The following is a 72,089-nucleotide window of genomic DNA, read 5'->3' as shown; positions in this document are numbered from 1 at the left end:
ATACTAAGCATAACATGATGATACAACAGCCATGTCGATAATTAAAAAATAATACTAAGTATGAAAATAATTAAAAAAATCCAACAGGATTAACATAATCATAAAACAGCCATGCCGATAATTAAAAAACAATACTAAGTATGAAAATAATTAAAAAAATCCAACAGGATTAACATAATCATAAAACAACCATGCCGATAATTAAAAAACAATACTAAGTATGGAAATAATTAAAAAAATCCAACAGGATTAACATAATCATAAAACAGCCATGCCGATAATTAAAAAATAATACTAAGTATGAAAATAATTAAAAAAATCCAACAGGATTAACATAATCATAAAACAGCCATGCCGATAATTAAAAAATAATACTAAGTATAAAAATAATTAAAAAAAAACCCAACAGGATTAACATAATCATACATGAACACTTACAATTTTTTGGCATACAGCAGCCAGGTCTTCATCGACCTCTTTTTCATTCTTCCGCTTCCGAGCTTTTTGCCAAAAAATTGCTCTATCGGGTTCTTCTTCCGGCTGCAACTTTCCTTTTTTGATCTGTTCAAAATGTGCAGTAAAATATTAAAAATGCAATCTTTTTAATAAGGCAGTATTGCCTTTGTTCTTACTTCGTCTTCATTTAGACCAATATAGCCCTTTCTAGAAAAGCGATGATGATACTTTCTCTGCGAAACCCTTTCACTCTACGCTTCATGAATTCCCTACAAATAAATTTATAGAATTACATAAACTGATGTGCAAAATTAACAGGAAAGGGAAAAACAATTGGAGAATTACAAAAGTCCAATAAAATAAAATATATCGTCCAACTAGGATCAGTCCTTTGCTTCACAAAATTCTTCCATGTTGACTTACTGACAAAAACATATATCTTTGGTGGCTTATTCAGTTTCTTCTTGTCTTCAACAAACGGAAGCACAAACTTCCTTGTCAAATCGGTTTTAAATTGTCGCCATTTAGAGCCCGCAGACTTTAGGACAATGTCTTCACAGTGTGAACCAACTTTGAATGTTGACTGGCAAAAAACACAAGGAATAATAATAATTTTAAATTAAGAAATTAACAGAACAAGTGCAAAAAAAATTGAAGGGGTTGTGGAGTACCTGAAAATCTCTCCAAATCTTTGATTTTAATTCAGGATCTACACTTGTCCATTTAGCAATATCAATTGGAATTGTAATCCTGACCAACATACCGATATAGGACTGCAGTTGAGCCCTGGTTTCCCCGTTAGGAATTCCCCAGTGATCACATGTGACTTTAAATTTTTTCCCACGCGCTTTCTTCACAATTACTTTGTGCATTGCGCATACCCCTCGAGTACCTCCAGAACTTCTTGTCACTGCACCAGTTGAGGTAACTGCGGGTTTCTCGGACTCCTCCAGTTGAGGTTCTGATGCCTTGGGTTCATGATTATCACAAGTACCAGATGCTCTAACCTCGGGTTCTGATGCATTTTCTGTTTTATTTTTTGAGCCTGCCTTTGCTGATTTCTTTTGCTTTTTCGGTGCCATTTATCTCGTCTTCCTTCAATCTAGACAAGCTATCAAAATTAAAACAAGTACACATTTATGCTATAATTCCACAATATTATGCAAAATTTAAGGCTAATTATTATGAAAAATACTTAGAATTCTAACATAACTTCAAGGCTAATTATTATGAAAAATACCTAAAATTTAAGGCTAATTATTATGAAAAAGCAAAATAATTATAACATTAAACTTATAGCAAAATCAAAACATTATAATGAAACAAAGTGCAAGTACAAGTCATTATAATCAGGGAGCCAAAAAGGTGTAAATACACGTAATTCTATCACATAATACAATAATTATAACTACAAAATGTAATCGGGGAGCCAAAAAAGAGAGTTCATTGAAATTTAATTTAATACAACTAATTAAACAAGTACAAGTCATAATAATTATAATTCTATGACTTTTTCACCCAAATACCCTCTACATTTTGTCTTTTATTGCTAACACTTGCATCATCATTACAAGTAGTAGGATCACACATAGGGATATCATCACAGAATGGGGGAGGATTCCAGGAGGTCTCTTCTTCCACATCTTCATTGTACACGTCATGATAATCTCGAGTTGTTGACGATAACACAACTGACCAATTCGCATCACATGGATCCTCGACATAAAAGACTTGGCTGACCTTGTCAACAGAGGCAAATTTGTCCTATTTATGGCCTGGTCAATTGAAGTTCACGAGCGTAAAACCAAGATCATCAGACTTGACTCCTCTATCAGTGGCTGCCCATGTACACAAAAATAAAGGGGCCTTGAATGTGTGGTAATCTAACTCCCAGATTTCTTGTACAATCTTCTAGAATGTTAACTCACACTCTACGGGATTTATATCCTTAGCACTAGACACTTGGACTGTCCTAGCAACTAATGAAACACCACTATTTTGAACTACCCTAGCATTATCTCGCTCCTTCGTATGGTAACGGACCCCGTCAACAATATAGCCTTCGTACGTCAGCACTAAAAATGAAGGCTTTCCAGTCAACCATCTAATTGTTTCAGATACGGCTTCAGAATTTTCCCTCATTTCTATACTTACCTACAAGTAAAGTAAGGATGCATAAAAGTTAATTTCAATTAAATGCACGACTTGCATAAATTTGTAATAAAATAAAAAAAGAATATAAATTAACTTTTTGTTGAAACCAATCGGGAAATTGTCGATTGTGCTCTCCCAAAAGCCACTGTACACTCTTCTTTTTTCCTTGGTAAATTCTTTTCAAGTGTTCCTTATGCAATCTGAAAATATTGCATGTACATAGAATGAGCCACCTACTAAAAATAACTAATACACTTATAAATATACTTATAAATATTTTACTTACCGAATGTATGGTTCCACTTCAGGATTATTAAGAAGGACCACGAGATGTGCCTCATCTCGTTCTTTTTCGGCAACAGACTTCATTGTCACACGACCTACTGGACCGGAAAACTTGTCATCATCTTTCTGAAGACCTGCAGTTCTACTACTCTCGCTAAAGAACCCCGTGCAAAACTCGACTGATTCTTCCTTCAGATAGCCTTCAGCTATACAACCTTCCGGATAAAATCGGTTTCGGACATAGCTCTTTAATATTTTATTAAATCTTTCAAATGGAAACATCCATCTATAAAAAACTGGTCCGCATAACCGCAATTCCCTTACTAAATGGATTGTGAGATGTACCATAACATCGAAAAAGGATAGAGGGAATATTTTTTCCAACTCGCATAAGGTCAAAATCAAATCTGCTTGGAGTTTACTCAATTTTGACACATCTACGACTTTGTTGCACAAGGTGTTGAAAAAAGCATAATCTTATTATACTTACCCTAACATTTTTTGGAAGCACGGAACGAATACAAACCGGTAGTAACTGCTGGAGTAGGATATGGCAGTCGTGCGACTTCAGCCCATACAACTTTATATCAATCAGTGATACACAGTTTATGATATTTGATGCATGTCCATATGGAAGTTTCATATTAGACAATGATGTCAACATAGTTTTTTTTCTTTCTTAGACAAAGTAAAAGGGGGAGGTAAGTATGTCCTCTTTTCACCTATTTCAGGAGCTAAATCAGTCCTTACACCCATATCAGTTATATCAAGACGAGAGGCAATACTGTCCTTAGTCTTGTATTTCATATTAAGTAGTGTCCCAATTATATTATCACACACATTCTTCTCGATGTGCATAACATCTAAACAATGACGCACGTGGTGAAATTTTCAATATTCCAATTCAAAGAAAATTGATTTCTTTTTCCATGCATACTCTACCTTTTTCGCCTCCCCCCCTTCCCAAAACTAAATTCAAGTTGCTGCTGTTGCATTAACACTTCTTATCCACTAAGTGGCTCAGGTGCGTAACCAAGTTCTTGTTGTCCATCAAATGCTATCCGCTGCCTCCTATAAGGATGATGTTCATCTAAATACCGACGATGGCCTAGATAACACATTTTCCTACTATTACTTAAATATCTAGCGACAGTGTTATCACCACATACTGGACAAGCCTTATACCCCTTATTTATGTAGCCTGACAGATTTCCGTATCCCGAGAAGTCTTTTACTGTCCATATCAGAACTACCTTTAAAGTGAAGACAGGTTTGCTATGTGCATCATACACATTTGGTTCCCCCTTCCTCCCATAATTTTTTTAAATTATCGATCATTGGTTGTAGATATATGTCAATGTTATTTCCAGGCTCATACGGGCCAGAAATCAATGTCGATAACATCATAAACTTCCTCTTCATGCATAACCATGGAGGAAGATTATACAATACTAACATGACCAGCCAACAACTATACCGATTGTTTAATCCATTGTTGTGTGGATTTATACCAACGGCTGCTAATCCTAAGCGTATATTTCTAGCCTCGCTACCGAACTCGGGCCACCTACAATCTACATTTCGCCAAGCAGGAGAATCAGATGGTTGACGCATCTTTCCATCTTTAGATCGATTCTCCGCATGCCAACTCATTAATTTAGCAGTAACAGCAGATTTAAACAGTCGTTTAAATCTAGGGATTATCAGAAAATACCACATCACTTTGGCTGGAACATTAACCCTAACTTCACCATCTTTTCCAATTTTCCAGCGAGAAAGATGGCATTTGGGACATTCAGATAAAGACTCGGCAGCTGGTCCCCTGTATAACACGCAGTCATTTGGACAAGCATGGATTTTGACATACTCAAGTCCTAAATCAGTTATGGTTTTCTTAGCTTCATACATACTACCCGGAAGCACATGTTCTTTAGGAAGAAAAGAGCCAACTAATTCAAGAAGATCGATAAAGGCTTTATCACTAACTCCAAACCTAGCCTTCCAATTATGTAATATGAGGACTGGCTCTAGTTTAGTGCACTCGCTTCCCTCAAAAAGCGGTTGGTCCGCATCAACAACATACCTCTTAAAGTCATCAGATTCATTATCCCAATCTTCATCATCATTATAGGTTTCTTGACATACATTATATGTTTCTGAAGGGGGTGTGGGCTTTTTAGCAGGACAAGTACTACCAACTGATGACTTAGTACTACTAGCAACCCCTTCTCCATGCCAAATCCAATCCAAATATCCTAAACTAAAACCAGATTCATAAAGATGACCCCTGATTATCTTGACAGTAATTTTTTTGAAGTTAACGCAGTGTGCACAAGGGCAAGGTATTTTTTTTGGGTTTTTAGCATTTTTCTCGGCAAATATCAAGAAATTTTTGACACCAATCTCATATTGCAAATAATCCCTATCGGCTTCCAAGACTTGTCCATATTATTTATTATATTCCTACTGTTTTTTTGTACCACTGTCTAATTTTAAAATAAAACAAGTAAAACATAAATATCAAACATAAATTAGGATAACAATTGACAAAATTGTTATCAATATTTTTATACCACTATCCTAATTCATTGCTAACAGAACAACACTGAAAAATAGAGAGATACAATTAAAATACAATTATCCTATAAGTAATTACAGATGTCAAAACAGAGAGATACAATTAAGCACAATTAAAATTAAACAAATGTAAAATCAAAACCAAAATTTAAAAGTAACAAGATAATTACAGAGCAACATCCACCTAGTATAAATTAGGGTTTCAATTTTAAAAACCCCCCATTTTCAAATCTAGGGTTTCAATTTAAAAAACACACAATTTTCAAATCCAGGGTTTTCAAAATTCTAAATTAATGGTTAACATGCAGGGTAATTCAAGTTTATAAAATAAAAAAGGAGGAGAAATAAACCTAATTTGAGTGCAAATGTGAGAGTACAAAGAGTGAGCGCAGTTGCTTTGGTTGAGTAGATTGGAGCAGCGGTGAGAGGTCGGAGAGAGTACGACCGAGACCACGGCAAAACAAGGGCGAGACTCCGGTGAGAGTTTGAGAGCGAGAGAGAGAGAGAGACAGTTTGTGTGTTTTAGAGAGAGGTTGAGACGGACGAGAGAGAGAGATGGCGAGTGAGAGAGAGGGAGAGAGAGTTTAAGTGGGAGAGAACCGGTGACGGGAGAGGGAGAGAGAGTTTGAGAGAGATTGACGAGGGAGAGAGAGTTTGAGAGAGAGGGCATTTTTAGTTTTTAGTTTTTAGTTTAGATTTTTTTAATTAATTTGTCTGAAGAGAGGGAGAGTGAATTCGTTAAGGGGGGAAATTGGCTAGGGTAGAAAGAAGGGGGGTTTTGCCGCATTCATTTTTTTTCAAAATATAGACATCGGTTCTAAATAAAGCGATGTCTATTAACAACATAAACATCGCATTTTTGCGGGATGATGTCTATAACAGTTTAGATATCGGTGACACATTTGACCGATGTCTAACATATGATGTCTATTCAACTTTTTTTTGTGATACCTTCATTTTTTTGGTATAGAAGTGAATTTTTATCATCAAGTTTATACTTTTTGATGGTCTAATAAAAACATGAAAGTCTTGAGTAATTAATTAAGAACCAACTCGAATCCCTGATGATAATATAGCTCTAGATGGCTCATGTTATGCTTGGAAAAACTTGTTAACTTTCTAGCAAATATTTTATGCCCTACCAAAGGCTATATATGCTCTTTTATCTCGGGAACATGAAACATGAAAACTAAATTCCTTGGCATTTAATATATTGAAACATGCTAGGCTCGGGAGTGGCATACTGCATGCAGCATTGCTGTCTGGCTACCCAAAAGCTATTTACTACATAAAAACATAAAGAAGATCCATACACAGAACATATATAGTTCTGTCGTAATGCACATGGTCACCCCACTGATGAAGGGAAACAAACATGTGAAGCTGCAATTGTGCATCCAGTAGGTATCTAACTGTTCAAACTAAATTATGTATTTCGTTAGTGTTTCTGGGGCCACGACTGCTTAATTTGTGCTCAAAGTCTCACAAGTAACAATTAAACCAGCTATATCTGAATATCTTTCTCTTTCTTAATTGCTAAAGTAAATTAACAAGTTTAATTGCAAGTATAGCTATAAGCTAGCCAGCTAGCTGATGGAGATTAGTGATTAATTATGTCTCAATCCAACTTTCCCAAACATGTTCATTGACTAACAAGTGTCTATAAACAATTTTTATAGAGTGTGAGTAATGGTTTCCACCATGCATTACCCTAGTTAATCTATCAAACTAATTCACTTTTTGATGGGACAATAATCATGCTTTGGATTTGTTTAATACTGTATTTGATTAGAGATGATGCCCATATTATGATTTTAAGATCTTGCAAATCCTAGCAAAGGCCCACCAAGTTGTGGTTATCAAGGACAATTATCCAACCAACGAAACAAAAGCTTAATTAACTACATGATCATCCTTTCGTAATACGACTCGCCATTAGCTTTCTAATCATCTTTCTATTTAAATTTTGTTTTCTTTTGGAAGGATTCTAAAAAGAATAATATAATAAAACCATAAGTGTATGCACTACTTCAAGTTGAAATCTCCTTTTTGAGATATGTACATTTTAAGTGTTTTTAATATTCCAAACAATGTGGGTATGACTCAAACAAGTCCGTCCATGTATTTCAAGTGACAACCTAACCTACTTTAAATATTACAAAGTTTGTATTTGGTGGAGTTAGCTTTAGGTCATGTGAATTAGATTTGAACTCTCCTCAACTAGATTCATGTAAGCAATTATTTTATGGGGGTACAGCCTTATATCCTATTAAATTAATACTAGCCTATAACCGTGCTATGCACGGATTCTTTTTAATATTTGATAATTTTTAATAATATAGTTTATAATATAATTTTCAATAGTTGAAAAATAAATTGAAGAACATAATAAGTTATAATAATATATATTTTATAATAATTTGAGACTTCACTGAAAATAAATAATATAATATAATATGTTGTTCACGGGACTCGAGCGCTGAATATGTAGAAATTGTTAAAATAAAGAATATAAAAGTTTAAATATAATAAGCCCTTGACGGGGTTCGAATCATGAATCCATGAGAGCAGGTTAAATATTAATATAATAATATTTTATTATTGTATCTAACGGTTCTCATCTTTCTGATTTTAGATCTGACGGTTGTTATTTGTGGTACCAAACAACTGTACCGAGTAACCGACTACCAAATAGAGAGTGTTCTGCTTATAATAGTATAGTATAGATTTGTTACTGAAAAATTTTCGCCAACAGAGAAATTTTAAAATCAAAAAATACAAATAGAGTTATATAATTAGCCATATTCATATTAATTTTTTGTATTAAATTTATTGGCAAAACCAATCATCTATTATTAGGAAAAAAAAGGATAATCCCATTTAACTATACCAACTTACAAATTTAGCAAATCCGTGCTCTTTATTAATAAGCGAAACATGTATAATTTTGTGCTAAAAGTACCAAAATATCAAATTTTGGTAACATAAGTTAATTTATATTCTCTATAAACTTTGTTTTTAACACAAATCGATTTTTATTCTTTGTAAATTTTATTTTCTTTGCAAACTACTAAGTAAATTAGTAACACGAATTGACTTATATTCTCTGTAAACTTTATTTATTTATAAATTATATTAAAAATTTATTAAGTTACATTAAATTAATTAAATAACATATATTTACTTTTATTTTGAAAAACTACTAACTATAAATTAACTATTAACACGAATTGACTTATATTCTCTGTAAATTTATTTTCTATTAGTTAGTGTCAATCCTAGTGCCAATTTACTTTTAAATTGGATAATATTATTTTAAAAATAATTAAGTAATAGCAAATGACTTTAGTAACATTTATTAACTTTTAAACTGAAAATTATTGATTTAACGATCGTATTAGTTACTGTCCATCACAATGTTTATTTACTTAAAATTAAAAAATATATTTTAACAATAACAAATTTATGGGTTGTATTTAGATTATATTAAGTAATATTAAATTAAGTTTAATAACATCTATTTACTTTTAATTTGTAAATTAATTTTTATGGATAATTAGGTAATAATAAATAAACTATATTGAAAAAGCTAATTATAAGATAATTATCAAATAATATTAATTAATATTAAATTATCTAAAGAACATATATTTGGCTCGTAAGATATAGATACAATTTGTTTCACAAAAATAAAACTAATATGTTAAATTTCTATATCAAGTAAAACAATGCAAAACTAGAATTATAGTGGAAATTTCATAACTGATTCAATTTTTTTTAACCACATAACTATTTTTTGCAAGTACCAATTTTAATATTTGATATTAATATATTAATTTTAATTTTTGTTTCGCATAGATTATGAAAAATTTTCTACAAATATTAATTCGATATTTTTAGTCTCGGACCCGTATTTTGCACGGGATATCAACTATCAACTATCTATACTAATAATCGAAACCATGTTTAGGTCCCAAATCTTGGTACTCACTCAAAAATTATACAACTATTTTTAAAATTTTATGTAATAAAATATCAACTGACAAAAATTAACTTTCACTCTCTGTAAATTTTATTTTCCTTCAATTTTTATTTGTTGCTGAACATCCAAGTGTCAGTTTATTTTAAAATAATCGTATTAGTAAGTTAACATGTCATATTTGTATATATAAGTAAATAATTATGTGCATGCATAATTACAACTATACGGTGAAATTTTAGAGCTATACTTAGTTTCGATTTTTTTAACTACATATTTTAACAACATTTTATTTATTATATTTAGATCTGTATTTTGCACCGATTATGAGTTTCAATTTTATACAAATACTAATATGATACTATTATTTTTAATTTTGACCCGAGTTTTGCACGGATTACCAACTAGTTTTATAGAATTAATAATTTAATCAACCATCGCAGCGGATGGCCCCTAGATGCAATAGCAAAGCATTAATTGAAAGTTGAATCTGATGTGTAGAATGTCTACATGGATTAATAATGTTAAACTAGGCGTATTTTTTGGTTGCAAAAGAAAAAAGCATGCATGTTTAATGAATTTTAATTATGTTTAGATCAGTTTGATATATAAGTGGGCATGCAGTAATAGTAATCCCGTGATTTGAGATAATTATGGGAGGTGACTTGGTCAATCAATGGGACAAATTTAATGTGCATTTTTTTAAAATCTTGAGGCTGAGGCAGCGGATTATATAATGAAACAAAGTAGTGTTATAGTAGCTTGAGCGGCTATATAAACACCACAGAACATGTATGTAAAACACACTGATCGGCGGACATCTGCACATGACTAGCATGGTTTAAAAATTCTTATATGCTCGCAGGGCTACCACTTAGCAATTGCATTAGTAGACGCAAAACGGCACAAAACTCATTATATGTCCAAACAGATACTATTAAATTAACTTTGGTTTCATGCATGATCCTGTTTATGTTAAAAATCATTACATTATGATTAATTGTTTTACAAACATGGCAAAAAATGTACATATAAAAAAACATTGTTAAAATCCCCCCTCACATAATTTAGATAATATTAACTATCAAATGAGATTGAGCGAATAATATTAAGGTACTTCCTCTATCACTCTAGTTGGTCATTTAGTATTATACCCTGACGGACACGCATTTTAACATATCAAAAATTATTTTAATTTTTTTTTCTTCTAAAAAAATTAACATTTAAATTTTAAATTTTTTTAACAAATATGACTTATAGCCTCACTTGAGCTATTTAACTGGGCTCATTTAAAGTTTAATTAAAAAAAATAAATTTTAAAAATAAATACTGTCAAGAAATAAAGAAAAAAAGGGGTGAATGGGAGTAATAATTATTGGTGTGCTTTTGTAGACAAATGAGGCATGTAGATGTGGGACTTGGATAATTAATTGATAGTAACCTGAGCTTATATCAATGCTAGTTAACAGCCAAGTGCTCAAGTTGATGAAGAGGCTCCAGGTCCAGGGTCTATATACGAGAAAAACAATGTTTAGTTCTGGGATGTACTTGTCCCCGGACAGTTCAGTACAAGTCAAGATGGAGCCTGAAGGAATAAAATAAATGTTGGTTCTATCTTGCTAATTTACATATTGGACACTTGTGGATCCATGTGTATTTGTATATACAAACACATTCTTAAAAACCGGGTCTCCAAGCAGATAAACTAAGTTAGCTTTCTCCTTCTCTTATATTATTGTTTAACCTACTTGACAAGTTAAATTAGTGCCTGCTTCATATATATGTCATTTGTTTTTTCCCCAGATCAGGGTAATGTTTCAGCGATTGTATATTAAGTTTTCGTGCTGACTGGGCTCGTGTTGGTGGTACTTAATTTATTTGTGAAGATCCGATGCCACGTAAGTTTGTAAATTTGATTGAGAGGTATCTGAAGTATAGCTTAATTGAATTGTTCTTTACACAAACTTCAACTTGCAGAAACTGAGACAAGTTCGATAGCTCGATAACCATAGGTATCATTTTGAATGAGTTCTTGAGAAAACTCCTCCTCTATGCCTGCTTTTTCCTGTATTGATCGAGGATGAGATTATTTACCTGTATTGAGGCTAAACATCTTGTCAGCAAACCGATATTTTTTATACATAATAACAACGAAGTTTTTCTCTTTTTCTATTAATGGAAAATAATAAAAACTAACATTCAAGGTACACTAAATTATGTATTCTATTATCTTACAATAAACCTGAGAATCAAAAATACAAATACAAATTTAAATGCAAGTGTAACTGCTATATTTTTGAATAAAAAGATTGGACGAAAAGTAGTGAAGGTGACCACACAAGGCAGATACAAACCCACAAGTTCAGGAAATCAGGCAGTAAGCTTGAGCCCAAGTTTTTAAGTGCAAGGCAAAGATCTGAATAGAGCAATTACCAACTCAGACTCAGCCATTTTTTTTATCTGATGCTTTTGAACCGCCAAGGTTGAACCATTTCTTTTTGCTGGACTTATCTTTCCCATCAGAGCTCCCATCTTCCCCGGGGCTCTCAGCCCTATAATCTTCACCAGGTGCATTGCTACTACTACCGTTACTAACACTAGAACTACTCTGAACAGTTTTGTTAACTGTGAAGGTGGAATGTACATTGTCTCGTTGTTTAAGTAACTCATCAACCTGTTTTAATTATCAAAAAATGGAGATAAAATTTATCACATGTCATTATTAGCACCGAATGGTGATAAAATCACACACGTCATCACCAATTCACAAGTAACCAGATTTTCTACCCAACATTAAAGAGGAGAATATTCTCCAGAAAAAACATGTATTAATTCTTGAACCAAAAAAAAACTTATTGCCAACGAAGTGTTGGTGCAATGGTTGAGCTCTTGTACCCCCTTGCGGGACCCCTGGCGTGTGCGTGTGTAATCAATTAGCAAAAAAAAACTTTTCGAGTATTATAAACTGAGATCTACGTGAAACTATGACCAATAAGATAATCCCAAGTAAAACTGGCTAAACGAGCACTTACAAAAGGAACATCCACTTCCATACAAGATGTCGTTTTTTTAGGTAGGTCTTTCACAAGGCACAAGCACCATTAACATGCAATAAGAAAACACCATCTGCAAGGTAATGTTTTGATGTTTTCTATTGTAGTAAAAAGGATGATCGAGTGGTAATCTGAAAAGTAATGCATAAACAGCGAAAATATTCATTGTTTTTGAGTTGTGAAGAACGTCTCCGCATCGTTTACTTGATGTTCCACTTTACTTTGAGCTATTTCAACATAATATTACTTTTACTGTAACATTGAATCCATAGTTTTTAAAAACATAGTATGAATTACAGACAGCCACAAGGCTTTGAGAGAGAACTTACAGTCTGCTTTTCTTGGCTATATCTGTTAGTCACTTCTTGGTAGCGTGCCAATGCCTACAAACGTCAAATGCATGAGCAAGCTTTATATGGCTATACATATAACACAATAGACGGCTTAATTCTGTTACCTTTCTATACTCCGTTTCAAATTGGCGTAGCTCATTTCTCTTTCTCAGGATTTGAGCTTCAATGTCCTTGAGCTTCTCTGTTGTTTCCTCGTATGACTTGGTACAAAGAGCTTCAATTGTATAACTAGCTGTTTTAAAAAAGTTGTCACCTGCATAGGTCACCAAATTTTAGTGCTAACTAACTCCGCTCTTCCTGGGGCTCTGACATCATATACAAAAAAATATGGAATTGGAAAAACAAAAGGGAAAGAAAAGAAGAACTTACGCACCATAGACAGCAAATATGTGAGTTCCAGCTTTTAATTCTGAGACTTCACAAGGTTGTAGGCCTTCCAACCTTTTAAAGAAAGCTGCCTCGGGGTCCTTGGCCATTGCTAACTGCAGCCCAATAAAATATTAAACTCATTGGTTCAAGATGGATTGTGCAAAAAATGTTTGGAGTAGTAGTAAATTGACAACTGAACTTGCATACCGCATTTACGGTTGAATCCATTCTGTAAACTTGGAAATGTAAAAAGTACATCCCTGCAGCTGTAACCTTTCCTGCCTTCTCGCTGTCTTCCTGCACAAAAAAAAATCACCATTAGTCTCTTTCGATCAATAAAAACCCTTTGGATTTAACTACCTTGCTCGGCATCTCATGGCCATATTTTATCTTTAAAATCTAACTATGAAATTCTATTTCCTGTATCTAGGTACAGCTTATTCTAAAATGCTTCAACAGAAGTAAGAATAAACTGCTTTACTGAAAACTTATCTAAATAGATGCACGTCATTATTTGCAGTCCATTTTTTGTTGTCTAGCAGTAGCATGAATCTAGGATTACACTGTTATCTAGAATCTAATATACCACCTTTCATTTTCTCTCAAAACCCAAGAACGTCTAGATGTTAAAACTAAAATGACAGTTATCGAAGAAGAGAAAACCTTTAATGAGGAAAAGTATAATTATGGTCAAGGTAGTTACAATTTAAGTTGCAAATGAATTAATTTTAATAAACGCTCGAATTATATGAGAACAATATGTATAGGCCATACCGGTCACAGCTGTTGATCTGAAAATACTTAGGCTAATATGAACCATTACAGAGATTTCCAAGTTTTTCCAAACTCTGAAATTATTCTTCTCCAAATTTTAGTTAGCCCAATAGACAAAAATAGTAGAACGACCTAAGCTTAGTACTCAGCATATAAGTACCATATAAGATTATTATCATGCCCAGACTAATCGAGTTAACAGGCCAGCAAAAAAGATGACTACTGGACGAATACCCTGATCAGTGATCCGTAAATCAACAAGTTGAACATAACATATATAGTAGTTATCCAGATATATCTACATAGGCAATTGCTCAAATGAGAACCCAAATTTTTGTGAGAACTGAGATCTAATCTCAGCCACACATTATTTATATCTAGATTAAATCCTAACCACAGATTTATATTTTAATTTTCATTTCATCCCTCGTCTCTTTCATCTCCTCCCACTTTCTAATCTGTACCCCCAGCTTTCATCGACGTCGTTATCAACTCCGGCCGCCGCCGTGAAAAATTCCCAGAGATCCCCTCTCCCTCTCTTTCCCCATTCCTTCCTTCTCTCCCCGTCTTCCTGAGCTAATGGCTGTCGGAATCCGTATCTCTCCACTTCTTTCACCGCCTCTTGCCCCAATCATTCACTTCGCCCCACTTTCAGATCTGAACTCTGATTTTATTTTTCATCGATGAAACTTTAATTGACCGAACTCGGATTTACAATGATTATATTTTAAATATTAGTGATTTTGGTGTTGATGCATGGTAGTGATGAAGATGGTGTGATATTAGAGTAGTGGTGATGGTTGATGTTGTGGTGGTGGAAATTGAAGGTGGTGTTTTGGGGTGTTTAATAAAGTGATTTTAATGTTGATTGATGGTGATTAGTAATGATTTATGATGACGTGGTGGTGATTATGTTGGTAAGTGATCGGAGTTGGTGACTGGCCAGATCTGGTGGGAAACAATAGTAGCGGAATCTGGTGATTTTCGGTTTTTAGCGGTGATTTTTCATTTTTAGGTGGTAATTTTTCATTTTCCGGTAGTGATTTTTGATTTGACAGTGGTGATTTTATATTTTCCGGTGGTGATTTTCTGGTGGTCGCCGGAGGTGGTGTTGGCCGGAAATGGAGTCGGTGGTGGTGGTGGTGGTTGTTGATGGGTGGTTGAATTAAAAAGAAGATGGTGAATTTTTAAAAATTTTAAATATTAATTATTAAAATGAATGGTGAGAGATGAATAAGATGTATTTAAATGGGTGGATAGGATTAGATCTCATATCTCACATCTCACAATAGGGGGTTCTCATTGGAGTAAGACCCTATCTACATATACCCAATATGTAAAACAAAATTGGTACACTACGGTGATACAAAGTTAAAATTGTACCATCATATCTGAAAAAAGTTCATGTATTTTACATCCAATCTTTTTTACAAGCATATAGAATTATTGCTAGTTTGGGACTTCAGTATCATTATCAAAATTATAAAATACAAAACTCTAAATCAAACCTTTTATTGGTGATAACAAGATCAAGATATTGTAAAACTGAACACAAATAACAAACCATGTAACTAAAAATATAGTACCTGTAAAGCCAAACCATAGCCTCCATTGGCATCTTGTTCAAAGTATAGCAACTGCAAACAACAGGCACATGCATGCATTAACATGCCGCTGGAAAAAATTAGGGTTCTTTCTTCAAAAAATTATGGTGGAGAGATGCGGCAGTGTCAAATAATTTCATTAAGAATGCAACATACCTTGAACTTGCTTTGTGCAGCTGAAGTAACTCGAACTACTAACCCTGCCTCCGCTTGTTCCTCACTTATAGTAATGCCAAAAAAGTGGGCACATTGCTTTTCTACCTGTTAGACGAGCATAGAGAAAATAAATACATTTGGAAATCATGAATTTATAAAACTATAAAAAATATACACCTTTCCGCTAACTGATGATCCAACTGGAAGGGGCCTGACTGTCACGGTTCCGCTCATTGCTTCTTCAAGGACATTAGCAGAGATAGTAGTCTTGATAGGAACACCCAGCTTGCTAATAGCAAATAAATTGATTAGCAAACATATATGTAATAAATGAACCCTAATCCCTAAAAATTCAGGTAGAAATCTACCTGAATAATGCGGCAAACACAGTGTTGACAGTTCCAAGATTAGATAAATCAATTTCCATATCCATGCCGTCAGCATCAATAGCCTATTGAAAACAACCAATGGCCAGCATTATCAGAAAAGAAGACAATTAGCAACAGTTAGTTAAATCTATACTATACTATTCTATTATAGTCAAAACATTACAAAGTGGTGGTAGTTAGTTAGTCGGTCATTGGTCGAGTTAAAATAATGATATTATGGATTATTTAGTCTTTGATATTATAATATTCCATATACTTCAAATTGTATATAAGACATACTTTTAATCCTATAACAATTATAATAATGTTAATTTTTTTATGATTACTTGTAATACATAATTACTATACTATTACAGCTGAAAAAAAAAACCATGAACTTTTTAAAATCATATCATAACATTCTACCCATGTTCAATCCAAATTATTTTTAATTTTGTATATGTTAATTTTTATTTAATAATTACTTAGAGAAAACTGTACCTAAGGTTGTCCTCAGGTAATAATTACCTGAGGTTATGACATTTTAATTTTATACTGTAATATTTTAAGGGCAAATTTGTAAATATTAACACGACCCATGTATTTACAAAAATACCCCTATACTACACTTGTTTTCTTTTAACCTCAGGCATGTCTCATGAGGTCATCCTCAGGGCCAACAATCCCTAATTACTTATGTTATATTAATATAGAGCCTCGTGTTTCAGACAGGCTCTTTGTCATACACCGATGCTAGTACAATATTATTAGAAATTTAGAATGCAATAATTATAAAGATAATCATGAAGTGCAGCAATGTAAAAAGTGAAGTTACACACTGATATGTAATTAGGAAATCAGAACAGAATACTAAGGGGTTGTTTACTTCACTAGTTTTCCAGAAAACTTTTCTTAGAAAATAAAAAATTTTGAATGTGTTCAACTTGCATATTTTCTAAAATGAAAACTAGAAAAATGGAAAACACGGTTTTCTGATTTATACCTAGGAACGAGAAAACTCTGGAAAACAGCATTTTATTGTTTTCTAATCTAAGAAAACAGAAAACACCCACGTTCTAACCTAATATCCACGTTCTAACCCTAATATACACACATTCACTACCTTTTTATATAAGATATATGCATAATATATTATTATATTGCTTTTTTCTGGAAATACATGAATATTATTAATATTAATACTTTTGTTTTAAAATAAAGACAAAACAAACTCGCATAAAATTTAAAAGTTTTATATTAATGAAGTAATCATAAATAAATTGTTAACATAATAAGTTGATATATAATACAAATATTGAAAACTATATAAATATAACTAAATAATTTAAAAACAAGTTTTCATAATAAAATTTTTGTTGACAATAACATTATTTATGATTGTTCATTGATTATATAAAAAAATTATATATTTCCAATTGAGAAGTGTTCATGTATATTTTCTACTTTTTTGTTTAAGTTAATTTGGAACATGTTTTCTCATTTTTCAATAATTTTCTTAGAAATAGAAAAGTGAGAAAATTTTAGAAAATTGGAAAAAGAAAAACTGGAAAAAATTTCTGTAAGTAAACTCTCACAAAATCACTGAATCAACGACTTCCACTTTGACACAGATTGACTAATCTACCACTAGTAGAACAAATGCATGATTTAAAGATCCATTCTTAATGTGCAACAGTGCAAATAGCACTTCTTCATGTTGTCTAAGCTCCCAATATTTGGCTACAAGTCGTAAAAAGAAAAATATTCAACCCTCCAATGTCTACAGAGCACTAAGTAAAGTATCTAACGAAGGGCTGAACAATTTTAAAACTATTGCTGTCATATGGTCAGTTACACGCTATAACAAAATAAACTTTATAGGGGGTCAAACTACAGAAGTATGTTAAGTACTTGAGATTGGCTTTGTCAAATGGGCTGCAAGCTTGGTCTACAAATCAAGCCTACTTGCATAGTCTCAGCTGATATGAGAAATATATTACAATTTTTTATTAACAGCACATGGAGAACCCTAAATCTCTTTATTTGAGTCTGTGTAAACTGCAGAGTGAACACTGTATGTACATGGCCATATTCAATCCACTAACTAGGACATGATCCTTGCACAATCAAGGTAAAGAAGCGATCACTACCATATCATATCATGCGTACATCATAGAATTATGAAATACACAAATTATGTCCAGGAGTACGTTTCCCTACCTATCAACATGAAGAAACTAACTACAAACTCCACACCTTATGCTTACATTCAAAACTTAAAATTTCTTCAACTTCATTTGCACTTGAATTTGACAAATATTTATAGTCTTACTCAATTTGAGCACCCACTGCAGGGCTAGAGATCTGGGGGGTAAGCAATTACACAATTATGTACATAATTTTGTGGCGTATAATATCGCCTTATACATAATGTTCTATTGATCTTAATCTTATATACACTTCGAGCCTGAAGGTTTGTTATACATGTAACTTGCACAGAGTGGGAAATAATATACAATACGTATTTTTTACGAGCAATACTTAGTAGTAAAAGGTCTAACAAATAAATTGATTGAGTATATCAGAAAAACTATTTAGTATTTGTAAAAGGGGCATCACACAGAGTCCTAAATTTGATTATTATTTTGTCCTTTTTGAGTTCATCTCAAGGAAGTTACTTGTTCTCTAGACAAAATTAGGATGACATAACATCTACAAGATGGACGACAGCTATATGATCACTCTGCAGATGTAAAGGCTCCTTAAAAAAACAAAGCAATAACACCCTTGACCAACTAATATATTAAGTAATTCCAGTGTTTAATTGTTAAAAAAGAAATCACGGTTTCTCTAAAGTGTGTTGAATGCACAAAGAATTATCTACCAACAGCAAGAGTCTTGAAGTACAATCTATTATGTGTTAAAAATACTTGTTAGTTTACCCTTGAAAGGGCATTAATTAGTTACTATACGTAGAGTTTAATTGACGTATGAATGGTTAGTCCAGTGCAGTACCATAGGAGTCAATTAGTAACTGTGTCCCATTACCCCTCTCAGTTTATTTTCTTAATTTGCAAAATTAGTTCAATACTAAGGTCAATGATTAGCACCAGCGATCTTGTTGCTATTTCTCTGCCTTTGGTTTATACACATGAGAGAATCCTATTGATATTAATAGGACAAGTGCTCAAAACTAAAACTGTCATAGCTTAAATCTCCCTAAACAGTTCATGTATGAGAAAGGTATAAAAACGGAAGTACCTCAAACCCAGAATTGTCATATTGCCTTCTTTTCTCTGGATCGGACAATATACTATAAGAATATGCAACCTCTTTGAAAAGTTCCGAAGCTTCAGGATTGTTGACATTTTTGTCAGGATGATACCTGTTTGACATTCACTTGTCAAAGCTAGAAAGCTGTTGCAAATATCACTTGGAATTTTTTTTGAGTCATCGAAATTGTTATATATCGATTAGTAACACCACCTCCATTTTTCATCTTTGACCATATAAATCTCATAATTCAACATTCTACATTATTATTTTTCAAAACATTGTTGCAATTAAGTTATTTAGAATTTAGGAGATATACTAGATAGATCAAGCTCATCAGACATACTTTGTGTAATACATACATACATAACAGGTAAACACAATTTTTGCTTAAGAGTTAAATTGCCCCTATTTTCCCGAAAGATCACTTCAAAACTATACCTAAATCTTGACAAACAAAACCAAAAACACCCTAAGAAACTTATAAACTATAGGCATATCAAATAATCACAAAAATAATAGGGAATCAGAGAGATTACTTGAGAGCAAGCTTCCTGTAAGCAGTTTTAATCTCCTGATCAGAAGAATCCCGAGAAACGCTCAAAACCTCATACGGATCTCTACGAAGCACAGGAGCTGAAGACCCCTCCACTTTCGAACCACTCATCCCTCCACTTATCTGTGCCTTACTCTCTAATTTAATATATCTTTTCAAACTAACTTACCCTAAAAAGAATACAACCCTAATTCAAACCATGAATGCACCTCTTTATTCGCCAAATCTACAATCAAAGATTCAAACATTAAATAATTTATACAATCAAAAAAACATGTGTGTGAAAAATGATGGGGATTAATCTAATGGAGACATACAATCAAAAGTAATGGATCACTATCTTGATTCTTGGATAACACAAAACGCAAGAAAACAATAAACAAAGATTTAGGGAATGAAAATGATAATATTTATGTAATAATTTGGGGAAAAGAGAGGAGATTTAATTTACCTCGCTGTAAAAGAAATACAAACCCCAGACAGATAAGAATGATGGGGTGAATTGAAGCTGGTCGTACAAAAGACCAAGACCAAGCTGGTCTTTTTGTATTGTATTACTTGTGCTGCAAAACTACATATAATAATTATGTAAGTGTGTGTGTGTATTACTGTCGTTGCACGCACGTTGCTGCTCAGACACAAACAGGATCTCCAGATGGAAGGAAGCTAAGATGTTTATGTTTCCCAAATCAAATTGTAGTCATTTGTGATTCATCGACTTTACTAACCCGTTGACTGTACAGTTTCACTGTTGTGATGTCATTTCAAACATTAGTCATTTATAAATGGGTGTCCTAAAAATCTCCAATTTTTAAAAAAATTCTCGATTAATCCCCGATTTTTAAAAAAATTCCCGATTAATTCCCTATAAAGTATTCGACCGATTCGATCTTTAAAATTCGATTTATTTTTACGAATTTTTTTTTATTGCAGTATATATAATTATTTATTAAAATTAAAATACTATATTAATTTAAAAATGAATAATTATAGAAATTATGATATAATAAATATATATTTGTTAATAAATAAGTAATATAATCATAATAATATATTAAATATAATTTAATATTATCATACATCCGATTTTTACTCCGAATTAATCCTTCCGATTAATCCCCGATTTTCAATTAATCCTAAATCGGGTGCTCGACCGATCTTCCCTGATTCTCGATTTTTACAACACTATTTATAATGATAAATATAATGATTTTTTTAACTGATTAAAAACACTGGGATGTTGATTAATCAAAACTTTAATTTTTTTTCTGCCAACTTAATAAAAAATTTATCGACAAATTGGTGGATGGGTTAATTTTATTAAGTTCCATAACTTTTTTTATATATTCAAAGTATAACATAAATCAAAATAGATTTTATTTGTGCAGCCTCTACCAACTCCACATCAACCTGTCATTCCATGTCAATAGTATGTCAAAATTTAAAATCAAGTACAGTATAATTTTTAAAAATGTATATAATATGTTTATTATAATATGATGTGTAAATCTAGTCGCAACGAATCTTGAACCGTATCCTAGCCAAATGAATTGAGTTCAGTAATCCTAAAATCGACTTGAATTCCTAATCAATTAGCAAAAAAAAAGGACTTGAATTCCTAATCTGTGTTCCAATTTACTGTGAATAATGCAAGTCCATTTCATAGAGTATACGTTGACTGAAAATACGTAGTTATAGTATTAATTTAATATCATTGCTACTACCTAACAAACATTATCATGTATATTTCAAATTATTTTGTCCACTTTCTTAAGTAAAATTCATGAATTCTCTAACCTCAAAATATCAGAGAAAACAGAATAAGTTTTGGCGTGCAATGTTTCAAAGGATTGTATCTTGAATAGCAATATTTAAACGTGTTCGTAGTCTACAAAAAATATTGCAAAGCATAAGGAACTAGCAAATACCGAAGCTAGAAAGTGCAGGGCACCTTTAAATACATTTCCGGTAGAAGAAAAAAAACACTGTAATTAGAAAAAAAAACACTATTGCACTCTTGACATGAGATTGAAGATTTACGAGCTTCTCTGGATTCAGCACAAAAAAAAACATACATATATGATAAATTTAAGGAACACGGAAGAAATTTGGCATTTCTTGTTACAAAGAGAAACTTGGTACAGAATATAAACAAAAGAATAGAACATTAGAATTATAAGGAAAAAAGGGTACCAAAATATGGTACCAGACATTTGAGTACGATGGTCAGTGTAATCCTGCTTAATATTTTACCATAAGAATTTATGAGATGACTTGCTCTGTAGAAGAAAATCCTAAAGATATTATCAAAAAAAGAATTCAATCTTATTAGGGTGCAACCATGCGATTGCCTGCTTAGTGGCTTTTTCCCCGACTCATTAACCTGTGTCCACAGCTCTCATTAAGCACTATATTAGATGAAACAAATGCCAGAGCCACATGACATAATCCCAAACCCTGAGCTTGATTAGATGTATGTATCATAATGACTAAAAATTTAAACTGACGGGTCATAAAGCTTTTTACAAGGCTACTTGCAGTCTCACAATACAAGCCTCGAACACTATTGTGAGCGAGTTCCCTATATCACCTACTTAATTCACACAATCTGGGTTTCTGTCAACCTTAATGACTCTGGTATTGTATGATCCACAGAACCCACACTTGTGATATAGCCAGTGAAAAGCAGCACTTCCTTTCTTGTCACAGTCATTGCACAATATATCCTGGATAGTCAGAAGTAGAGGGTAAGGTTTGTCACTTCAAAGACTGCATTATAAGAATTATACTAAAGACACTGTACCTGGCAGCGGTCTTGGTATTCCTCTGGAAGCACTTCAGAAGCCATTAAAGCATCAAGCATGCCGAAGTAGACCTAGCAAGTGGGAAGGAACACAAATTTTGATACAGAAAAATAATCTTGACAATAATGACTATTCTCTATGCTGGATGCTGATTAAAGGCAAAACAAGCAGTACACATTTGTGATATCTGTAAGTTGTAAACGCCACAAAATGATGGTGCTTATCATTCAATGCAGACTTCTAAAGTCTTGAGTCATGGTTCAGTGAGTCTTCACTCTTAACACAATATGATACTAATCTCAGAGAGATTATAAAGATTCCTTTTTTGTTCCCCTGACATTATTCTTAACTCTCAAGTGATTTCCATCCCACAAACAAACTCTGCAGTTAAATTAATTTAAAAATGCTTAATTAACCAACTTAAATCCTCCATCATATTTTTCTTGATCCACGAAGATTACCTGGGCAAGGAAAACAGCCATCCCTTCTTTTTTTATTGACAGAAAACTGTTTCTAGTTTATTGATGCTACCTAGCCGTATCATAAATAGATAGAAGGGTGTTGGCCAGTGAATTATGAAGTGTAAAATAAATTCATATCCGAGATGATAACATGATAGGTATTAAGAAGCTTTTGTCTGTACTCTGCAGTCATTACACGGAGACATGGTATTTGAACAAAGAGTTCAGATAATAACTGACAAAACTAAAATATTTTCACTCAAACATTCACATCGATCAAATGAGTAAACCAACTATGTTTTCGCATTTAAAAAGCTGAAAATCATGGAAGAGATTATCAACAATACATTCTACAGCCAAGACCAAGAAAAAAGAAATTCCTTACAGACATATCTCCCATAGATTTGCTGCATATTGGACAGATGTAATGAGTGTGTGCATACGCCTGTAGAGAGGAAGCCTCAAAGATCAAAATTCACCAAAACCAAAAGGGTAACAAGGAATGATGCCTATATGCAGTAAGCACACAACTGCCATAAAACAGATGATCAAACCTGAAAGCAAGCTGAATGCATGTAATGGCCACAAGGAAGTGCTCTGACACTTTCACTTGACGTGAACATAAAATCACAGCATATAGGGCAGTTTGTTTCTAGACTTTTCTCCCTGCACTTGTGGTCCAACAATTTTATCCCCAGACAACAATTGCATGTCATACAATGAAAGAAGTCAACACCGAGCCCTTTTCCCAGCCGGCACAAATTGCAAAATGGGCAGTGATAAACTGTCCTGAGGAAAGAAGACAACAAGGAAGATTGATGTCACAGATCCAATCCAATTAAAAGTTTCATGTAATATATTCATTTTATAATCCTTCTCTTTGATGATATTTCAAATTGATAGTTACTAGTTCTTTGTTTTATAAGATCAGTAAAAGCTTTGCTGACAAATTGATGGGACAAAAATCACATTATTCCATTCATTCAGTCATGTTGAACATAAATGACGAGGATCTCCAATGTGCTGGATTTTACAATTTTACAACATTAATCATCACATAAGCAGTTATAATCCAGGTGCTACCATGTTCATCTTAAATAATAATTTACTAAACAGAAAGATTATAATAAAACCAATATGCCACATGATTTCTTTCCAAGGTGCCGCAAGCTACTCTTTATATTGTTTATTTGTGTTAAGCATCAGTGTCATCAACAATATTACTTCAGTGCGGATCTCTAAGCTTTCCAAAGTGTGTAATTTAGACATCTATCATTTTCTCTGCAGAGCTGACCTTTATCATAATGCGTCAACAATTTGTAAAATTTTGAAATCCATAATTTTGTACATTGTCTAACACAAGTGTGGTCCTAGGATGGGATCGCCTTTATTCTCTTCAGAACTAAATTGATTTTATCTTATGGAAAGAAAAATATAATAATACACCATCCTCTCACTTGTTACTCAAGCAAGTGTGGTCAGAGACTGACCAAAATTTATGGCATGATGCTGTCAACAGCGTAACCATAATTAGTGAGTTATTTATAACTCAAAACAATAAAACACATAAAAACAGATTTTAAAAGTATAAATCTATTAAAATCTGGATCTAGATAATATAATAAAGTTATGGCCAAGAAGACAAGATTCTAACAAGATAAATCTATTACCTTTCATCATCAAAAAATTTGCAGTAGCTACAATAGTACTTTGCCATTGAGAGTCCATTGCAAGATGGTGTTACACAAACTGGTCCAACCGGCTGAATTTCTAAGCACTTCATGCACATCATTTCTGAAGTAGCCTTCCTGTAAATGCAACAGAAACTTCACATGCAAAATACTTTTTTTGGGAATGGTAAAAGGAAGCTTAAAAGATACGATACCAAAAAAATTACCTGTCCATAGAGTGGTCACTGACTTTGTCATGGCAAAATCTGCATGTATATAATTTTCCGCAACAAGCAGCACGCACCTTGCAGTTTCGCTTGTAATGCTCACACCCGAAAATTTCTCTGTCTGGATCACGATACGAAGGAGAGCATCCAAGTACATCCTCACCATCTAAAGCTTCACCGGTTCTTGCCTGAGGCAACTTTTGTTGAGCGGCTATCCAGCGACTGAACCATTAAAGAACAAATATGAGGCTGCAAGAAAAACTTTTAAATATAACTAGAAACTTATCATCATGAATATAACAAAGGCAGACCTGGTCATAAGATTTTGGATGAGATAGTCCTTCCTCCTTGGGTCAAGAGTTAAATCCCGGGAAACCTTTCTTATCTCTGACTCGAGTTCATTTTGATTCATCCGAAAAATATCTTTCCACCCAGGCTTAAAGGTATTATCACTTTGGTCCAGGGCTTCATGGACATCAGTACCTGAAAATTAAAAAATAAAAGAATAAGCTCATTTCATGTGCAGTTGACCCAGTTGTCCATCAAGGTGAAAGACCTCAGCAAGTACAGATGCAAGAAACAAAAAGAGTATACAGTAAGCAAAATAAAGATGCACTCATGTAAAAAGTAGTGCAAAGGAACCTTCTGAAATAACATCATTTGATGTTGATGCTGATGCCTGTGAAGATGCGGAAGGTTTTCCTTCCCACCATTCATCAAGCCATTCACTAAACATAGTGTTTTTAGTCGCTTGCTTCCATGTGTCCATCATTTTATTTTGCTCCTCCTGAGTAAGAGCGGAAGTTACCCATGGTAACATAGACTGTAGTACTTCTGCACCTGTAGTACCAATTATACGACCAACAAGCTTATCTTGCTCCTCCAAAGAAACATGTCTGTCAAATAAAGGCCAAAGTTCAAGTTCTTCACGCAAAATATGCTGATCTAGAGTTACTTTTATGGACTTGCACATTCCCTGAACCCTTGTCGCCAGTTCGTTGTATCTTTGCAAATTATCATTGTGATCAGAAGAAACAGAGTTACGTCTACTTAAACCTGTGCTCATTATGTTTCGATGAAGTTCTGAAAGCTCCGCAAGTGTAGAAGAAATATTCTCAAACAGTTCCTCTTCCTGTTTGTGGTCTAACGTATAAGAGTGACTAACATTGTGAAGGGTCTCTCTTGATTCTAGTGCAGGGAACACAATATCATCTTCTGCATTACTGTGAGCTCTATATAAGCCCCACAACAAGCGAAACCTACCATTGAACTCCCTGAGAACAGCCTCACTACAATCATTAAGTTTTCCAGATTCAACATCCAGAAATTCTAGATCTTTGCTAATGGCCTTATGAAACTTAAATATGTTGTCAATGGGTCTTGTCACATGCCCACTGGTTGTCAAGCTCACGTCTGTCTCCCAATTGAAGAGACTGGAATTAAGGGAAGGAGCACTGGGACTGAATGATAACGAACGTAGGGATTTAGCTGTAACAAGTGAATTATTACTATTGACTCCTAGTCCAGGCACGCAACACGACTGACTACCAAAAGATACTTTTGATATGTTTGTGGAGCCTGAATGGTCACTAACATTCCTTTCGTCCCTTTGCGATGAGTTTCCACACTTGACTTGCCTCTCATGGTCATCTTTTAAGCCTACAGAAACACTTTGGACAGGCGTGAATGAGGTACAAGCACATGCTTTAGCAGGCCCTTCTGTGTTTCCTGTCAGCAACTTGGCAGGACAACACCCAATTGCAGTTGAGGACAAACAAACATTACTTGGACGACCTTTACATGCCCAGCCAGAAAAAAGAGTAACCAGCGCGATGTCGGATGCTGGGGCTGCATTGGTAAGTATGCACAAGTTTTTTAAGAAAAAAGTCAAACAGATAAATCTACACAAAACTATCTACTATACACAAGTAACCAAAGAAATTAGCAAAAGAGGTTTACTGATGTTGAACCTGCCATATGCATATTATATAGGAATGACCTCGCTTCCTCTTCGCTTAGTGAACCTACCAACCACGGTAAGACGCACTCAATTAGTCTCAAGGGCATCACACACAAGCTCTGATACAGAAGTTCTCGCTGTTTTCTGGGACTAAAATGCTGCCGCGCAAGTGGAAGAACCTAGAAATGCCACATATCACTTGAGGTCATTAAAAGTTGTACAACCTTAAACACCCAAACACATGTGAAATTTACAGCAAGCCTGAACAGGAGAGCCCAGAAAAATGATTTGCAAGCTGAGGTTTCATGTTTGAAAGGATTTAGGGCTTAAGAGATATTGTTGAAATACGACCAACACATAAAACTACTCACCTGAACTTCCTCATTATGAAAATGCTTCTCTATAGTGCCCATTATATGATCAGCATGTGAACACAGCTTTGAATAAAATTCTGCATAAGATGAGTTGGCTCCGGCACTTTCTATACTTTCAATCAAACATCTAAACTTTTCGAACTCACTTTCTTCTTCTGCATGCTCCTGGGCAAATGATAGCTCTGCATCTACGGCTGGGAATATAACTTTGTCCTCAGCAATGCTGCACTCGATGTGACAGGATAAACTAATAGATAAGGATAATGTATAATCATAAAAAGTAGCAAAAACAAAACAGGAAATGTAAGACATGCAATCCAGAAGATAAATGTTAAATTTTACAAAAGCTGCTTGAGAAACATGACAAGCAGGTATGAAGTATATTGAGTTTCAAAGCAATCTCACTTTGTATAGGATTAAGATAAAGTTTCTAGAAAATGCAAGGTTCTCGAGAACAAATTTCTTAAAGAAATACTCCTGAGTTCACATTATTTGAGATGTTTACATATCTTATAAGGTTTTAGAAACCGTATAATTGAAGAGAAACAAGAAAATGCTACATAGAGGTACATCCTGACTGAGACGTGGCATACAGTCAGCAAGTTGCATATATAGGGATAGCATCTTGTAAAGAAAGTACTACATGTGGAATATATTTAAGAGAGTTGTCTACAGTCACCAACTACCATATAAGCATAAAAACTTTAACTAAGAGTTACCATCTTTCTCAATACAAGGATGTTCAATAAAAACAAAAAATACAATGAGCTACAACAGCATTTGGTTCCAAGTATGATTCCTTATCTATTATTAAAATAAAAATTACAAGAGATTATAAAAGAGACTTAAAAGGAATATACTTAGGCATACCTGTGGAAAATACAAACTTCGGCAATGAATTGCAGCCTCTTGTTAAATGTGGATAGATCAGAGAAATCTCCAGATAGCTGTATCATTCTAGCTGCTTCAGCTATATCGTTCAATTCCCTTTTTATTGCCTTGTGCCAATGCAATATTTCATCTACTGGTCGGTCCAGAGTTGAATTTGCAGGGCAGCGGTCTGGCAACAGAATCTCTCTTTTTCCAGTGTTTGAAGATTCACAAGCACACTGGCCTTTATCAATCGAACATATTGAGGTGCTAGCCTCGGAATCTGTAGGACTTTTGAGCTCGGAATGATCTATACAACTTTTACGCTTCTTATTAATCTTTTCCCCATCCATCCAAGTGAAAATAATCTTTATTTAAGAAGAAAAGTCAAGGAGGATACATAGTGACACAAAGATAAAAATAAACACAATTTACAGTCTAGTGATGTCACCTGTTGAAGCAGCTCCTCTTTTGGGATCACTCTGCGAAACCACTTGCGCATATCCTGGCGTTCATCAGAGGATATAGAGGAAGAAAGCCAAGGAAGAAATTCTGCCATCATGTTAACAGGAATGCTGCACAAAAACTGCCATACCAATGAAGCTTGCTCTTCAAATGAAAACTTTTCAGTAAGCAGCGGGAAAACCTGCCAAAAGCAAAGTAAACCTATCTATCTGAGATGTTCAAATGACATAGCTTTCAACATTGTGAACCAGCATTGTTGGACAAGGAATGTACACCGATTGACTACTCTTCAAACCCGTAACTGAAGAAATTCGAGGTAAAACTGAAATTAGACTTTTAGGAAGGATTGTCAGATCTAGTTAAAAGTTACATCTTTGCCAGAAGTCTTTCCTAGTTACTCATCAATGTTTACTGGAACAATGCAGTATCCGCATCACGTACAGTTTATCACTAGATCAACAAAACTATTACAAATCAAATAAGGTGCAATTTTTTTCAAGTCTCAAGTTCAAATTCAGATTTATGTAGAGAATGGTCTTAGAGCGATACAATTTGCAATAACAAAAAATGAATAATTACAACAACCCCAACAACAATTTGGATTCCTTTCAGACGCCAACACTTAAAAAATCCTTGATATGGACAAAAACAAACTTTCAGTGATAAAATCTCGCATAATATAAATCTAGAAAGACAGTAGGCATGTTAAATTTAGATATAGCATAAACCAAGAAAAAGGTAGCTTTACATGCCTTCCCTAACACTCGGCATGGAAGATGCTACATACATCTAACAAAAGTACCAAGACTTGTAACTTGGCCACAAATTTCCATATATCATAAATCCAAGATGTTTGTAAGACTTTAGGTTACTTGAAACTACTGTATCGTATGTGAGCATAGAAAGGCAAAAAAGGATTAAATTAAAGTACCTGCTCTTCTTCCTTGGACATGTGCTGGCTAATTGATGTTTCTAGAGCTCCTGTACATGAGGCTAGTTCCCTCCTGCAACTTTCTTCATTGTGCATATTTGGATCAAGCAGCGTAAAGAGTTGATCGAAAAGGAAACTTTCTCCCTCATGCTCAAGGGAGTAAGTTCGCGCTACGTTTTTCACACGGATATCAAGAGCTGGAAATATGACCTGCCATTTCAAAAGTCGTATTCATGGTGATTCCTTTGTATTTATGTAATTCATAATTGATATCAGAAATCTATATTTAGGTTTCCAGAAGATATGCCTTTTTAAGAAATAAAATGCCAAAATATATAGGTCAAGACTTGTAAGGTTCGGTAATACATACAATACTGGTAATATAAATCCTGGGATATATAACTTAGTACATATTATTACTAAAAATTTAAGAAAAGTGTAAAATTCGGCAAAACTTGTTGCAAAAAAGCCCATCAACCACCACCAACCATGAAATCATTTTGACAGATTAACTGAAACAACTATTAATTATTTAGCAGTAATGACATTAAGGCTGGTATCTGGGTATTTATAATCTCAAGCTGGCACCTGAAATATCTGAACATAGTTAAGACCGGTTGTTAGGTTTTCTGAGTATTTATTAGAAAAATATAAAATATTATGATACAATATATAACGATCGGAATTAAAGAATTGAAATGGAGATGCATGGGGCAGGAAATTAATATTCAACAGCAGGAAATTAATATTCAACAGCAGACATAATATAATTAATATTAGCCACAGACATATATACGACCAATCACGATGTAGTATATGGTCAGAATGAAAGAACGACGTTAGAATATTAACATGTGTGTGTGCAGACATCATACACGAGTAAATGACAAAACATTAGATCCCAGAAATCGGGTAACATATTCCAAAGAACATGCAAAACAATGACGTCTGCTCGTATCATACTTAACTTTTCTAGTTTTCCTAAAATTGATTGTATGAATATTATACAAGATATTTTATCACAGAAAGAACATAAACATAGCCGTTACACAAATTAGAAGTGTCAAAATTTCAAAGCATGGAATCCATGGGGCCAACGTACATATGGATGGCAAACAATTGATATAAACCAAACAAACAATCCATTATACGAGTAAAAGAACATTATGCTTTCTAGAAATAATCCCACATCTAAGACACTTTGTTCAGTAAATAAGAAAGAGTATTACCAATTGCACCAACAAATCATAATTGTTTGGGGTTTGTGGATCACCTAAGTTATTGCATTAGTTATTGCATTTGGGCCAGTAGTAAACTTTGGCTTATTTCCGATTCGAAGTCAGGATAGGCCTGATTTTTGAAAAAAGAAAACTGAATTTGATTCAGGTTGTAACACATGCTATTATACATATGGTATCCAGAGCCGACTATAGAAAGCTTGATACGTCAAATTGCTGGGGATGAGGCTGGTGGTATTATCGCACAATGGCAAGTCCGGGGCAGTGAAGCCACAAGGGCTACAGAGGTATTATAGAGGCCTTTGGGCTATCCATTGAAGCCCGTCAGGAGGATCTACTCACGGAGCTAGACAAGACTTGTCAAAGACTACACTACTCAAACAATTAATTAATGAGAGCGACCAAAATTAACTTGAGAATATCTTATTTTAGGAAAATCAGAAACCTGTAAACTACCAAAACACGTGTTGCAACATACAACTACATTATATCGTTTTCAGAGCAACATTTGCACAATAACATGTACAATCATCTCATTCATAAACAAAAACAATTATAATTAATTCCTAGCAACAAACTGTCAGAATATTTCTAGGTTAAAATTCAATTAAGTGGTGATCAGCACCACAATTCAATCATTTCATAACACTTATCACCGATAGAAAATTTTCGAGTACAAACAACATTTTCCATGACATTAAACAACTCATACACATCTCCATAATTAATTCCACACAGTAACACAAATACAAGAAATAAACAAAATCGAAACACTTTTAACACGAACCTCGTCCTCAGCATTGCAGTGATGCTTATAAATGGATCGAAGAAAGTGATATCTCTCCAACAAAGGCTTAATATCACTACTAGGATCACTAGCGAAAGCCATAGCAGCTCTGTGCAGCGCATCTAGCTCAGACCTAATAGCTTTATGAAAGAACAAGAATATCCTAATTGGAGACGCCGAGCTCTTCGAACAGCTCCGCTTGTTCGACAATTCGAGCTGGTTTGTCGCACCTGCCATTACTGCCACGCCTCCTCCGTGTTGAATCCCTGACAATGGCGTCGCCATCTCGATATATACAAAGCTCAATTTTATATACAGGAGAGAGAGGGAGAGAGATAAGAGAGAGAGAGAGAGAGAGATGGGAGAGAGAGAGAGAGATGGGAGAGAGATTGTGTATTGGTGATTCAGATTACATAAACCCTAGGGTGTTTGTGTTTCCATTGTCGCCAAATTTCATCTTTTCCCAATTGTGTGTATATCTATATTTTGTGTGTGTATATTTTGCAGGGGAAAAGTAATCCAGATTAGTTTGTTTCTTTCTCTCTCTAAAACGGGAAGGGTGAGCAGGAGAAATGCGTGAATAAGGTTAAAATGATGGATAATAATAAGGCAGACAAGGTTTTAAATTATTTTGATGAATATAATTTTTGTTCCGTATACGTGGAAATGAAAATGCCAGGTGGATATTATTTATTTATGTTGCATGAACAAGACTGTGTGCGCGCGCTAGCGTAAAACGATACAGTGCGTGTGAGATGAGTCGTTGCAAGTGTGTTGGAACGGTACGGAAAAAAGATTTACTCCGTTTGGCTTGTGGACTCGTGAGTTAGCATCTCGGATGAGTAAAATCTTTAGCTGAACATGTCGTATATAGTCCTATATGCAATTTTATAAAAATTTTGAAATTTGTGTCTGTCGTGATAAATTACAAATTATTAATTAATATTTAAAATTAATTTATTTTATATATATATTAATTCAAAATATTAATAAAAAAATCATTTTTTAAATATAATCTATTATTAAATTCAATTCCATAGATGTATGTAATTTTACAAATTTAGCAAATTTTACATTATTATTATCTTATATAATTTTTCTATATTCTCGGTATTATAATTATTTGTTGTGATTTTTGACTTTTCATAGTCAAATTGACCGAATTAATTTACCTATTCTTATATTATTTATAAAATTTGGGAATTGCCTATTAAAACTGATTGAATATATTTCTAAATTATATATTTTTTAATCATTTTGAATTTTATAATATTTATAGATTCTAGTCAAATTTTGATTAATTTGACGATTTGAAAGTCAAACACACTTAGGAGAGTATATAATATAGTTACAAATTTTAAATATCAAACTAAAAACGAGGTTACATAATTTTTTTATTTAAAAATCATTAAAATTGGATCAAATAAATAGACCGAATTCGAGTATTTCGGATCAATCCAAATAACCCATGTTATTATTTCCCCACAACAAATTGAATCATTAAAGAAAGTATTTAAATATCCTTTTTCACTCGTAAATATCATGTAGAATCGCCAGACAGTGGGAGTTTGGCGGTTCGTCACCCGGTTAAAGGCATAACTTTGGTATGAAAAAGACAATTACTTACTAGCGAAAATGAACGCAGAGTTAGAAGTTTCAAAGACTACTGTTAGCCCGAGTTTAGTACTATAAATTATAAACTCTTTGAAAAGTAGATGTGCATGTTCATATAGGCAGATACCAATATCTATTCTGAAAGCAACATATGTAAAAAGCTGATGAAATGCATTCACCTTTAAAGGGAAACAGTATAAATTTAAATATAGTAAGTAGGAATTATCTATTGTAATGGTCCAATCATATATCATTCATAATATATTAGCAAGGACTAGATTATCATGATAAAAAGCAATGGATAAGTAGTGGCAAAGGAGAAACTAGAAAGTGTATGATTGAATAGAACTATAGAAGACTCCATGTATGCTCGAGATTGCCCTGAACTCTGTGATCTAAAATAGAATTTAAAATATTTTATATAAATGAATGCTCCAATAATATTATATTGATAACTTAAAATACTGTATATTTATCAAATGTCTATTAAACATGTCTTATTTCAATTTTATCACTAAAAAAAATTCTCATTTTTCATAAATCTCTTCTCTCCCATTATTTTTTTCCTCCAATTGTAATCTAAATATAATATTATATTAATAATAATGCACAATTATAAAATATATTGTTGAAGTTAATATACAAAAATCATGTGTTAAATTACTACAACACTATATTTTATTATATTTATAAGACATGTGTTAGAACATTGATGAACTTTTTAATTGTCACAAATCAAATCTACACCAGCTTTTTATTAATTTATTTATTTGAGTATTTAGTAATTAAATTATCGAATCAAAATAAAATTTGATAATCCACGTGATCATAAAAAGAAAACTGAAATAGGTACCAACAGAGTTATAAAAAAAATGACTTTTTTCTGTCACGTGTTTCGACTTCTTCAATTATAACTTACATGTGGATTGTTAAATGGAGATTAGCCGACCGCTGATTAAGCAACCGCACAAACTCTGGAAAAAAAGGGTTTTCAATTTTTTAACACCATATACGAATGATAATGTCGCAATAAAGGTTACATGAACTTATTTAGATAGCAATTTAAAGTTGAACTTATAGAAGAAGTGAAAATCAAAAATATTTTAGATAATTTTGTTATGAAATATACAAGAAAATGTTATTCTTTTTAGAGAATCGTGGAAGAATATTTTTTATTTATAATATATTTTAATAATTTACTTTTTATCTTATAGTGAATTGTCTTCTTTTTAGCTATCAATAATTTATTTTATTTGTGGGAATATGTCTTTTTTAAATTTATATATTTAAGTAAAAATTAAGGGTTTTCAATTTTAAAATTTCGCACAAATTCCAGAGTATTTTGTCTCGTCCCTCGTTAAATGAACATATAACTTAATATAAAATTTGGAAGGGACTCACAGATCTATGCTGTTCGGAATCATATAACGTTCTTTTTCACGTTTAAGGTTTATGCATGCATGTATTTCTTCTTATTTTTGAAAAAAGTATAAATTTAAATGCATATGATGTATAGTTGAATATATGGACTACCCTCGCATAGTTGCATTTTGTTTTTACTCGCTGTTCTATCTATATTTCTAGGTCGACTTGTCGAACAAGAAGCAAAATTTGACACTTCCATTGCTAAATAGTCATTATTCTTTAAGGCTTATTAGTACTTTAACAGATTAAATTACACATGTAAAAAGAATATTTTTTGACCGGATGATACTTGGTTAAACTAGTACTTTCGTGCATTTTTGTCAACATTGCAATACAGATACGACAAACGTTTCTAGAATATGTCAAACTTTTAATTGTACTTAATTTTGAGCCACATTATATGTATTCAGAAGTAACAATAAAATTGAGTTAATATCAAAAATTAAAATTTTCTGTCAAAAAACATGACATCAGTACAAACTATAATATTAATAATTTAATATATCAAGCGAGTCAAGGGCCTTTCTTTTTTTGTGCATCTCTGTTGGTATGATCAAAGAAATATACCCACATTTCTGTATATTAAAGCAGACTTATAAATTAAGCATGTGCAATATATTTTATATATTAGTAATATGTATAGAAAATCTTGGGGATAATATAGTATAATTTGTTACTATAATTTACATGGACTCTTCTCATAAACCGACAAGATACTGGTAAGCCGAATAATAAAATATAATAGTAGTAAAATAAACGATGGAGTTGAAAGCAGGTGTAAAATACTAAAATGCAAGTCAGCAGTATAAAAAGGACACTACGAGCAAGGGGCGTGCCATTAGGTGGCAAACATGTGACTCAACCGTGGCATCGCGAGGAGCCTACCAGCTTTTCGATGTGGAAGTTTGGACCCCACAACTACCCCACATCACATTTATATTGTGATGTAGTACTCGTAGTTATTGTTTTCTCAGCGGTGACCTTAACCTAATGAATTGATTGTTTTGTTTGGCTACTTCATATATTCCATTCCACTTCCACCTCTGTTATATTGCATTCTAACTCTAGCACTGTCTTTAATTACGAAATGTTAGATATTTGGTTCACGCTCACGGGTAAGAGTTTAAGCGGAAAAATATATACTATGTGATATACATTTTTGCCAAAATAATATCTTCATTCTTGAAAAGAGAAAAAATACGTACGTCTTAGTTTCTGATCATGCAATATATATGCAATATGCCATATTTGGTTGAGTACTATAACTCTATAAACAAAGTAAAGTTCAGTTTAAATTGAATATTATATCATAAAAATAATAACATTTTTAACATCACAATTTAATTTGCTCTAATAATCCCCTATTCACGTCAGTCATTCTCGTTTATTTATACTTTGTACATAAACTTACTTAAAAATGAAAAATAAAAAATATTTTGATATATCTAGAGAAAATAAAATTCCGTTGAGATGAAGTAGTTATTTAACATTATATTATAATTCGATTTAGGGATGACGGGTGAAGGAAAATAATAACAAATTTTTACATGTTAATGACAATGATGAGAACAACAATTCTTTGTACGAATGGTTGAAAATACTCGATGAGATACGCATTGTGTACTAGCGTTAGAGGTGATACGTATTGAGAGATGGAGTAATATATAATCATCAAGTTACTACGCATATATAATTGAGATATTAGCTGATTTTCTTTATATTAAAAATTATATACACAATTATATGCGGGTAACACGAAAAATTATCTAGCAGAATACCCATTTAGTGAATACGTGTTGTTTATATATTCATTAACCTGTAAGTGTCACCATTAGTTTCTAAAAATATTCATAAATATCATAACATATACATACATATAAATCTTTTGCAAACTGTTTCTCTACTCAAACAATCAAATCTCCATCGAAAACATTGTGTAATCAACTGTGGTTGTATGTCGTATTCTTGTGTGTGTATATAAAAGAGAAGAATGATGTTTGTGGTGTGACCGTCATAGAAAATGAGTTTAAGAAAAAAAAGGATGGGTCAATACGAATATACATACGTGAAATGAATGATGGAATCGATAAAATTCGTCATATTTTTGAAATATTGATATTGTCTTTAGTTGTGATAAAAATCTGAGTATTTTTTACATTGTTTCGGGGATGACCAGATCCATCCAATCACCATCACCATTTGTTTATTTTGAATACGCAAAGTCGGGCAGCCAGGCGAATATAAAAAAAAACTCGCAAACTACAACAAACAAATCTTAAAAGTGAAAATGATGGTTGTGCAAAGACAGGTTTGATAAGGCAGATGGACAATGCAAATCTAGAAGGATACCAAGGAGGGTTGTTCACCATTAAGGGGGGCAATCTATTGCCGCTGCAAATAGCCAAGTACTATTGACAACTGTTGGAGGGTAACGAAAGTGTTTGTTTTTAATTGGCCATGTAACATGTATTGTGTTACATGTCATTTCCTTATTCATATGTTCATCATTTCTTATCCTATGGACCCAACTTAATTCAAAATGTAATAATGTTACCCATTCTTACAGATTTGATTAGATAAATAGTGTTTCGTGCTCTGGATTAGGCTTTTCACGGCCCAATAGAAAACGAACAACTTGGCCCATTTATTTCTGGATGCCAAAATGAACCAAAATAAACTGTTCACTCTGCCTTCTTATTAACACAAGCACAGTGTTATAAAAATTCCCGATAAATCTCCTATTCAACCGATTAATTTTCTACAAAGGATTCGACGTATTCGATTTTTGAAATTCAATTAATTCTTACGAATTTTTCTTTATTAGAGTATATATAATTATTTATTAAAATTAAAATATTATATTAATTTAAATATGAATAAATATAGAAATTATGATATAATAAATATATATTTGTTAATAAATAATTAATATAATATGATAATATATTAAATAAAATTTAATATTATAAAATATCCAATTTTTACTCCGATTAATTTTTCCGATTAATTTCCAATTTTTATTTAATCCTAAATGACGGATATTTCCTGATTACCCATTTTTAAATCACAAAGTAGTGTTAAAATTAGCACAGGATGAAATTTTTTACAGCGGTTAATTCAATTTCGTTAACTAATATTTACAGTGTACAATTAATTGGCCCTGAATTGATTCAACAACTTTTCAACTACCAATTCATCTAATTGGTTGTGGATGATCAAGTAAAGTTGGTACTACCAGGTTTCTATCTTCAAACTCTTCTGAATTCTCACTGAAATGGCGGCTTCTTATAAGCTAGCTGTGATCATAACAAACCCTGTAAACGACGATGAGTTACTCCTCGTAAAGCAAGCCCCACCACCCAAGTTCGATGATGAAGAGTATGATTCTTACGTTGATTCTCATCTCTGGGATTTGCCTTCAGCTCAATTATTGTTGCATCAAGGAGGACAATCCAATTCTGTTGTTTTTATTCAAGACCAGGATTTGTGCTCACACAAGATTGACTTCACTACCCTTGATTTTGCTCCAGCTCTCAACCAGGTTTACAATCTCTCTCTCTCTCTCTCCCTCCTCGCGCTCTCTCTTTCTCTCTCCCTCCCTCCCTCCCCCCACGCTCCCTCCCTCCCCCTCTCCCTCTCCCTCTCGCTCTCCCCCTCTCTCTCTCCCTCCCTCCCTCTCCCTCTCTCTCTCCTCCGGTCCCCCCACTCCCTCTCTTTCTGTGAAATTTATTGTTGCATACTTATGAAATATTAAAAGAGGAAAAATAAAATGACGAAATTAGTTTTCTGTTAGATTATGACTTAAAGTTTGATGTCTTATTTTAAATGTAATTTTATGCATTATGGGAAAAGGTAATGTGGTATGCATTTCACCTGTTGTGAATTATAGGTTTTGGCAGAAGTTGGTTTCGGGGAAACAAGCGGGACACAGTGGAAGTTTTCAAAGTTTGTTGAGGAACCTGACTTTGGCCCGGGAAATCCTATACATACAGTGTATATTACTGGACAATTAGGACCTGAGGATGGGGTTTTAAAAGGTTTGTGTTGGTCAACAATTATTGAATAAATTTTAGTTTTGTCTGGATTCAGGTAGGTTGCATATTACAACAAGAAATAGCGCACTATTAAAATTAAAAGCAGAGCACTACCCAGTTTCATATAAATTGGGCTTCAGGGAATTTTGGATTGATAGATCATATGCTTGCAATCTTTAGATAGGACATTGGTAGTGTTTTTTAGGATTTGGGTTGGTTAGCAATTAGTATTATTGAACTTGGCACCGTGTAGGAGTGACTCAGGAGAACATTTCAGCTTAATGGAAATTCATTAACTCATGTAGGATTGTTATACTGGACAGTATTGCCTGAACTTTGTTAGAAAGTCATATCTTTAGAGAAGTGGCAGCATACATTTAAACTGTAATTTCTTTTTTTGGTTGAAACTTGAAAGATCTGTTTGTGCACGATTAATGGTGGAATGCCAGATTTAGGCTGTTTATTTAAGGCTCTCAAATAAAAAAATGGGATTCATCCGACACGTTGAGTGTGTCATGTCAAGTCTCATACATATAGCATCTGCAAGACATATGAACATAAAATTCCTTTCCCAATCAATTTAAATTTTAAGGCACCAGAATCTTAAGAGTCGTCCCTTAAAGCTCTACACAGGCATTTATTCAGATCTTGGCTTGGATCATGTCTTGTGGGGCTATAGTTTAAAACTATAAGCTTGGTTCTGGTTCTGGGCAGCTTGTGTTTTCCTTGAAAAACTACAAGCTTCAACTGAATATCTCCTCCTCTTTACTCCCGCTCTGATACCATCTCAGATTATATGAGAATACTAAGAATAAATAAAAGGGATCATAGTAGAGTGGAGAGAAAGAGAGCGGCAGAGAACTAAAGTGTATATATTAGATGTTCTACTGCATATTACAAAGGAGGCAAAAGCCTTAATATATAGTAAAATGAAACTTGGTGGCTACTCTTGCTACAGTAACCAAGTACAATAATGATGTCATCTTGATGACATAAGATAGCTGATGTCATTGTTTATGATATTTAACAGTAATCATAATAACAATAGTTATAATAAAGATCTGTCGATGCATTGACTTGATCCACTACCTATTACAGAATATGGGCTTTATAATATGCACAAGCTAGACGGAAGTAGGGAACACTAAAATACTGGTCTTACTTTTGTTTTGTTTCCTTTTGATATACAAGACTACAAGTATTAATATTAAAAGTTATCTCACCTGATGAATGTTAAGAACAATCAACTGCTCTCTTTTGTTCTTAAATTGCTGTTATGAATACTGAATTTTATCATGCAGAACATTGTAAGTGGATGTCTGACCAGAGTTACCGGAAGTGCCTTCTTGATCTGAAGCCTAGTAATGTTCGTATAGGTCCTTTGGCTGTTCTTGGTCCTCTTGAAAATTCATTGCACTCTGATAAGTGGACTATTCCACCCAACCTGCATTCTCAGGTTTGTTGCTGTCTGCTTCTGTAGCTAGGCAATAAGATAAAACCAAAAAGGTAAGGAAGTATGTGTAGTCTTTAGTTAAATGGTACAACAAATAATTTAATGCTCAGTAATTTAACTTTAAAAAGCATTTTTATGATTGATAGTAAGAAAAAAGTTAATGTAGAGTCACGTAGCCAACGCATTCTTAATTTCTTATGTTTATCTTGTTATGTAGTATGAAGATATTTTTGTCAAAATGCATATGGGTATTAAAGTATGAAATCTAGTGTTTCCGATTTTTCAGGAGTATCCTCCCGGCATTATAATTATTCCAATGGGAAGTAGAACGGGGAAACCATTTCGAACTACGAATTTGGTTGTATTTGCATCCGAGAGTAGTCATGACAACTGTGGTGATCATGGTTTCATTGCTCATGGAGATGCATTAATAATAGATCCTGGTTGCCGTTCTGAATTCCATAAAGAGGTACTGTGTGTAAAATTCATCAATTTGAGTTGTGAATGATGGTCTTCTCCAGAACCATGCATGTCTTGCTTGGCATACAGTGCATCTCAGAGCAATACATAATTTATGCGAGATCATGTTTCAAAACACTATTTCAGTTTGCAACTTGGCATGTTTCATGTCAGTAGAATTCAATAACTTTACGTGCTCTAAGTTTAAATGAACTGATTTAAATGTATCAAGTCTTACATTTCTTCATCATCTGACATGTGTACTGATTTTTGAACATTCAGCTTAGGGATGTTGTTGCTGCTTTGCCCAAAAAGTTAGTCGTGTTTGTAACTCATCATCATAATGATCATGTTGATGGTAAGTAGCGGAGGAAAGTAGATACTATGCTCTTTCTGATGTCATATACATACGTGAGTGTAAGTTACTATAAGTTGTTTGCAGGCCATTTGACAAAAGTTACTGGAAATGAAACTATAAATGATCCAACCATTCTGTAACCTTTGTCGCTTTGACTATTTCGACTTAGTTTAAACTTTAAAACATACAAAAAAAGAGCTAGACTTATTTTGAATATAAATTTAGAATTTTTATTCAAAGACGTTGTGCAAAAGGTCAAAGCATCCATATATTTTAATATAGAGTCCAAGTCTTTGTTAGGCTATTGCACAAGTACAGCAGTTTGTTTCAGAGCCTCCCCATCAGCCATCAGAACTGCAGAAACATTTATCACATAATGAGTCGACGAGCATGATAGAGATAAGAAAGACTTGATAGAAATAGAGATAAGAAAGACTTGGTAGAAGCAATTACTTCTCACAATGCGAATATGTCTTTGAGATTCCCTGAAATATTTACTGTGGTCTATGCTGAAAGCCATGTCGTAAAGAAAATACTGTATATAACATGTTTCTACAAATTTTTCAGCATGTATCATGCTAGAACAAGTTGGTAAAGTTGTACTGTTATCTGCATAATTCTTAACTTTTAATGTTAAATTCCTTTTGAAATGACTAGCAAGACTTCCTGTGTATATCCATTTATTTTCTTTAATTCTAAATTGTAGAATAGAATTCCTGTAAAGTTATCTTCCAGATCTTAATTTCGACTTCTCTGTCGAATATAGGATTGTAGAATATGGAGCAATAGTTTGTCCTAAATACCCCAATTTTTGATCTTATATATTACTGTCTGAATAATTTTCTTCAACTGGCTGCTGTTGCATTCTGATATTAATTTGTGGTGTTGAAACTAGGAATAAGATACTTACTCTGAAGTATGAATAAGGAGTAGCGAGGGCATCATTTATAGTCTTCACTGTTAGATGTGTGTTTCTTTATGTTTCCACTAGTGCGTTGAGGTTGTTTCATTTATTTTACCCTGGTTGTCAGTTGTTTGAAGCAAGTCAGACTTATTTCTATTATATGAATAATATCCTGGTTCAGGTCTTTCAGCTGTCCAGAAGAGCAATCCCGATGCTTCTCTTTTGGCCCATGATAGTACTATGCGTCGAATTCGAAAAGGTTTCAAGCTTTTTCCCCTTTTAAAAGCTGATAATTGTGATTGGTTAGTCACATTAATTTTCTTTTTTGAGATCAAAATCTTGAACAACACTCGTTCTAAATCCGGAACAACATTATTTCCATGCAATGATACCAATTATAGAATAGGTTGGAGCTCTTATTGAAGTTACTAAACTGGATACTCAATTGAAAAAGTCCTTTCTAAAACATAATGTGTCATCTTTTTTTTTCTGAAGGTCAAATGCAGCCCTGGAGTCTTTTAAAATAAGTACATACAAATAATTGTTAATCAGTATGTAAGTCTGTTGTTTCTGAATCTATGAATCTCATTTATGTCCTTTACAGACGGTTTGTCTCTTAGTTATACCCCAGTTTCTGGAGCTGAAGAAATTTGCATTGGTGGCCAACGATTGAGAGTTATTTCTGCACCAGTAATGTCATATACATGTCTCTTCCTTTATTTTGTGTTCCGAAATCTTTTCTCCTGAGACTGAGTATTGGGTTTGGTCTGCTTTCATATTGCTCCCTCCATAATCCATATTGTAGAAGCAAAATATGGAACATAGAAGGCCTATATGCTTATGATACTCGTTTCACACAAGTGCATTAACCATTGATAAATTTGTGCAAGGCTTCAATTAAGCCCGATAGTACTGTCCCCAATCCCCAGAAATGAAAATAAAAAACAGTACTCTACAGAAGTCACCATGTGCAGTAACAACCATAAGCCATTGAGAATTTGATAATGGTTTTAGGTGTTTGAAACGAAACACTAATATCTTGTTATTTAAAAAGTGCACCAAATTTGGCATCATTGATTCTGTTGTTTATTCATTGATTATAGTATCTTAAGCAGCTACAAGTGTGGCTTTTTAAAAGTTATAGTAAGCATAAGGATGGGCATCGGGTCACTTTGGGGCCGGGAATTTTTTTTCTTTTATAAAAAATATATTATATATTATGAAAAACACTTCCCGGATTTTTTTTTGATAAAATATAATGTCAAATACCACAATCAATGGGTGAGTGCGACAGATAGGGGTGCAATATTCGAGAATTTGATTTTCAGTTTACCAATCCTATACAAAATATTAGATGTCCAAGGCACCAAAGGTTCAAAGCTCTCTGTTTTTGGCTTTGTTTAAGTGGAGCTAAAAGGCTCCGGTATTGCAAGTTAGTTTACTAATTTAAAAATGTCGGGGATCAGGAAGTTTTTTGTATGATGAAATCCATAAATTTTATATGATAAATGCTATAAGTGATGTCAATCCTTCTCATTCGTCATTTTCTTTAGTTGCGAAGCAACCGCAAGTATATTATAGCTGTACATCATGAAATGCCTGGTGCGTTTACTAGGAAGATTACCTCCGCAAATGAAACTTGTGATTTCATCTACTACTGAATTTCGTTTTCGTCTGATTTTGATTGTTTTCTTGTTCTAATTAGGGTCACACAGACGGCCACATGGCATTGCTTCATCTCAGTACCCACTCATTGATTGTTGGCGATCATTGTGTGGGGTAAGAATTAATTGAGGAGACTTTGCATCATTTAAAAAACTATATGAAGAGAATAGGCTATCCAGTTCCTTTTTGTTCTTAAAACATTATGCTTGCATTTTAATTCATTTTTCATTTTTGTTTTAAATTCCTCAATACGTAGTTGTGCAATGTGCATCCGTAATATTGAACTTTTAAATTTGATTTTACTGATTTCAGTCCATTTAATATAATGTTCTCTTTCCTCCGTATGTATTAATTTTTATGCATCTTTCGTTCTTTCTTTCTTTTTCTAATTTATTCTGGCATCCTTGACTTTCTTCAGCCAAGGAAGTGCCGTCTTGGATATAAGCTCCGGTGGAAACATGAATGTGAGTTAACTTCATTCCCTCTATTTTGTTTCTCTTATTTTATTGGTAGGTGTTGCTATGATACTGTTGCTGTCATTCTTTTCCAGTTATATCATAATCCAGTACAGAATGGAATATTATAATTTTCCATGGTGCTTCCAAGAGCTCTTGACACTTGCCAATTTGCCATGTGACCTGTGTCCTTCATTCACCTATTTATTTGATGTTAATATGAGAAGATACTCATACATTGATCATATTTTGTTACAGTACTTTTGTTTCAGTAGAAGGGTTGACAATAAGTTTGGATGATTATGGCAATAAAACATTCCTGTCCCCAGTCTATATACCCGTATATATTTTTTGTAATACTCATAATTTATGAATATATATTTTTTCTTTTGCTCAAATATTATATCTATTTTAAAATAGCTATATGTACTAAAATAAAAAAATTGAATGACGACATTAGACTACTAGTCTACTAGTATATTATGAAACGAGTTATGGCATTAATTAAAATAATATAAAGTATTGAAAAATGATGATCAGTACTAATGCCCTGTGTTCCATAAGAATTGTTTGTTTCATTTCAGAAAGACATGCTAAGAATTTACAAACTTTACATAAATTTTTAATATATGTAACAGATGCATAAAAGCATGAAAATTTATATTATAGAGGCTTGTGTTAAGGTGAGAACAGTTTTAGCATGAGAACAATCGTTCAGCACCTTAAAGGCTGGTGCTCAAATGAAAACACTTCACATGGAAGGACAATTGTTTTACACTTCAAAAAATTTGCTGACAATTTATACAAAAAATGTGAAACATGTGCAAAACAATTCTTCTCACTCTAAAAGTGTTTCTGTAATAAATTATAGATATATATTATAGTATGCAGAACAATGGTTTTGCCCACACGCTGCACTTTTTGTGTATTAATTTTGAAAGTGCAGAAATATTGTTCCTCTGTGAGCACTGTGAGCACTTGAGCTCATAGTATTTATCACAAATATAGGCTTCTTTTTTCCTAAACGCAAATATAGGCTTTTGTTCAAATGAGAACAAAAGAAATGTTCTTCCAAAGAAAATTTGATAAAAATTTGAAATTAAGGTAAGTATCAATATTTCTTATCAAAATTGCATATCTAAAGGTTGTATATAAAAATAAAATTTGAATATATAAAACATAAAAATATTTTAGAAACAGGATTGTTTTCTTTCATATGTTTAATTGTACTGAAAGTATCTCATAGATTTGCGACAAATTTCTTTTTGCAGGATTACTTCCAAACAACCTACAGATTTATGGAGGTTTCACCATGTACTTTGATACCCATGCATGGGAGGATAAACTTGTGGCCTAAGCACCTTCTATGCGAATATCTCAAGTATGAAGAATGTATATATGTTTCTGTTGTTGTAGATGGCCATTTGGGTAGAATCCTGCTAATAAAAAGAGTTAACAATGATAAACTTTACATTTTAATATTTTGGTAGTCGTAGACTGTTCTCTATGTATTATCTTTTAGTGAGAAATCAAAATTAAATCCAGTAATTTGCTTGATCTGTTGTTTGTGCTGAAGGGAGGGCTACACCTTCTACACCATGTAAGTGCTGATGCTATAGTCTTTTTGGAAGTAGGTGGCTAACTCGTAACTGTTTTATGTTCAGGAACCGCAGAAATAGAGAATCTTCAGTTTTGAAGTCGATAGAAGATGGAGCCGAAACATTGTTTGATATTGTAGCAAATGTATATTCCAATGTTGACCGCAGTTTCTGGTTTCTTGCAGCATCAAATGTGAGGCTTCATGTTGATCATCTTGCCCATCAGAATAAGTTGCCAAAGGTATACCCAAATCATTATATGCTACCCTTGCCAAGCATGTTGTCACTGCACTATGCACAATGGTTAAGTTGATCTAGATTTTGTGATTTATTTTTTTAAGTAATATTATTTGTTTTTTTTGTAAAGTTTTCTTTTGGTGGAGTACAAATAGTGAAATAGTAAAGCTTCCTTCGATTTTGAATTGTAGTTATTCACTTTTCTGAACAAATCTCAAATTCCACCAAAACCTGCTCCCTCCTAAATAAAAAATCTGGAAAATTGACATCTATCAACAGTGATTCCACATTTCCACTAAAACTTGCTCAAAGATGTAATGGTGGAAAATTCCTCTACGATTTTGCAGGGATTTTCTTTAGAAAATTTCAGTTGCAGTTGTGATGCGTTTTCTGGAAACATGGGTAAATCTTGAACCACAACGAAGAAACTGCTGAATTAAGTCATTTCAACAGCCACTATCTCTTAGGTTGGACCTCTTCTCATTAGCAACCGGTCACTAATATATATAAATATGTATACGTAGGACCAGGAGAAGAACTATAAAGCAATCCAGTGCGTCACAAAAATATATTTAGTTGATGTGAATAGATGTACTAAATTTCCTAATTTCTCTGACAGTGACAATGGCTTTGGTTTTCATGTGTATGCTCATCTGATTCAGTTTGGCTTGTTATGTCTAGGAATTTCCTCTTCAAAAATATCAGAGAACTTGCGGAGTGCATTTTCTGTCAAGATGGCTGTTGGCATGTGCAAGAAGTCGTGTTGCCAGAAAGTATAATATGCTAGGTAAAGCAAAATTGCCTTGTACTGTGGCATTGTTAACGGTTGGCTTAGCTGTAATCTACTCTGTGAGAAGCAAAGCTTAGTTCTATATAAGAATCAAAGTGTATTGGAGTAATATATACTCAGAATCAGAAATATGAAACATGTATTGGTCCATAAGGTGAAATAAAGTAAAGGCTCGCAAATTGCAAGAGGTCCTCTCTTTTTTGACAAAATATCAGTTAATCAAATTATAAATGACAGGGGTTTTGGCCCTTTCTATCACAATTTTAAAAGAAATGGTCCAAAATCTCTCAATCCGAAAAAATGACCCTTTTTATTATTTGAAAATGTATTTTTTATTTTCGTTTATACAAAACGTATTTTTTATTTATGTTCATATTAATTTCATAATATAAAAATAAATCTATAAAAAATAAAAAAATTAAAATTCTGAAAATGCATTTAAAGGATATGTAAGGGAAACGCATTATAAATATGCGTTTTTGAACCTAAATCGCATGAAAAGATTGTGTTTATTTAAAAACTTGCAGGCCCAAGTTCAAAGCCCAATAAAAAACAATGTAAGTAAAACTTGGTTTATTAGTGATAATAAGGGTCATCTATTTTAACTTGTAATATTTTGGATCATTTGCTAGCAAATTGTGAGATTAAGGGTCATTATTCCTTTTATTGACAATATATTATGAGAAATTATAAACGGCTACGGCATTCATCTGGTATACTGTTTAGGGCCTGTTTGGCAGCGCACTTATAAGTCACTTATGACTTATAAGCCCGTAACAGCTTATCGACGAATGTTTGTCGACCCAACTTATAAGTTGAATTTACAACTTATAAGCTGATAAGTTAAATGTTAGTAACGACGTACTTTTTCTCAACTTATTTTGATTTTTGGCTGATTTGTTAACCTCAGTTTTAAAATATATATTTTAAATGTTAATCTAACTTAAAATTCAAGAATTTAGATAATTATATTTAATAATTATTTATTTTAGCTCATTTAAGAATTTTTTTTATTTTGACTTATAAGTAAAATTATCCAAACACTTATTTAACTTATAAGTAATTTTTTACTTATCACTTATAATTCACTTATTCATTTTAAGTCGTAAGTTACTTATTTTCAGATTTCCCAAACGGACACTTATAAAATTGAGTGTTTTGTTTGCCTTTTGGCTGTGCAAATCTATTTATTAGTCCCTGGTAATTTAATAAAATATAAACTCCTTGACGCGACTATATCTTCGTGCTATTTTAATGCATACATCCGGTACTGCAGAAAGAATATAAAGAACTAAATATTCTCCTCTTCCAAATTTCACCCAATTTTTTCTGAAGAATTCGACAGGAGCCAATAGTCCGATCAAATTTTGGCTACAGGTTATATATGATTTTTCTAATTTAAAAAATCTGAGAAAAGCTTAAAACCTGTAGGATGCAAGAATTATTTTAATATTACATAGTTCTTTAAAATTTTAAATTTGAATTGAATTTTTAAACTTGTTCTTATTAAATTTTAAAATGATATAATTTAATAATAAATACACTAATACATGTGTATATATTCATGATTTTTTTCAAAAAAATCTATTTGAAAAAAACAATATTACTGATTGAACAAAAAATATATATATATATATATATATTTGTATTAGCAAAAAATGATTATATTTTGGTTAAAAATTAAAGTTTGAGTTCAGATGGCAACAATGAAGTGGACCAATGGTTCAACTCGTGTCCGAGTTGAGAAAAATCAAGATTTTGACTATTGTCGTGTATGTGCGTAATAACCGGGATTTTTGCGTTATATAATTATGTAAATAAATTGTTTATTATGTGATTTTATATAATTTAGTGAATCAGTGAATAAATATTTGAATATAATTTATTTCAGTTTGACGAGTTAAATATGACTTGAGATATAGTTAGTAATTAATATTAAATCGGGCCGTCAGTTGGGACGCGACGGTCGCGACCCTTAAGTATTGGAAAGTGAATTCCGAGTTATTAAAGGAAATGGAACAGAGAGGAAGGTGTAAATAGAGTTGTTCACGAACCAAGCCGAGTCGAGTTTTGATCGAACCGAGCCGAGTTTTAATTTTTTTTATGACGAACCGAGCCGAGCTTTCTTAACGAACAGAAAACCTTGTTCGAGCTCGAGCTTGTTAGTGAACGAGCCGAACACGAGTTTTTATCGAACAAAATCGAGCCGAGCCGAACAAGAGCTTTTATCGAACAATATCGAGTCGAGCCGAAACGAGCTGAACCGAGCCGAACACGAGCTTTATCCATCAAAACAAGCCAAGCCGAGCCCAGTCGAGCCGAGCCGAGCTTAGTAAAAATTCTGGTCAAACCACGGTTGACTGTTAAAATAACAAATCAAATACATTTATTTTTTTCTAAAAATTTTATCATATCACTAAAATATATAGATCTTAACATCCGTACGGTTGGATCATTCATCAATATTTTTTTTAAAATTGAAACATTACTACAAGAATAAACACTAGTTACAAGGACTCGTCAAAACACATGTTGATAGTTAAAATAACAAACCAAATACATTTATTTTTTTCTAAATTTTTTGTCATATCACTAAAATATATAGATCTTAACATCCGTACGGTTGGATCATTCTTCAATCTATTACTATTATACAAAAGACGAAATATTGAAAGTTTTGGTACGGTACCTATTTTTTGGTACACGCTGAATTTACTGAATTACCCTTTACTTAAAAGTTTTATTAGCCTTAGTAATCGAATTATAACAGAAAAAGAAATAAAAATCGTTTGCAACTATAACACGTTGCCTTTTTTATTTCTCTTTATAAAAACAACTTCTCTAAAAATCACGAACAAGTTTATTTAATAAAATTGAATAATAATATTATAACCACTAATAACTAATAAATTATCTTTTTCAGCTACTTAATTGTTTATTTTATTTAATTATTGTTTTACTTAAAGACTTTTTAAACTTCTTAACTTTAGCAATCCATAAATTATTAACTGCTTTACAAGAACAACTTAGCATTATCATCTTTCTTCATCGACAACAACAACAATCTCATCTCATCTCATCGTTTAAGACAATGCAAAAACCCTTTGTTCTTAAATCAATGCAAAAGTCAAAACCATCTACAGCTCTAACCAGTAACTCTCACGGATATATTTTGTACGGGTCCACGGTAAAAATATTTGTTTTATATAATTTTAACAAAAAAAAACATATATACTAATTATTCAGTCTAAAAGAAAATTATCTTATTGATCCGAAATTTAAAATAAAAATAAAATTAAACTAAAAATAATTAGTTTAATTTGGTCAGTGTATTGGGCATCGAGATAAAATAAAATCATGTAAATCACTGATCCGAGATAAATTAAATTAATATTAGATCAAGTATAATTCGTATCCTATTCATGTGAAATAAAAAATCAAATTTTATATAAAACATAATTTTTTTAAATACACTTAAAATTTTTAATAAAACTATATCGATAATATTGTCTTTTTCAAATATCTTTTATAGACTTATAGTTAATCGATTAAGTAATCACCATGATAAAATAATAGTTTTTTAAGGTACCAACATAATGGAGACATTATATTTTTACCCTCAATAAATTAATAATTTCATTATAATAATATTTCCCCCATTACCAATGTTATCACTTTAAATAAGTTTAAATGTTCTAAAAAGTAATGAACATACACGTTTACTTATATAATTATCATAAAGTCATATCATTTAAAATTTTAAATGAACAAAATTAATAATTGAATTCAAGTATTTTTTTTAAAATATGTATTATTTAAAAAAACTGTGCAGTTCGTGCATCACACGGGTTTTAAGCTAGTATTTTCTAAAAGATGAAACATTAATACAAGGATAAACACTGGTTACAAGTACTGGTCAAAACACATGTTGACTGTTAAAATAACAAACCAAATACATATATTTTTTTCTAATTTTTTTGTCATATCACTAAAATATATAGATCTTAACATCCGTATGGTTGGATCATTCTTCAATATTTTCTAAAAGATGAAACATTAATACAATGATAAACACGGTCTGGTTACAAGTACTGGTCAAAACACCCGTTGACTGTTAAAATAACAAACCAAATACATTTATTTTTTTTCTAATTTTTTTGTCATATCACTAAAATATATAGATCTTAACATCCGTACGGTTGGATCATTCTTCAATATTTTTAAAAAAATGAAACATTAATACAAGGATATACACTAGTTACAAGTACTGGTCAAAACACCTATTGATTGTTAAAATAACAAACTAAATACATTTATTTTTTTCTAATTTTTTTTTCATATCACTAAAATATACCCCCTCCGTCCCACTGGGATGTTTACGTTACTATTCGACACGTATTTCGAGACTTCTATAAAGTATAGTTTCATAATGTTTTTTCAATTTTTTTTAAAATAAAAGTTTAAACATAAAACTTTTATTCAAAAAAAAAATTTGAAAAAAATATTATGAAACTATACTTTAAACGAGCATTGAAAAGTGTGCCGAAAAGTAACGTAAACAATCCAGTGGGACGGAGGGAGTATAGATCTTAACATCCGTACGGTTGGATCATTCATCAATATATTTAAAAAATTGAAACATTACTACAAGAATAAATACTAGTTACAAGTGCTCGTCAAAACACCTGTTGATTTTTAAAATAACAAACCAAATACATTTATTTTTTTTAAAATTTTTTGTCATATCACTAAAATATATAGATCTTAACATCCGTACGGTTGGATCATTTTTCAATATTTTTTTAAAAATGAAACATTAATACAAGGATAAACACTAGTTACAAGTACTGGTCAAAACACCTGTTGATTGTTAAAATAATAAACAAAAAACATTTATTTTTTTCTAAATTTTTTGTCATATCACTAAAATATGTAGATCTTAACTTCCGTACGGTTGGATCATTCTTCAATATTTTTAAAAAAACTGAAACATTAATATGAGACTAAACACTGATTAAACTATTGGTTGATTGTTAAACTAGCAAATGAGACAAATTTATATTTATCCGAAATTTTTTCCATACGATTAAAATATATAATTTCATGAAATCATTTACACTTTAATATAATTTCATGAATTAAAAAGATACAATAATCTGAAATATAAAACTGTATTTTTAGAATTTCTTTTTCTTTATTGGGCCGAATTCAAATAATGCAAGCCCAACCCAGAGAAAACCCTAATCCATGATATGGTCGTTCATTCCCTGTTTTCTCAATCAGTTCATCTTATCCATATCCCTAAACGGCTAAACCGCTAAACGACTAAATCCCTAAATCCCCAAACCAAAATCAACCCTAATTATCTCCTGTAAATCAAATCTTAGATTCTCATTTCTCAGTAACCCCCTTTGTTCTTCTTCTCTTTTCGATTTTTACATCTCCTACAAGTTACAAATCCCCAACACTTCTACACCATTATATATATATTTCTATATACATACATACACACATGATACTTCTTCGTTGCTTTTTTATCTCCTGTTATATAATTAAATCTCTACACACAAATTTATACACACACGAGAATCGTATCTATAATTGAATGTCTAATTGTTCACTTTGTTAACTTTTTTATTAAATTCATGTATGTGCTTTTACATCCCCATTTTATCTAGCTTTAAAATGATGTAGTTTAGTGTTAATTATGCGTAATTTTCTTGTCTGGACTTTTTTTGTGCTAGAAATTAGGTTACTGTTTGATCCTCGCTATTTTTGCACCTTTACAATGTTATATTACGGAGTTCTTTGTTGCGATTATCGTCACTCTCTGGTTTAGGTTTGGAGAATTAAAAAGTGGCTTGATTTAGTTAGCTCGAAGTGGAGTTCTTTATTACACTGCGTTTTAGGAGTTTTATATTTTTAAGTTATAAAAACACACCCGGAGTGGTAGTTTGGCGAGCGTTGAAGAGTTGAGTTATATTTTTAACTTGTTATAGTTTGGATGATTGGTAAGTACGATTTTCAATTTACAATATGCATATATGCTGACTTTTTGCCGCTGTGATCTACTGTCATTTTTTATATATTGGCATGTTCAGTTTTGTTGCTTTAATCCAAGTATTTGCACATAAATTAACTTGTTATTTACTGCTCAATTTATGTGCACAAAATCTATTTTAATCCTCTCAGCTTGTTTAGGTTTCTCAACCTATACTTGATATTTTAGATGGTTTCTGTTTCTATTTTTTGACTTGCTATTTTTCTCAAAATTTGTATACTTGTTGTTTTTCTCAACTTTTTCTTCTGCAACTTTTTCTATTGTTTTATGCTACTGTTTATTGATTCATACCATATTGTTTAATGGTGTGCAGACGTGTAGATTTGTAATGACACCTTCCCGGAAAAAAAAACCAAATTGAAATTATTCCGGAAAATGCTGAATTTGAAGAGTTGAGAAGCCTTGGCGATGAATCAGAATCTGAAGATGCTGGTGAGAATAATGGTGCATCTGAACAGCGTGAACAACCTGAACAAATTGAACAAGAGGAAATTTCGTGAAAAAGAAAAAGTGGCAGCCTTGAAACTCAAGAGTCTACGCAGCCTTACCAAAAGAAGCAGAAGAAGAAATCCCGGTGTTGGCCATATTTGAACACGATTGAGGAAAGCAATCAAAAGATTGCGATTTGTAAAATTTGCAAAATAGTAAGAATGAAATTAGGCAGTACGGGTTGCACAACCACGCTAAACAGGTACGTGGATAAATGTTTGAGGGAACATGGGCAAACAAATCAAGCAACACTACAGTTTCAACTGAGCGATGCGATATCATCTAAGGTAACACTTGGCACTTTTAAATATGATCATGCTGAAATGAGAAAAAATAGTTTCTCATTATATTTTGGTAAATGAACTTCCATTTAGGCATGCAGAAAGCTTTATGTTTGACAAGGTAATGAAAACAACCGCCCCTTACTGGCAGAAAATTACTAGGCATGTTGTTAAAAAAGATTGTATCAGTACTTACGAAATTGAGAAAAATAAGTTAAGAGAATTGTTCAAATCTGATAGAAAGATTAATATTACAACTGATATGTGGACTTCCTCACATCAGAAACTTGGTTATATGGTTGTCACCGGTCATTAAATCGATTTCGATTGGAATCTTAATATTAGGGTTCTGAATTTTTGTAATGTGCCTCCCCCGCATAGTGGATTTATAATTTCAGAAGTTTTGTTCAAATGTTTGAATGAATGGGGAATAATTGAAAAAATTGGGACGTTAACCGTCGATAATGCTGCTGCGAATGACGTTGCTTTACGATATCTTAAGCAAACTTTTAGTGTTAGAAGGGTATTATCAATTGAGGGAAAAAATGTTTTATGCACATTGTTGTGCACACATATTGAACCTATGTGTGCAGGATGGGTTAGAACCAACCAAAGAAATAGTTGATAAAGTCAGGGATGAGGTTAAATATATAGCAGCCTCTGAAAGTCGTAGGATTAAGTTTGCCGAAATTTCAATGTCCTTAGGTCTGAAATGTAAGAAACTGATTTTGGATGTTTCAACTCGTTGGAACTCGACATATAATATGATGTCATGTGCGATCGAGTTCAGAGATGCATTTCTCATGTATAACACATCTGATCAGGGGTTTAAGGAATATGTACCAAGTCCAGATGACTGGGAAAGAGTTGTAGGTGTGTGTTCATTTCTTGAAGTTTTTTCAGATGTCACGAAAGTTATTTATGGAACATAATATTCTACTTCAAATCTGTTTTTATCTGAAATAAGGAGGGTTAAGTAGATAATAGACAAAAAGGCAATTGATCCAAATATGCATATTCGAGAGATGGCGCGAAAAATGGAGCTGAAGTTTGAGAAATACTGGGGGGAAACGAATTTGATAATGTCAATTGATGCGGTCATGGATCCATGATTTAAAATGAAACTTCCAACCTTTTGCTTTCCTACGCTTTATCCAATTGCTGGTGATTCTGACAAAAATTTGTCTAATTTAGCAAATGCCTTACATGATTTGTATGTAGAATATTGCAGGGAAGACATAGATGCTAATAAGGAAAGAAATGAATCAAGTGAAATTTCTTCCACTGATGCAAGTTTTATGAATGAACAAAGGGAAACACCTAAATGAATAAATGATTATGAGAGTTTCATTCGGGAAAGTGGAGGTATTGTTGAGCCCATAAAGTCAGAACTTGAGGAGTACTTGAGTGAGAAAATTATTGTTCCGAGTTCTAAATTTGACGTTCTAGTGTGGTGGAAAGGAAACTCTGCAAAATTTCCTATTTGTCCAAAATGGCATCCGATATTTTGAGCATTCCTATTAGCACTGTGGATTCAGAATCTACATTCAGCGCTGGTAGTAGAGTAATTGAACCACACCACTCCTGTTTGAAGCCCGAAATAGTTAAAGTATTGTTGTGCGGAGCAGATTGGGTGTTGGGAAAGCAACAATAGTAAATTACTACTATACTAACACAATGAGGCAGTTATATAACCAATAACAAGAACAAGGCAATAACACCAATAACGAAAACAAAACACGAAGGTCGTAAATAAAAAAAAATAATCAGCAACTGTAAAAGAAAAATAAGAAGAGAAAGAAAGCTTAGCTTAATAAAGCTTTCAATCATAGATGAGTCACCAATCCCTCGAGAGGAAGAGGCTGTTCTTGAAGAGTTTATTGCCCTCACTTACTGTGTTCAGAGACTGCAATAACCCTCCCAGGATAAAACAGCAACAGCACACCGGTTCATATCAACTCGATGTACAAACAACGATCAGACCTCAGTTTTCAAAACCTATGCTAATCTGTATAATTTTGGAGGAGAGAAAAAGAGGAAGATGATAGCTAGGGTTTTACGTATGTATATTTCAACGTATATATTCCAAAAGGTTTTGTTCAGTATAAAATTACATCCCAAAACATAACTGAATATGTTATATTAATTAAATAAATATTCTGACTTAAATGCATTTAATGAATACTTTCAGAATCAGAAAAATCCCATCCCCGGTGGATAATGCTTAGTACACCGATGGATAATGCACACTTTGTACCCCGACGGATAATCAGTTCAGTGCATTTTGTACCCCGGTGGATAATCAATTCAGTGCATTTTGTACCCCGGTGGATAATGCACACTTTGTACCCCGGTGGATAATCAGTTCAGTGCATTACTCCAAATCCTGATATTCAGATTCAATATTCATATTAAAATAATATAATAAGTCAATAAATATTATAATTAAACATTAAACTTCCTCGCTTACTTAATCAATGTGGGATAAACCCACACAACCCTTTTCAAGCTACTAACTTCAACTCAATTTCTTTATGGATTACACTAAGAAAATGACTTAGATCCAAACATGAAAGTTTAAGTCCTCATTACAAAGAACAACCTCCAACAATTAGATTTAGGAAATTACATTAAAAACATGTCTAAAACATGCATCAAACTTTCCATTTTCTAACAATCCCCCACAAATGCATACAGAAATGCATATCAGATTTTATCATGACTTGTTTTTCAGAGTCGGTACCCTCCCGGGTTTGAACCCTCCTAAGTCCTCTACTTCGATGGCTACAAGATATAGATGGAATATTTCACCTTGAATCTTTATCCGTAAAGTGTAACCACACTCCATAGAGGACGACAAGTCAAAGGCTATGGTCAGATCTACCGCTTTGAAACATTATGGTCGTATCTCGATCCTGTTTGTTGAATGCTTCGAGGAATAACCCTTTCCTCTAATTGCGACCTCACAATAACATTCGCTTAGCTGGGCATCTCCCAAGATGTACTGCTTACATCTCGTCTTACGACTTGACCCTATTCAGAGTTATAAAACTCTTGCTATACTTGCAGTTTCAGCACCTTTTGAGATTTCCAGGGGATAGACTCAGATACGTAAGTATCAGTCTATATAAAGTAAAGGTACTACCGATTCATCCTTACAACTTGTTATTACCACATTGAATACACTTCGAGGAATCTCCTCTCAGGTGTATTGGGTTCCCGCTGTAGATGAACCTTGATGGGTTATCAGTCCCATCCCCAACCTCGACTTAAGGACCACAACATTCTCAAGCCCCTTAGTCAAAGGATCAACTATATTATCCTGAGTTCCTATGAACTCTATAGCAATAATCCTATCAGACACAAGATCCCTTATATACTTAAGCCTAACTTGGATGTGTCTCTTTGTTTTAGCATTATACTTAACACTTCTGACTTTGTCGATAGTTGTACGGCTATCACAATGAACAGAAATGGCAGGAAGCGGTTTGCTTACTACATGTAACATACTCATGAGTCTATTTAACCATTCAGCCTCCGTCCCCGTGACATTAAGTGCACACAACTCAGCCTCAAAAGTAGACCGAGTAATCAAAGTCCATCTAGAAGACTTCCACGACACTGCTCCACCCGCAAGGGTAAACACATATCCAGTCACTCCACTGGAACCAGATTTCTTAGCTATCCAACTTGCATCACTGTACCCCTCGAGTACCCCCGGAAATCTCCGGTAATGCAAGCCAAGAGAAATTGTTCCCTTGAGATATCTAAGAACTCTATCCAGTGCCTCCCAATGAGTCTTGTTCGGACAGCTTGTATATCTAGCTAACTTAGACACAGAATAAGAAATATCTGGTCTAGTCACATTAGCAAGATATTACAAACTCCACATAATCTGAGAATACCTTAACTGAGACATAGGAATACCTGAACTATTCTTGATAAGGCCAACTTTAGGATCGAATGGAGTATCAGCGATTCTACAATTTGAATAACCATACTTCTCAAGTATAGATTTCTCTATATAATGAGACTGTGATAAGGTTATTCCATCGGTTGACCGAGTCAACTTGATCCCAAGAATCACACTAGCTTCACCCATATCCTTCATCTCAAAATCCTTTTTAAGAAACTTTTTGTCTCGTTAATAATCTCAATATTAGTTCCAAACAACAAAATATCATCCACATATAGGCACACAATCACACATTCATTTCCTCTAACCTTATAGTAGACGTACTTGTCACTTTCATTAACTAAAAACTCAAAGCTTAAAACAGTTTCATCAAACTTCTTGTGCCAGTCTATAGGAGCTTGTTTTAGGCCATAAATGGATTTGACTAACTTACATACTTTCCTCTCGTTACCAGAAGCAACAAATCCCTCAGGCTGATCCATATAAATCTCTTCTTCAAGGTCACCATGAAGAAAAGCTGTCTTTACATCCATCTGATGGATGATAAGACCATGTACGGAAGCCAATGCAATAAGCAATCTGATTGTTATCATTCTAGCAACATGAGAGTATGTATCAAAATAGTCAATTCCTTCTCTTTGCCTAAAGCCCTTAGCAACTAGCCTAGCCTTGTACTTATCTATTGAACCATCAGGGTTTAACTTCCTCTTGAAAATCCACTTACATCCTATAGTAGAACACCCAGGAGGGAGATCGACTAACTCCCATGTTCCGTTAGAAACAATAGAGTCCATCTCACTCTTCACAATGCCTTTCCAGTGCCTTGACTCCGAAGAATCCATGGTCTGACGGAAAGTTAAATGTTCGTCCTCGACATTATAAGTGATGTAATCACTTCCAAAGTCCTTGACTAGCCTTGCATGCTTACTCCTTCTAGGTTCCTCTACTTCGTTAGGAGTAGAGCTACTACCAGGATCCGCCCCCACATTCGTCATCTTTTCCACATGATCGGGAATGGAACTCGATGTGCGAGTGGAATCATCATCAAAATTACCTTGTGGTATACCAGTCTTCATAGGGAACACATCCTCAAAAAATGTTGCATCACGAAACTCAACTATCGTATTTGCCACAATACCATCTATGTCAGATTTTAAAACCAAAAATCTCATAGCAATTGTGGTTTCAAGATAGCCCAGAAAGACACAATCAACAGTTATCGGTCCTAGTTTCTTTCTCTTGTGTTCAGGGACAAGCACCTTGGCAAGGCACCCCCACACACGAAGATAACTCAAACTAGTTTTACGCTTTCTCCATAATTCATAAGGAGTCTTATCCATGTATTTTAGAGGGACTCTGTTCAGAATATGACAAGCCGTATTCAGAGCCTCTCCCCACATGTACTTAGACAACCCCGAATTAATCAGCATACTGTTAATCATATCTTTAAAAGTTCTGTTCTTTCGCTCTACCACCCCATTAGACTTAGGTGTGTATGGAGGAGTCACCTCATGAACTGTACCATTGCTTGCGCAAAATTCATTAAATGAGGTACTCGTATACTCACCACCTCTATCCGACCTCAACCTTTTAAGTACTTTGCCAGTTTGTGTTTCAGCTTCATTTTTAAACATAATGAATTTATCTAGTGCTTCATCTTTATGTTTAAGCAAATAAACATAACAATATCTACTACAATCATCTATAAAGGTAATGAAATATCTATAATGATCCTTAGTCAACACACCACCAAATTCACATATGTCTGTGTGTACTAAATCTAACAAGTCAGAATCCCTAACAACATTATGAAATGGTTTCCTTGTTAATTTAGCAGTCACACATACTTGACATTTAGTTTTCTTATCAATGGCATGCTTTGGAATCAACTCTAAATTCATCATATTCTTTAGAGCACCAAAATTTAAATGACCAAGTCGTAAGTGCCACAAATCAGATGATTCTACACAATTAACAGAAGGTGCAACACTATCATTAATAAAACTGCCCAAAACAGGCTCCACATTTATTAAAAATAAACCGTCAGACAAGTAACCCTTGCTATAAAAAGTACCAGTATGTGTAATAACTACTTTATTACATTTGAGAGAAAGTTCAAAGCCATTCTTAACTAAACTGCTTCCACTAATAATGTTTCTACGAATAGAGGGAACATGATGCACTCTAGTGAGAGATGGAATCCGCCCAGAAGCAAATTCAGGTCCACATTTCCTATTCCAAGCACTTGAGCAACACTAGCATTCCCCATCATCACTGTCACTCCATAAGTCTGTTGATAAGATACAAACAGACTAATATCAGCACAAATATGCACATTAGCTCCAGTATGAATCAACCATTCATTAGACAGATAAGTGGAAAGTAGTTCAGGGTTATAGTTAACATACCCGTCGTTGGCGTCAGAGGCAACAACCTCACCAACAATCATGTTAGCCACAGGCCCACTAGTGGTTGCAAGTCCAAGCACAGTGTTTGCTTGAGCTACCACTCCAGCTTTCTTTGCTTTCTTCACATGACAGTCTTTACTCCAATGACCAGCCTGTCCACAAGACCAACAAGGTTTGTTTGCCTTTGGTTTCTTAGCCTTGTTCTTGTCATTTTTTGGTTTAGTGTTATCCTTCTTACTGACAAATTTCCTTTTCTGCCCAACAGTCACTACGTTCACCTTCGAACTACTCTCATGTTCAACATGAATCACATGTCCTTGTTTGGACTTGCGCTATTCCTGCACAGAGATGTCCAACATAAGGTTTGTCCATGTGATCTCTCCTTTCTGTCTTTTCAGGGAGAGAGTAAACTCCTCCCAAGACTTAGGGAGCTTTTCAATCACAACCATCACCTTAAACTTCTCAGGTAAGTCCATTCCAGACTCTCCCAAAGCATGCACCAACATCTCAAACTCATGTACTTGCTCAGTCATGGATTTGGTATCCACCAGCTTGTAATCAAGAAACCTCACCACAGAATACTTCTCAAGACCTTGAGAATCAGTATTATGGGTTCGGTCCAGCTTCTCCCACAACTGCTTAGCACTATAAGCATTCGATGAATAAACATCAAACAGAGTGTTTGCTCAAGCAGCCAGAATGGCAGCCCTAGCCACCCATCCTTCTCATCCCATAGCGCATAAACAGTCATAGTTTCAGGCTTTTCTTGATTCACAACAGGAGGATCATACTGTACCACCGACCATAGACCCTTAACAGTTAACCAGAGCTTCATCTTTTTCTGCCAGTGAGAAAAAGAAGCCCCCCACTGAATTTATCAGGCATGCCCGATAAATCAATAGGTTGTGGAAATTTGTACGTGGTCCAATCTATGGTGGACGCAGTAACTTCAGAACTAGAACCAACAACAACAGGAGTCTCACCAACAGGAGTATCAGTTTCGTTAACCATTTCGTTAAATAGCTATATAACAAATAAACTCTTCAAGATTATTGGGAAAGCAACAATAGTAAATTACTACTATACTAACACAATGAGGCAGTTATATAACCAATAACAAGAACAAGGCAATAACACCAATAACGAAAACAAAACACGAAGGTCGTAAATAAAAAAAATAATCAGCAACTGTAAAAGAAAAATAAGAGAAAGAAAGCTTAGCATAATGAAGCTTTCAATCACTGCTGAGTCACCAATCCCTCGAGAGGAAGAGGCTGTTCTTGAAGAGTTTATTTCCCTCACTTACTGTGTTCAGAGACTGCAATAACCCTCCCAGGATAAAGCAGCAACAACACACCGGTTCACAGCAACTCGATGTACAAACAATGATCAGACCTCAGTTGCCAAAACCTATGCTAATCTGTATAATTTTGGAGGAGAGAAAAAGAGGAAGATGATAGCTAGGGTTTTACGTATGTATATTTCAATGTATATATTCCAAAACGTTTTGTTCAGTATAAATATTACATCCCAAAACATAACTGAATATGTTATATTAGTTAAATAAATATTCTGACTTAAATGCATTTAATGAATACTTTCAGAATCAGAAACAGCCCATCCTCGGTGGATAATGCTTAGTACACCGTTGGATAATCCATACATTGTACACCGATGGATAATGCTCACTTAGTACCCCGACGGATAATATACACTTTGTACCCCGGTGGATAATGCACACTTTGTACCCCGACGGATAATGTACACTTTGTACCCCGACGAATAATGTACATTTTGTACCCCGACGGATAATGTACACTTTGTACCCCGACGGATAATCAGTTCAGTGCATTTTGTATCCCGGTGGATAATTAATTCAGTGCATTTTGTACCCCGGTGGATAATGCACACTTTGTACCCCGGTGGATAATCACTTCAGTGCATTACTCCAAATCCTGATATTCAGATTCAATATTCAAATTAAAATAATGTAATAAGTCAGTAAATATTATAATTAAACATTAAGTAAACTTCCTCGCTTACTTAATCAATGTGGGACAAACCCACACATCCCTTTTCAAGCTACTAACTTCAACTCAATTTCTTAATGAATTACACTAAGAAAATGACTTAGATCCAAACATGAAAATTTAAGTCCTCATTTCAAAGAACAACCTCCAACAATTAGATTTAGGAAATTACATTAAGAACATGTCTAAAACATGCCTCAAACTTTCCATTTTCTAACATTGGGTGCGCGAATTGTATGGCCTGAAAAATCTAAACAGGTATATACGAATCTGATTTGATACCCCTGATAGTTTAAATGAGTCTAATTACAAAATAAATCTGCTTATAAGACATGATCTTAGGTCTTTATCAATCAGTCCAGTAGTATATATACTTAATAATTACATTTTTTAATTCTGACATTATTTCAATTTGACCTTTAAAATGTTTTTAGGACGAGGACAAGGAAATTGTGATTCATTTGGATTAAATGACGAGTTGAAACATGAAGTACGAGGCTCCTGTAAGTACTTTTTATGTTTCTGTTGGGTCGATTCTACTATAATTTGTTCAAATATGTAAAGTATTCTGCTTGCTTAATAATCCATCAGAACACCTCTGTAGTAATACAATTGGATGATGCGAGTTTCAGAATGTATGGAAATGCACATAAGGTGGTATAAAATTTAATCTTTTTATTAATTCTGGTAAGTAACTTGTTTGATTTTGTCGATACCTTCATTGCTACAGAGGTGTGCACTATTAAAAAAACCATCAGAACCTCTTTATATTAATAATCATTAAATTAAGTAAATTTCAGATTAATACCATAATTCTGCATTACTTTTGTATTGTAATGACAACTGACAAGCAAATGAATTCATTTTCTATATGTTAGTAAAAAACAAAGATGATGTTAGTAAAATGGGGAGTGATTTAAATTGACGTAGTTATCATCAATCATTTCTAATTCCAAATTCTTTATAAGAGTTGTTGTGTATCACCATTAATGAGTCTGTGTACCTGCATGAACACAAACACAACTCTGATAATACAGGTTTAACTCCTGACTTCCCTCGGATTTATTTCATGATCAACGAGAATATCTCGGAAAATAGTCATCCTTGTTTCAAACAGCAATAGTGGTTCCATACTAGCCCTTGTCCTGTTATGAACTTAATCTAGATATTTATATAATATCGTCCTGTTATGGGACTCGGTGTATTTTTCCTGGAGTTATTGTGGCTTAGCTTGTTTGCTGCTCCGTGGTCTCTATATCATTTAGAGTCATTTATAAAGGAACCCTATTTTATGAACCCTGTAATATGTCATTTATGAAGGAACCCTGTTTTATGAACCATGTTTTATGTTTTATGTAATATCAGTATCATGTTTTATGTAACTAACTATTTGCAGTCAAGTCAGTTACTGGGATGTACATCTATTTGCTGATGGCTAAGTGCACTAGATGGAAACATGAAACATCAACCTGGAGGAGTTGGGAATGCCAAGCCGGAGCTGCTACAATTTGCTATAAAGTCTATTTTGGTTTTAAATTTTGGAAATTTAATCTAATTTAAAGTTTATATGTTTTTTGTACTTGGATAATTGATGTAGTCTTTTCTTTTATTTTGGTGTGGGAACATGGATTGATGAAAATAATTTATGTAATTTTAATCTAAAAATATTAGCAAGCAGGGTAACTGGGTAATTATTATAAAAATCAACAGAATTTTTTGCATTTTTTTCGAGCTCTAACGAGCCGAGCTCGAGCCGAACGATCTCGAGCCGAGCTCGAGCCGAACATGCTAAAAGCACGGCTCGAGCTCGTTTTCTTAACGAACACTTTTTAGTGTTCGAGCTCGAACTCGAGCCCTTAACGAACCGAGCCGAACCGAGCCCTGAACGAGCCGAGCTCGAGCTTGTTCGTGAACAGCCCTAGGTGTAAATATGGAAAAGTATATAAAGAGCTCTATGTGCTTATGAGATAAGTCGTTCAAAGCTCTATGTGCTCTATTGCTAATTATGAAAAGAAATATATAAATAGAAATTTGTGGGTTTGAGATTTTCTTAGTTAGGAAATGTGAATATATGTTATCGAAGTCCTATGACTTTGTAGTCAACGGGTTTTTAAATTTTTTAAATGAATTATTTTCCGAACAATAGTGGTTATTTGGTCAAAAAATATTTATATAAAATCATCGGAGTATGTTTAAACCTCAAAATTTGTTTTATTATCTCTAGAATAGTTCTAAAAACTTTTTAAAAATAATAGTTGGATTTATTATGGAGTTTATGTAATTTAAATGATTTTTAAAGAGGGTTATTTTTATTTTTCGGGTTAACTTGCAAAATTCGTAGTAAATAAACCGTTCGCTCAAAAATTATTTTAAAATTATCGGGGATAGATATTTTCATTAAATTCCATTTAAAATTTGATTTCATATTTAAATCATATTTTTACAATATATATATATTATAAATTATAAATCAACATTTTAAAAATTCAAAAAATCAGTAAAACAAGAAATTTGTAAATTACAAAATTGCCCCTGGGTTTATAAAAACCCAACAGTTCTTTGTTAGATATTGAGTACAACACGGGGGTGAATGCGTTTCTTTGAATTTTTAGCCTTTTTAAGTTTGTTTGGATATTGTGTGAACAAAACAGTTTAGTTTTGTAGAGATATTATGTTAACAATAATAAAATAACAAACACAATATTTCAAAACTCACTTAATTTGTATTAATTAAGTTTGTCTTGCTACAAATTCTGTGTTCTTAAAAATATAAAAATTCAGCTTCTTCCTTGAGAGAATACAAGAAAATATGAATCTGTTTGTTACTTCTAAACTAAGGACCCGTGCATGCTTTATACACTAGCAGCACAGGTTTACAAGACTTGCAATAAAATGTACTAAACTACTTTCTAAAGCAACATTTTTCTATTTTCACTTATAGCTTAGCAAATCCGTGCAGAATCTTGCAGGTCTGTGATCATACTTTGTCCAGTTAATCTTGGCCCTTGATCTTGTATTCTCTCAGCTACTTTGTAGATTTTTCAATCTAGTGAATAGATCATTTGTTGATTGATAATCTTAATATTGAACTTGTCTGCATTCTTTATTTGAGAGGCATATCGAGATCTCCAGTTTGTTCTATAGAGAAGTGACATCTCAATAAGTATAATGACTTATCGAGATCTCTGAGTTCTCTATAGGTATATTTGACTTGTCGAGTTCTCTTGATCTTTACATGTAAAACGACTTGTCGATATGTTTGAGATCTCTACATGTAGAAATGACTTGTCGATATTTCTGAGATCTCTACATACACATTTTGACTTGTCGATATCTCTGAGATCTCTAATGAGAAATTGACTTGTCGATATCTCCAATTCTTCACATCTTCATTTGACTTGTCGATATTACTGAGTTCTCTACATGCAGAAATGACTTGTCGATATCTCCAATTCTCTACATCTTCATTTGACTTGTCGATATCTCTGAGACTTCTCTATAAGTCATTTTGGACTTCTCGATAAGTCATTATGGACTTCTCGAATGACTTCTCGATATAACTTGATATGTGACTTGTCGATATCTTGACTTAAAACATTTTTCATAAAACAGTTTTATTCAACTCCAAAATTCTACACTTGTAATACCCGGGAAATATTATGTGAATATTATGTGTTAAATAAATAAATATTATGTGTTTATAAATTTAAAGTGATCATTGCCATGATATTAGATGTTACAGTTGTTATGTGTGTTTCTGTGCAGGCCATAATTTTTTTTCGATTGATTAATATACATTTAAACTGCAATTATATGACTTTATCTGTAATCGGGACGCGTATTTATTAGCGTCTTTATTAAGATATCTGTTTTATTTCAAGTTATGTGCGTTTGAGTGTATTTTAGGTATTTTCGGGTTTATTTGGTAATTTAGGGATCGTTTTTATTCTTCAAAAATTAACGGACCGGGAACCCACCGGGACGACAAACCCCACAAAATTTGTGTTTTTATTTTTATAAAATTATTCGTATTTTAAATAGCCTTTATTTTTGTATTTTTGAATTATTCGCAATTTTTGGGGAATTTTGACATTAATTTTGTATTTTATCGTTTTTAAAATTATTCCCCGTAATTATTATTTTGGGGCTTAATTATTGTAATTTAGGGATAAAAACACCCTTATTTGATTTTGGGGGTATTTATTTTCTGTTAATATAAATACCAGATTTTGTTTATTTTATTTTCAGAATTAACAGGAAAAATAGTAAAAAATCAGAAAATCCAGAAATTCAATTTGGGGGTTAGGGTTTGTTCTTGAACAAAATCGATCGATTGATCCGTCTGCAGTAATCGGTTGTTGAAGAAACTGGTACAGAATCAAAGAGCATCTCAGGGCCGATCTTTCGGTATAATTATCTTGATTTAAGATTTTGTTATTTGTAAAAATCGAAGTTTAAGTTCTTCGTTTTAATTTCTCAATTTCTGGACTATAGATTGATTGTTGGTTGATTTTGACAATTCTAATAGATTCCTGAGCTTGGTTATAATCGATTTATGTATAGGTTCGAGTTGTTTATGTACAGAATAGCCGAATCGGTTCTTGGGTTAATTCGATTGTTTTTCTTTTGATTTTACGAATTATTCTTGACTTGGTTGTTGAATATGAATACGGGAATAGGTTGTACGTATTATCAGCATCATTTTCGTGTATTAAGTGTGAAATTTGGTTGAGATTTGGCTGTCGTCGAGGTTCGCCGGAAAGCTTCGAAACTTGCCGGTGTGCATGGTGTCGGTGATGATTCTAACGTGACCGACTGTGATTATTGTATGATTTGTAGATACGAATTGATAGGGGACATGTTACACTGGAGAACAGGGCAAAACGAGGATGATTATGGCCGGGAAACGACTCACCGGAGTCGGTCAGCCCCGCCGGAAACTGGGTAATTTACCAGAATCCGGTGGGTGTTCAACCCGACCCGGATTCGTTCTTGTTGACCCGTTTTACTTCCTTGCCCGACCCGATTTTGATCTTTATTCCCCAAAACCCAGCCTTAAAAACCTGTTTGTGGGATTTCTATTTTATTTATTTTCAAAATTCATTTTCTATTTTCGAAAATCATTTTTTTTTAATTTCAAAAATCATTTAATAATTATTTTAAATTCTAAAAATTATGTATTTAATTATTTTAAATTCCAAAAATTATTTTCTTTAATTATTAGCAAAAATACCATTTGATTTAATTATTTATAATTCATTTTATTTAATTATTTATGAATTTAATTAATTAATTAAAAATTAATAAATCAATTAATTTTATTTATAAATTGTTAAATAAATGTAAATTATGTATAATTAATTCAAATAATTTCTAAAAATTATTTTTAGGTTTTAAAAGTTATATTTTGGTATTTAAAAATCAATTAATATTATTATTAATTGATTTAAATCTATTTATTTCTTATTTTATTAATAATAATTAAACCGTTCGTCCGTTTAATACGAAACGAACGCGTACAGACTCAGAAAAATATTGCGCTCTCAATAAAAATACTTTTAAGTCCTAATTTCTTTTATATTGCAATGTCATTTGATTTGTGCATCACTTTGAGTCGATATTTGAAGGGTAAATGCTATTATTGACCTAATTTTAATTCTGAACGCCCTGAGACGTATTTTAATGATTTGACTTATAGGTTACATGAAATATGTGGTTACGTGTTATACGAATACCATGATTACGTGCTATGTGATATGCATGCTATCTGTTTATAGTTTTAAAATGCCATGATAAATTATAAACGATCGGGTAGATGTCAAGACGTATAGTTACGTCGATTGAGTTTGGTTCTGTCAATTAAGATAGTTCTTTTGTCTATAGAATCAAGTAGCAAGGAGTGTGGTCAAGGGTTAGCCGGAGATAGTAGCCAGCAGCTATAGGCAGAGTTATAGTAAGAGTTTATCGAGCATACTAGGCAAGTACCCCTAACTTCACTTATCGTTCAAGTGACGTTCATTTCAAATCATATTATGCAAGTACCTATATCTTTATTTATCATTCAATTGATATTGACTCTGAACTTTATTCTTTCAATTTCCATACTATTCTAAGTTCAGAATAGTTAAACGTTTTATATTTCACTATAAATTACTCTATACAGTGAAACTTTGAATTGAGATTAGCGAATAACTAATTGTTCTGGTTATTTCGCCATTGGTTGTTGAGATAACCCCGAACCATGAGAAATGGGGAGTTATGTGGTTACAAATGTCATTTGATTCGACTCCTTTGACAGAAAATTGTTTTTATGGGTTGGATGGTTGCGTAAGAGGCCGTGGCGGCGGTCCAGTGTGAGCTATGTGTTATACAGGATATAACACCTTGCTAGGCCGATATGTGCCTTGGGTACCTTTTGTTTAGTTGGATATGCTTCGGCATACCGGTGTTGCTCCGCGGCTGATCACCGGCGGCAACACACCGTCGTTCGAGGATTCTAATCCCAAAACAAATTATATATATGCAAATGTTGTTTATTCTCAAATATATATCAGTTTTGATACTGTACAAGTATTGTGGTTTGGTTTTGTTCATCAGATATATTTCTATTGTTGTTCTAAATCATAAGTTATATACTGCTTGCTGAGCATTTTTTTCGCTCATACTTATTTCATATCCTGACTCTTTCAGTTAGGCCAGGGCAAGCTTAAGTTCCAGGTCTGACCAGAGGTTATGTGCTTGTAAATAGTTTGGTATGTTTTCCAGGTAGAAAGTTTGGGACGCTTAACTAGTCTAGAGGTTTGTAATAAAATTTGAATAAATTGTAAAACTAATTAGACTTATGGTTTGTAATAACAGTTGGTTTGTAATAGTGCCTGTTCCATACTATAACCTGTGATCGATCCAGTTGCATGCAAGGGGCCATAGTTATTATATTATTTCGCGGTGATTATTTTATTTTAGTTTATTGGCGAGTGACCCCCAAATCTAGACCCCGGGATTGGAGGGCGTCACAGGTTGGTATCAGAATTACAGGTTATGGTCACTGAAGCAGGCGTAGGATTGTCATAGATGAGTCATAGGAAGATCACATAAGATAGGCGCGTGTAGTTTAGCTTTTATAGGATTAAATTTAGGTTATTGGGTTGGGTTATAGTTAAGTTATTTAGGTTCCCTGTTTTGCATTTAGCCTTAGGCCTTGTGTCATTGCCCTGCTATTTTATTGGTTTAGTTGAGATTTCAAGCAAGGATTTAAAGGTTTGGATAATTCTGAATAAATTTTCTTTGTGTTATTATTCTCGAGATAATAAGCAGGATTATGTGATAATTATGTCGCTTGTGTTAATATGGTAGCAAGTTTATGATATTTTGAAAGGAAATAATTTTTGAGAATTTTGATATGCTAAGGAATTGCTATATATTTGACACAATGCTTGACAGATTATTATATATGTTGCTTGTTTCTTACCAGAATAATGGCACCAAAGAGAAGGAATAATTCAGGAGAGGATCGTACCGAGGGTCGGACAGATCCAGCGATTATCCAGATGTTGGGACTGAGCAGCAACAGATGTTACATCTTACGCAGCAGCAACAACAGCAGCAATAACAACAACAACAACAAGCCGCAGCACCACCTGTAGTGACTTTTAAGCAGTTTTAAGCTGTGAAGCCACCTGAGTTCAAAGGAAGTGCTGATCCTGTGGAAGCCAATACATGGCTCAAGGAAATGAAAAAGGCTTTTGAATTAGTCGGAGCAGGAGCTGAGCAGAAGACCAAGTTTGCAAGCTACTTTCTGAAGGGCGAGGCGAACTATTGGTGGGAATCCACGCGAGCATTGGAAGGAGGTGAGTTTATAACTTGGGAAAGGTTTACCGAGCTTTTTCTGGAAAAGTATTTGCCGAGGTATATGAAGAACCAAATGGAGATCCAGTTCTTGAACCTGACCCAGTGTGATCTTACTGTAGCTAAGTACGAGGCTAATTTTACTGAGTTAGCGAGGTTCGTGCCAGATCAGGTTGATACAGATGAAAAGAAAGCAAGAAGGTTTGAACATGGATTGAGATTTTGGATTCAGAATAGAGTGGCCATGTTTGAATTGACTTCATATGTGGTAGTAGTGCAGAAAGCGATGGTGATTGAAAGTAAGAGTGATATGTATCAGAAAGGAAATGATGGGAAGAAAAGGAAAATAGAAACCTCAGGAGGAGGCCAACAACAAGGTAACTTCCAGGGCCGTTTCAATAAAAGGCCAGAGTTTCAGGATAATAAGAGTGTGGGATTTAAGAAACCACAACCAGGGAATGGGAACCGTTTCCAGAACTCAAATCAGCAGAGGCCCAATCGTCCACCAGTACCAGACTGTAAGTTTTGTGGTAGAAGGCATTTTGGGATTTGTAAGGCTAATGTGTTGTGTTACAAATGCAATCAGAAGGGACACTATGCTAATGAGTGTCGAAGTCAGACTACAGCTCAGAAATCAGGGACAGTGTGCTTTAAATGTGGAAAGATGGGGCATATTGCCACGGACTGCCAGACAACTGAACCAGCTGCTAATGTGCCAAGGATTGAAGGACCACTAGCAAAGGACCAGCCAAAGGCTAGGACATTTAATATGACTATGAAGAATGCTGTTCAAAGTTCAGACGTGATTGCAGGTACGCTTCCAGTCAACTCCGTAGATGCTAAAGTTCTATTTGATTTTGGAGCTACAAGGTCATTTATTTCTCAAAGTTTTGTCGATAAACTGCATTGCGAAGTTAAGTTGTTAGAACAAGCATTAACGATAGAGTTAGCTAATAAGGATCAAGTTTTCGTCGACCGAGTGTGCCCGAGGTGTGATATTGAGATAAGAGGACATCATTTCTATGCCAACTTGATACCTTTTAAGTTGGGAGAATTTGATGTTATTTTAGGAATGGATTGTTTGTCAGAAAATAACGCTCAGATTGATTGTAAGAATAGGAAAGTAAGACTTCAGACCTTGGATAGTAAGAAGAAGATAATATTTCAAGGAAATAAGCAAGAGAAGAAGTTCTTAACGATCGCTCAAGTAAAGAAGTTATTGCGTCAGAATTGCGAGACATATTTGGCCCATGTGGTAGACACCAGTAAGGAAGTTCCAACCCTAGAAGCGATTCCAGTTGTCAACGAATTTCCAGATGTTTTTCCAGACGATCTACCAGGATTACCTCCCGAAAGAGAAATTGAGTTTGCGATTGATCTAGCACCTGGAACAGGACCAGTTTCTAAAACTCCGTACCGGATGACACCAGTAGAGATGAAGGAATTGGCAACTCAGCTGCAAGATCTCTTGGAGAAAGGAGTTATAAGACCCAGTGTATCCCCATGGGGCACACCAGTACTGTTTGTCAAGAAGAAGGACGGGAGTATGCGACTGTGTATTGACTATCGAGAACTGAATAAGCTAACCATTAAGAACAAGTACCCGTTACCATGGATCGATGATTTATTTGACCAATTAAGAGGCGTTGTATGGTTCTCTAAAATTGATTTAAGATCCGGATATCATCAATTGAAGATCAAGTTTGAAGACATTCCAAAGACTGCATTTAGAACCAGATATGGGCATTATGAGTTTCTAGTGATGGCATTTGGATTAACCAACGCACCAGCAACTTTCATGGATCTGATGAATCGAGTATTTAAGAAGTATTTGGATAAATTCGTGATCCTGTTCATAAACGACATCTTGATCTATTCTAAAACAGAAGAGGAGCATGCAGAGCACTTGAGGATAGTTCTGGAGATACTGCGACATGAGAAGTTATACGTAAAATTTTCCAAATGTGAATTTTTGTTAAAAGAAGTACGATTTCTTGGGCACGTGATTAGCAATAAAGGAGTGGAAGTGGATCCAGCGAAGATTGAAGCCATAATCAACTGGGAGAGGCCAAAGACACCAACGGAAGTGAGAAGTTCCATGGGACTGGCAGGTTACTATACAAGATTTGTACAAGATTTTGCAAAGATAGCTACGCCGTTGACAAAGCTCACCAGGAAGAACCAGAAATTTGAATGGGACGAGAAATGCGAAGAAAGTTTTCAAGAATTAAAGAATAGATTAGTATCTTCACCAGTACTAGTCTTGCCAGATGAACAAGGAAATTTTGTGATCTACAGTGACGCATCGTACAAAGGATTGGGA

At 33.5% G+C, this 72,089-nt stretch overlaps 4 protein-coding genes and 1 long non-coding RNA gene across 10 annotated transcripts; 2 read left to right on the top strand and 3 right to left on the bottom strand.

Annotated features, from left to right (window-relative positions):
* Nucleotides 1–1,959: 1,959 nt before the first annotated feature.
* On the bottom strand, nt 1,960–6,429 carry LOC141702039 (uncharacterized). The gene is made up of 8 exons (XM_074505740.1): nt 6,424–6,429; nt 4,407–5,190; nt 3,618–3,758; nt 3,422–3,475; nt 2,897–3,338; nt 2,705–2,810; nt 2,464–2,610; nt 1,960–2,220 (listed from the first exon to the last, which is right to left on the bottom strand). The coding sequence occupies exons 1-8, from the start codon at nt 6,427–6,429 to the stop codon at nt 1,960–1,962; spliced, it is 1,941 nt and encodes a 646-aa protein (XP_074361841.1).
* A 5,164-nt stretch (nt 6,430–11,593) lies between these two features.
* On the bottom strand, nt 11,594–20,672 carry LOC141702043 (chaperone protein dnaJ 15). Of its 3 annotated transcripts, XM_074505746.1 has the most exons (13): nt 20,409–20,672; nt 19,941–20,183; nt 19,390–19,513; nt 16,129–16,211; nt 15,938–16,049; nt 15,761–15,865; nt 15,587–15,637; nt 13,434–13,523; nt 13,231–13,339; nt 12,962–13,110; nt 12,834–12,887; nt 12,484–12,577; nt 11,987–12,125 (listed from the first exon to the last, which is right to left on the bottom strand). In XM_074505746.1, the coding sequence occupies exons 2-12, from the start codon at nt 20,066–20,068 to the stop codon at nt 12,521–12,523; spliced, it is 1,062 nt and encodes a 353-aa protein (XP_074361847.1). In that variant the 5' UTR covers nt 20,069–20,183; nt 20,409–20,672; the 3' UTR covers nt 11,987–12,125; nt 12,484–12,520. The 3 variants fall into 3 exon arrangements, with proteins under 3 accessions (XP_074361845.1, XP_074361846.1, XP_074361847.1); XM_074505744.1 differs by lacking the exon at nt 12,484–12,577 and having other exon boundaries at nt 11,594–12,125; nt 20,409–20,668; XM_074505745.1 differs by lacking the exons at nt 12,484–12,577; nt 20,409–20,672 and adding an exon at nt 20,275–20,402 and having other exon boundaries at nt 11,594–12,125.
* A 1,763-nt stretch (nt 20,673–22,435) lies between these two features.
* On the bottom strand, nt 22,436–32,334 carry LOC141702040 (zinc finger protein BRUTUS). Of its 2 annotated transcripts, XM_074505741.1 has the most exons (14): nt 31,745–32,332; nt 29,720–29,929; nt 28,775–28,969; nt 28,324–28,691; nt 27,451–27,676; nt 27,090–27,258; nt 25,762–26,967; nt 25,431–25,602; nt 25,120–25,341; nt 24,893–25,030; nt 23,777–24,011; nt 23,608–23,667; nt 22,761–22,832; nt 22,436–22,683 (listed from the first exon to the last, which is right to left on the bottom strand). In XM_074505741.1, exons 1-14 carry the CDS (start codon nt 32,027–32,029, stop codon nt 22,552–22,554), a joined length of 3,690 nt encoding a protein of 1,229 aa, XP_074361842.1. In that variant the 5' UTR covers nt 32,030–32,332; the 3' UTR covers nt 22,436–22,551. The 2 variants fall into 2 exon arrangements, with proteins under 2 accessions (XP_074361842.1, XP_074361843.1); XM_074505742.1 differs by lacking the exons at nt 22,436–22,683; nt 22,761–22,832; nt 23,608–23,667 and having other exon boundaries at nt 23,807–24,006; nt 31,745–32,334.
* A 5,612-nt stretch (nt 32,335–37,946) lies between these two features.
* Nucleotides 37,947–46,923, top strand: LOC141702041 (uncharacterized). 2 transcript variants are annotated; one of them, XR_012566988.1, is made up of 13 exons: nt 37,949–38,324; nt 38,673–38,820; nt 40,119–40,273; nt 40,557–40,739; nt 41,012–41,087; nt 42,173–42,250; nt 42,596–42,681; nt 43,697–43,770; nt 44,075–44,120; nt 45,383–45,492; nt 45,776–45,950; nt 46,294–46,413; nt 46,628–46,764. XR_012566988.1 is itself a non-coding variant. In XM_074505743.1 (12 exons), the coding sequence occupies exons 1-12, from the start codon at nt 38,058–38,060 to the stop codon at nt 46,811–46,813; spliced, it is 1,584 nt and encodes a 527-aa protein (XP_074361844.1). In that variant the 5' UTR covers nt 37,947–38,057; the 3' UTR covers nt 46,814–46,923. The 2 variants fall into 2 exon arrangements, 1 of the variants encoding a protein (XP_074361844.1); XM_074505743.1 differs by lacking the exon at nt 46,294–46,413 and having other exon boundaries at nt 37,947–38,324; nt 46,628–46,923.
* Nucleotides 46,924–52,005: 5,082 nt separating this feature from the next.
* Nucleotides 52,006–63,598, top strand: LOC141702042 (uncharacterized). 2 transcript variants are annotated; one of them, XR_012566990.1, is made up of 4 exons: nt 52,006–52,383; nt 53,111–53,573; nt 62,356–62,424; nt 63,318–63,598. It is a non-coding gene; the product is annotated as an uncharacterized LOC141702042 (long non-coding RNA). The 2 variants fall into 2 exon arrangements; XR_012566989.1 differs by having other exon boundaries at nt 52,006–53,573.
* The last annotated feature ends 8,491 nt before the right edge of the window (nt 63,599–72,089 follow it).

The sequence above is a fragment of the Apium graveolens genome, unplaced genomic scaffold (assembly GCF_009905375.1).
Source record: "Apium graveolens cultivar Ventura unplaced genomic scaffold, ASM990537v1 ctg4577, whole genome shotgun sequence".
NCBI lineage: Eukaryota > Viridiplantae > Streptophyta > Magnoliopsida > Apiales > Apiaceae > Apium > Apium graveolens.
Note: the sequence above shows the minus strand (reverse complement) of the source record. Positions and strands in the feature narration are given on the sequence as shown.

Coding starts and splice junctions, on each gene's coding strand:
- LOC141702039 (XM_074505740.1), bottom strand. Junction 3,476..3,617: donor TGATTTAGCTCCTGAAATAG/GTGAAAAGAGGA, acceptor ATTGATATAAAG/TTGTATGGGCTGAAGTCGCA. Junction 3,339..3,421: donor TACTCCAGCAGTTACTACCG/GTTTGTATTCGT, acceptor TGTGCAACAAAG/TCGTAGATGTGTCAAAATTG.
- LOC141702041 (XM_074505743.1), top strand. CDS start 38,058: ATGGCGGCTTCTTATAAGCTAGCTGTGATCATAACAAACCCTGTAAAC. Junction 41,088..42,172: donor TCATAATGATCATGTTGATG/GTAAGTAGCGGA, acceptor ATCCTGGTTCAG/GTCTTTCAGCTGTCCAGAAG. Junction 44,121..45,382: donor GCTCCGGTGGAAACATGAAT/GTGAGTTAACTT, acceptor TTCTTTTTGCAG/GATTACTTCCAAACAACCTA.
- LOC141702043 (XM_074505744.1), bottom strand. CDS start 20,068: ATGAGTGGTTCGAAAGTGGAGGGGTCTTCAGCTCCTGTGCTTCGTAGA. Junction 19,514..19,940: donor TACAGGAAGCTTGCTCTCAA/GTAATCTCTCTG, acceptor AATGTCAAACAG/GTATCATCCTGACAAAAATG. Junction 13,111..13,230: donor TCACATATTTGCTGTCTATG/GTGCGTAAGTTC, acceptor TGACCTATGCAG/GTGACAACTTTTTTAAAACA.
- LOC141702040 (XM_074505741.1), bottom strand. CDS start 32,029: ATGGCGACGCCATTGTCAGGGATTCAACACGGAGGAGGCGTGGCAGTA. Junction 25,342..25,430: donor ATCCAAAATCTTATGACCAG/GTCTGCCTTTGT, acceptor TTAATGGTTCAG/TCGCTGGATAGCCGCTCAAC. Junction 24,012..24,892: donor AAATTTTTTGATGATGAAAG/GTAATAGATTTA, acceptor TTCTTTCCTCAG/GACAGTTTATCACTGCCCAT.